Source organism: Gossypium hirsutum, chromosome A05, assembly GCF_007990345.1.
Source record: "Gossypium hirsutum isolate 1008001.06 chromosome A05, Gossypium_hirsutum_v2.1, whole genome shotgun sequence".
NCBI classification, from domain to species: Eukaryota; Viridiplantae; Streptophyta; class Magnoliopsida; order Malvales; family Malvaceae; genus Gossypium; species Gossypium hirsutum.
Window position 1 is genome coordinate 99,502,571 of NC_053428.1, and position 72,089 is coordinate 99,574,659.

The 72,089-nt window shown below is 33.3% G+C and overlaps 3 protein-coding genes and 1 long non-coding RNA gene across 5 annotated transcripts; 1 reads left to right on the forward strand and 3 right to left on the reverse strand.

The window, feature by feature from the left end:
* Positions 1–20,762: 20,762 nt before the first annotated feature.
* On the forward strand, positions 20,763–22,707 carry LOC107959849 (GDSL esterase/lipase At3g27950). The gene is made up of 5 exons (XM_016896008.2): positions 20,763–21,243; positions 21,368–21,568; positions 21,691–21,863; positions 21,951–22,221; positions 22,308–22,707. Exons 1-5 carry the CDS (start codon positions 20,985–20,987, stop codon positions 22,538–22,540), a joined length of 1,137 nt encoding a protein of 378 aa, XP_016751497.2. The 5' UTR covers positions 20,763–20,984; the 3' UTR covers positions 22,541–22,707.
* A 1,942-nt stretch (positions 22,708–24,649) lies between these two features.
* Positions 24,650–27,628, reverse strand: LOC107959847 (protein KINESIN LIGHT CHAIN-RELATED 2). Of its 2 annotated transcripts, none has more exons than XM_016896006.2 (3): positions 27,397–27,628; positions 25,193–27,151; positions 24,650–25,087 (listed from the first exon to the last, which is right to left on the reverse strand). In XM_016896006.2, exons 2-3 carry the CDS (start codon positions 27,142–27,144, stop codon positions 24,877–24,879), a joined length of 2,163 nt encoding a protein of 720 aa, XP_016751495.1. In that variant the 5' UTR covers positions 27,145–27,151; positions 27,397–27,628; the 3' UTR covers positions 24,650–24,876. The 2 variants fall into 2 exon arrangements, with proteins under 2 accessions (XP_016751495.1, XP_016751496.1); XM_016896007.2 differs by having other exon boundaries at positions 27,402–27,566.
* Positions 27,629–31,130: 3,502 nt separating this feature from the next.
* On the reverse strand, positions 31,131–35,285 carry LOC107916006 (uncharacterized). The gene is made up of 4 exons (XR_001689353.2): positions 35,138–35,285; positions 34,946–35,047; positions 33,851–33,895; positions 31,131–31,381 (listed from the first exon to the last, which is right to left on the reverse strand). It is a non-coding gene; the product is annotated as an uncharacterized lncRNA (long non-coding RNA).
* Positions 35,286–40,175: 4,890 nt separating this feature from the next.
* LOC107959846 (2-methylene-furan-3-one reductase-like) lies at positions 40,176–41,484 on the reverse strand. The gene is made up of 4 exons (NM_001327703.2): positions 41,238–41,484; positions 40,846–41,169; positions 40,611–40,770; positions 40,176–40,519 (listed from the first exon to the last, which is right to left on the reverse strand). The coding sequence occupies exons 1-4, from the start codon at positions 41,451–41,453 to the stop codon at positions 40,254–40,256; spliced, it is 966 nt and encodes a 321-aa protein (NP_001314632.1). The 5' UTR covers positions 41,454–41,484; the 3' UTR covers positions 40,176–40,253.
* Positions 41,485–72,089: the final 30,605 nt, after the last annotated feature.

The following is a 72,089-nucleotide window of genomic DNA, read 5'->3' on the forward strand; positions in this document are numbered from 1 at the left end:
AAAAGAATAAAAAAGAAAAATCAAAGAAAAAATGTGCTCATCTTCTCCATGCTTGGCCAAAATTCTCAAGACACCATAGCTAGGGTTTTTTTCAACTTTCAAGCTTGATTGTAAGTGCTCCCAAGCCTCATTTTTAATGTTCTTTACATTTTTTAAGTCCCTGTAGCTTGATTTACCTATTTTCACCCTTAATTTAAAGTAGGTTTTATGTATGAAATTTACCCATGTGTGACATGCATGTATTTTGATGATTTATGGAGGAATATGAGAGTTTGGTGTGTGATAAACATCTTTTACTAGGTGATTTTTCATGAAAACCACTAAAAAGGACTAGATTGAAAAAGGTGTAAAATAAGTGATAAAAATCTATAAATAAGTGATAAAAATTTGACTAGGCTTAGGTAACCAAGAAAATGCAATACATTTAATTTTACGAGCCTAGGGACTAAATTGTAAATAAGTAAAAAGTTAGGGGTAAAAAGGTAATTTCATCAAAGTATGAATTATGGATTGATTTCGACAATATGGTTATTAAACAAGTTAAATTTGGCATTATAGATCGAGAAAAATGAGATACGAGTTTTGATCGAGGAAAGAATAAAGTTTTCAAAGAATAGGCTCGATTATCATCATTTTGTATCGAGGTAAGTTCATATGCAAATAATGTAGTGTTGTAGCATGTTTTTAATGTTTTGATATTATGTGATAAACATTTTCTTATTGTTATAAGTTATATGCTTATTGGTTGTTATGGAAGCATAAATGATGTTATGGCCGTTACATACGACATCACGAGCAAGTACGACAAAGTATGCAATGCACAAGTGAGGAAAATCCTATTTGAACCTTAGGAATAGTCTAGGATACAAGTAACATGTCACTAGGAAATAAGAAATCTGAACTCATTGAGTTGGTCTGGGTTCGTGATATTTATGTGGCACTCGAGCTCGTTAAGTTGGTCCGAGTTCATAATGGATGCGATACATGTAATTGGGTTCTAGGCAATGGTCTTGTGTATCCTACCGGTGGCTAGGTAATCCTTGAGTGGGTCAGATACCTGGCAGCTTGTGTGAGCAGCCGGTATAGTTACACCTTGACCGATAGCTTTTATGAGCAGGCCCATGAGTAGCTCCATTGTGAGCGTTACATGTTACGAGGTAGCTTTGGCTACGTATGTATATGTGGCACTTATGTGTAAGTTATTCCGCGTATCCAATAGTATTCCAAGTGTTCAACGGGTAATGCAGTGGATAATGTGATGAAAGACCCGAGGAGGGCATGTTAAAGAAGGTATGGTTATGTGAAATACTACGAGTGAGTACAAGTATGTACGCTAAACTCATAAGCAATGCCTTGATGAAGAATAACTTGTGGTGAGAAAGTTTATGTATATATATATGAACATATGATAAGTTTGCAAAAAGGCTTGCATGATGAATAATCTTTATGGTTATTTATTATGTCTTTGTATGATAATTGCTTATTATCATTGCATATTATTTGTATGTGGACTTACTAAGCTTTAATTCTTACCCCTTTCCTTTTCCATCTTTTGTAGTTCCGCCAAGCTAGCTCGGGGATCAAAAATAGTCGGAGTATTCGATCACATTATCAAAAGAACATTGGGTATAGTGAATTTGATAACTTGAGTATGGCATGTATAGGGGACTTGGTTATTTTGTGATATGTGTCATGCTATTTTGGGCCAAATTGTGAAGGCCTATGATGTTGAAGATTCATTTTGTAATGGCCATGTGAGATGGCTTATATTTGATTTCTGGGCTATAGACCTAATTGTCCATACATGCATGTGTTAATGCCTTGATGATGTGCTATGTGGTTTGGTTGATGGATATATGATGGGGTATGAATGAAGTAAATTAAAATAAGGAATGACTTAATGACTTAAGATGACTATAGTAATGAAGGTATAATTTGAAGTTATAGTAACAAAGTTGGTTATGCATGAAGTTGATGTGGAATACTACCAAATGGTGTAAGTAATTGAATGTGTAACAAGATGGCATTATGAAGATGTGAAAGTGTCATGGTGTTGAATAATTGAGTGTCTAAATATGTCATATTGCATGCTATGAAATATACTTGAGTGTATGAATGATTGAGGGTGACAAATGGCTTGGAAATAGCCTCTAAATTTTCCATACAGTTAGACACACGAGCATGTGTCTTGACCGTGTGTGAGACACGGTCTGCTCCATGGGCGTGTTGTCCAGCCGTGTGTCCCCTGCACCTAAACTTTGCAAGTCAGTATGCCCAATAGTAGACATACAGGCTAAGACACGGACGTGTGTCTTGGCCATGTGAGAGACACGGCCTACTCACATGGGCGTGTCCTCTGGCCGTGTGAAGTCTGCACCATTTTATAAAAAATTCATTTATTTTTAATTGACCACACGGGTGTGTGATACGACCGTGTGACCTTAAATTGATGCTGACATCATAGTCAGAGAGTTACACGGCTGGAAGACACGAGTGTGTCGAGAGCCCATGGGCGTGTCCCCTGTCTCACACGGGTGTGTGGTTCTGTATTAAAGAAATTTTCTCAAACTTTTCTAAAGTTCTCGGTTTAGTCCCTGACCACCCTCAATGTATGTTTTGGGCCTCGTAGGCCCGTATAAGGAACGATATGCATGTGTTTGAATATTTTTGAATTGGTTGAAATTTTAGGGCCCGGTTTTACATGTATGTGTATGTTTAAGTCTGGTAATGTCTCGTATCCTGTCCCGATATCAGACACGGGTAAGGGGTGGTACATTTACCTTTGAAAGAGAAACAGAAATTTCGCACCCTTAAAGCCTTAATTGAAGACCTCGAAGCCCTTAATCTTCTCATAAACACCAAACGAAACTCATTAACTAACGATTCAATAACCCAAACAGAAACGCACCTACAAAACTTACCAAAAATGAAGAAAGCGCACTGAAACAAAGGAATACAGAATTCTGACAGCAACTAAGAAGCAAAAAAAAATGACAGCAAGAAGCAGAAGGGAAAGAAAAGTGGTAGAGAGCAAAAAGAAGAGAAATAAAGTCAGTTTCTTGTGAAAAATTCTGGAAAAGTGAGGAAATTTTGAAGATACAAGAGATAAAATAAAATAAAAGAAATCAGATAATCCTCTAGCAACTCCCCACTACCCCACTAACAACCACTTCCTCAGAATCTCAACTCCGCTGAAACTCTAATAGATAATAAAGCAAAAATATAACACCCTCGCTAACGTAGGGATTCGAACACAGGACCTCCAACACCTTAACTCCCTTACTGCTCAAACCAGCTGGCTCATTCTGATATAGAATTACAGGCAATTAGATATAAGCCCATAGAACAAGGATAGGGCTTAATTCCAAAAATAGCTAAAGGTAAGACTTAAACCCAAGACCTCACACACACACCCAAAACACTTAACCACTAAAGCAGATACACAGTTGTGTTAGATATTCACAAAAGTAGAATTAAATTATTTGGGGCGTTACACATGTCCTACTAGTGGCTTAACATACACACCAATCTGGTTAGCAACTACCATGCCCTACTAGTGGCCTATCATATTCTTCCATCTAGCTAGCAACTAGCATGCCCTACTAGTGGTCTAGCATATCTGCCATTTTGGTTTGCAACTAACATCCCCTATTAGTGTGCCTTCATATCTGGATATCGAGTTTATACCCCAAGGAAGTTTTATTCATTTCATGCCAACGAGATGCACACATATAAGATTACATGCAATAGATTCACAAAGTTCTATGTCGGTGGGTTCACTTGAACTCTTAGCTATGACAACCATAATTAGTGATATGCACAAGATAGAAGGAAACTCAGAGAAAAACAAAAAAAAAATTGGATACTCACAGATAATTCTAATGAGGTTTGTTACCCTATCTTTATTGTTACACGCACAACCCTTTCTTACTCACTGACCACTTGTTGAATTTTCTCCAATGAAGAACTCTTTCATAAGTAGGATACCAGGGTATAACGGCGCAAAATAAGAGAGAAGAAGAACCCCCCACTACAAAAGTTTCACTGATATATATAACTTACACAACTCTCATACAACTTACACACGGCTAACATGCAAAGCTAACTCATACTCTATTATGGCCAACATAATCATTCTTAGCATCTCACACAATAAAATAACCATAAACTTTAGTTAATATTTTATTAAGTTTTAATAAGAACTTAATTAAAACTGAACAATAAACACACGTTTTCAAACAAAAAGCAATCGAGTCCACAATCCCACCTCTTACCAAGAGAATACACTGATTGGCGAGTTCCTCCCAACAACGACGCTAAAACACAAGAAACCGAACACTTCGCCAAAAGACTAACCCTTCAACCAAAATCAAGACCGACCTACCAGATTAATCTAACGGTCTACCACTCATGGTGTATCACACAATAAAAAATACAACACTAATGGATAAAACACAACTCAGCCTTTCCTTAATTTAATTTAATTAACTATCTACCCAAACAATTCACCAATCTAGGACTACGTCGGGTGAGGTATTACACCGAATCTCATTTCTCAACAAGGAGTAACTATGACATGTTTCTTAACAATCCTAGTGAGTATTTTAACAAGGTAATACTTGTTAAAATAGTTTAGTTTTCTTCCTTATTTTGTCTAATTAAACGAAAATTATTAATTCCATTTTTTCTTAAATTTCTATTCTAGTTCACTATAGATGCTAAAGACAAGCCCATTTTAACAATTTTAAAGATTGATTTGCTATAATTTAATATGTCAAATTAGGCTTGTAACACCCCTAACTCATCTCCATCGCTAGAATAGGGTTTCGGAGCATTACCGATGTTTAACGATCAAATAGGCATAAATTTCAAACATTTCCTATCATATAATATTCAGATCTGAAACCAATTAAATTCATAAATACTGTCCCTTATTTGAGCCATTGAGGCCCAAAGTACGTGTTAGAAACAAATCGAGACTAATTCGGAAACTCAAAGAATTTTTTGAAAAAAATATTAAAAATTTCCAAAGCTCCAGGGTTCACACGGCCGCATGGCCAGACCATGGTCTCACATGGCCCAGTCACACGCCTGTTTGTCTGGCCGTGTGGACTTAAAATGTACCTTAAACAACAAGTTTACCATTCCCTGAAAGCTTGGACAATAAGCAACTCAAAAATCATTTGTTTAACCAATTCAAAACACAATTAAACATATCCAAATCATATCAAAACAAACATCCTAGGTGCCTAACCAATGTACCCTCATAGGTACCACAATTGTATCATCAATTCATATCAATAAAACATCATTCAAGACCAATGTGTAAACAGGTCAACTTCAATCTATTTTGCCTAATTCATGATCACTTAAACATTAAATTAATTTTACATAACCTCATTTACAATCAATTCACAAAATAATTAATAGTTAGACACCTAGGTACATGCTTACACAAAAGGATAGACATCACCACATTTGAGTTCAAGATCATTGTTGGATGATAAATCGGCGATCAAAATTAAGTATCTAACCTGCGCATGGAAAACAAAACCATACGCTGAGTGAAACTCAGTGGTATTTCTATAATCTGAATATTTATTGATAAGAAATTACAAATATATAATTGAAATAAAAAATATTAATATTTAAATATTACAACAACCATATCATATTTCATTTGTTTCACAAATATCTCAATTCTCATACTTGCTATATAAATAGTTTTTCACAATTTATTTAACATTTCATTATACAATTGCATTATCCATTCAATATTCATTTCATGAGTATATAACTCATATATTTCATATATTTGCAACATATTTCACATTCTATTTTCAATTCACTATTTCACTTCCATTTCTCATTCTATGCCATTTCAGTATCAATTGTAAAACTTTATTATTCATTTACCACTATTAACACGACTTGGACTCGGACGGATACACGGATCCAACCAAAACACACCAGTTTGGCATCCAGTTCCTCGTCGGATAAATCTGAAGTAACAACTTGAACCCAGTGTCTCATCGACTTGAAGTCGAAGAAATCCCTGAACTCTTCCAATCCTATGGCATGTCATCTATATCCGACTCAGTCAGATACAATTAATAGGGTTTAATTTCAATTAAAAAACAATCAAGATCCAATATCAATTTTTCATATAATTACAAATATATAAATTCAATTCAATATCAAAATGCCAAATACCCACCTCAATCACTTACCAGAAACATTTAATCAAAATACAACAATTAATAACTAAGTTTACATTATAGAAATACAAACCAGAAATTCCGAGCTATCCCTCGTCGACTTTATCTTTCCCTTTTTTAGTCGAAGGTTTCAGTACGACGTTAGCTATAGAATTAAAACAATTAAAAATCATCAATACAATATAATTCAATTTCATATTGAATATTTCAATTTTTATTCAAATATTGTCTAAATTTCAATTTAGTCCCTAAACCGAGACTAATTTTATTTCTTCACATTTAATCTTATATTTTCATACAAATTCTACTTTAAACTAAATTTAACTCCCTATTTTCACTCAAATCCTGAAATTTTAAATTTATATAATTTAGTCCATATTACTCAAAATTTTTAATTTATTCTATAATTTAATCCTTTTTCATTTCTAACTTAAAAAACTATCAATTTAATCCCTAATACTAAAATTATTCGACATAGACAACACTTAAAAACTCAATAATTTCTAAAAAATTTACGTGGGTCGGGCAACATTTAACATAGGAATTTCAAAAACGTAAAAATTACAAGAAAAATGGACTAAATTCACTAACCAATTAAACTTGAACCTTTGAAACCCCTAAGGCCCTTCGTCTTTCTCTTTTCTCCCTTTTTTTTTCTTTCTTTCTTTTCTGTTTCGTTTTACTTTGTTTCCTTTTTCTATTTCTTTTTGTTACTTATTTTATTATTATAATATAATATATATACTTAAACATTAAGATTTTATATTATAATATATATAATAAACTTACACTCATTGGACCTTTGTATTCAAAGATTATGCAAAAGTTGAACTTAATGATAAAGCATTCTAATAGGTGAGCCTCTACATATTGTTTTAACTTTTTTTTTACATGCATTAATTTTGACTACATGTTTTTTTTTTATTTCTTCGAGTGCTTGCCAAAACATGATGGCAACCCAATGTACGAGGTTGAAGCTAGGCCTAGGAACTAGCATGTTATAGACCTAGAGACTTATAGCTTTACATGCACGAAGTGAGATATCACTGGCATCCCATGTAACAATGCACGTTTAGTTATGGTGAAGAATTTTTATAAGCCAAAATCATATGTCAACCATTTTTACTTGAAGGCCACATAGTTGGAAATCTACTCTAACTTCCTTAAGCCACTTAGCTGACCAAACCAAAGGTCCCATTTGTAGTGTTAAAAGATTCTTCCACCAACCATCAAAAGGCCACTAGGGAGACCATAAAAAAAAAGAGATATGAGGTGGATGAGACAACTACAAGTTCTAGGCTGAGCAAGAAAAGGGTTCAACAAAGCTGCACCAAATATGGCAAACTAGACCACAATGTAAGGAAATGTAAGTGTCACAAGATGCAGATCAAAGTTGGTGACCATTGCGTATGGAACGTCTCATGGAGGTCAACTAATCAAATGGGGCTCATTTAATCCATTTGAATTGGCTTGATTCATGGAACATATTGAGAAGCCCATCTATTTGAAGCATCAGTGGTCTAGTGAAACACACTAGTTTTACTAGAGTTACCAAGTAATTACTATAAATCCTAAAGGATAAAGATGTAAAGAATTTAAATCTCTTAGGACTCTCATATTGTAGATAGACACTAATCTTAATCATTGATGTAATTTGATCTATACCATTTGATCTTTCCTCTCATTTGTAATCACTCAATTGTAATCCTTCATAATAATTTAATACTATTGAGAGAATTTACTAAAACATTTAGCATGCTTTTGCTTTCTTGTGGTATTTTCTGATCTGTTGTTGCTCTTTTGTTGCTCTTTCATTTTGAGTTGTTTTCGCTTTACTTTTGGTGCCTTCGAGAATTTCTATCTAGAATTCTCACTTTGTGCAAGAGTTAGGCTGACTTAGGTGGATTTGAACCTAAAAAATACCTAAGGCCGCACGGACTGCAAGACTAAATTTATAGCTTCGCGATAGTTGGTATCAAAGTCAGTGTTTGAACGCATCGATTGAGATGTCGAAAGGAGTAGAAGAACAAGCTAAGTCCATATGTTATCAGCTTTGGAAGGTAGAGTTGTCATACTTGAGGGCTTCACGGAGGATGTGAGGGGACCTTTGAGGTAGTCGAGGGACGCACCAATGAGTTGGACTTGATAAAAAGGCAACTCGAGGACTATTTGATGAAGGTTATTAGTGTCAATTAGAATGTGATGAAAGAGGTCCTCAATGTCATCAAGGGTGATCAGACAAAGAAGAATAATGAGGGAGAGCTCTCTATGTACAGAGTTGTTATAGAAAAAGGGATGTTGACTTTAGTTCCTAAGTAGTGAAAAATGGATGTCTCCAAGCTGAAATATTTTAAAGGGATAAGGTCTGCGATGGATATGGACAATTTTCTTTAGGTATGAAACAATACTTTCGTGCAATTGGCATCAAAGATAATGTCACTAAGGTAAACACTACTGCAATTTATTTTACCAATATTGCTCTCTTATGGTGGCATCGTAGGTCAACAAATAAGAAACGAGGTGGGACCATAATTGAACCTTGAGAGGAGTTCTAAAAAGAAATGAAGAAGTAGTTTTACCCACAATATGTCATGAAGGAGGCTCGAGTTAAGTTGTGTTGGTTTACGCAACAAGGCACTGTTCGGGAGTATGTTAAAGACTTCAATGAGTTGATACTTCAAATCTCTAACTTGAGTGAGACAAAAACATTCTATTGTATCCATGGGTTGAAGTCTTGGGTGAAGCAAGAGTTGCCCGAAAAGGTATCCCTCAGCTTACTGTAGCCATGGTTGAGGTAAAGTCCTTTGTCGAGCTTGGTTCAAGGAAAGGCGAGTTCGAGTCTTCCAAGCCCAAAGAGATTGGAAATGGTGGAGGAGACGATGAGGAAGAGGGACAAGTTAAAAAAGGAAATAGTGGCAACAGTAAGAATAATGACATTGTGAAACCACCTAATGGGAAGTGGAAGCCCAATAACAAACTGAAGGGGCAGTGAAATGTTTCCTTTGTGATGGTTCGCATATGGTGGGGACTATCCAAAAAAGTCTAAGTTTTATGTTATCGAAGGGGATGATGAGCCAAAAAAAAGCAACGATGAGACTTGGTTCAATTGTGCGTTCTATTGAAGCCAAAAGGGTTAGAGAGAATGAGAAGAAGCCAGTGAAGTACTTCTTATGTTGTGGTCCGATTAGGATACGAGACTGTATAGAGTGATCCAAAATATCTGTGACCAGTAAAGAGAATGAAGCGAAGCCTATTGAGAGTGAAGCTTTAAAGCTTAGGTCGATAATACTCAATTCTGGTATGACAAAGAGGAATCACAAGAAAAAAAGGTTGATGTATGTGGACATCAACATCGTAGGTAAAAGAAAGAGTGTTGTTGTTGATACGAGGGCGCCAAACTTATTTATATCGGAGAAAGTTGTAGGTAAACTTGGTCTCTCAATTAGTAAACTGACCAAGAAGATCAAGACTGTAAATTTCAAAGAGGTCACAACTGTGGGAGTAGTGTAACACCCCTTACCCATTCTGATTGTTAGACTTGAGTTTTAGGATGCTACAACAATTAATAGAATCAAACACATACATTTATTGCAATAACATTAAAAAAATCCATAAATATAAGTCATAATTCAAGTTTAATATGAATTACAATCATTTTTGAGTTTTGATTGAGAATACAAAAGCTTTTAAATTGACCCGAGTACAAACTAGAACTAAATTACAAACCTTCGAATAACTATAGAAAAATTATAAAATAGGGTCACACTGCCGTGTGACAGGTTGAGGCCATGTTGTGTTAAATTACATGGTCGTGTACCTGAATTATGTCATAGATTGAAACTATGAAAAATAGAGTCACATGGTCGTGTCGTCAGACTATATAACAAACTTAAACCATGTGGACGTAAATGTAAAATCTTACAAACATTTACAAGGCTAAGTAGCTAGGCCGCATGAGAGACCGTGATCGTGTTTTAGCCAAAACCACCTAAATCTTATAGAGCACACGACCGTGTCACTTGCCCGTGTGTGACACGCGGCCGTATGTTAACTCTTGTGTGCCAAAATATGCCTTTAAAATCAAGTCACACAATCAATTCATACTTCTATCGTAAACCGTGTGGCAAAAAATGTCATATTAAGACCTATTTCATGTCTATCCAAATTCATGTTAGACCTAGTTCCAAAACACAATATTACCAACATCAACTTGCATAATTCTCACAATGAAATCAAACTAAAAGACTCATTCACATCACATATGCTCAAACATTCATAAATCACAATTATCACCCTGACATATCCATGTAATATTACTAACCTTACCTAATCCAACCTTATTATTCAATACATGTGCAATCAAACAACAATGATTATCTAATTCTAACATAGCCAATATTTTCTTACCAAATTTCATCTTAACAATGGCACGAGATCTACTTAACCAATTCAACCTTATCTTAAGACTCAAAACCAACCTTTTCTCTAATAATCATTATTCAATATGACACATTTACTACTAACATGCATTCTACCTATTTCATCTTTTAACACATTCCACGCTATTAAAATCACATAATTCATACCACCAATAGTCAACCTTGACCCATGCACCAATCTGAGTCAAAATAACATCATTCATACAACTAGCCTTAACTCATATATATACCAAAACCATTCAACATGGGCATCATAAGCCAAGATCATTTCCAATTTATATATATACATTAAACTACCAAATACTTCAAACATGTCCAAATATGACATTGGAACCAAATAATTCATTAGCTACATGCCATTAACTAACAAAAGACATCATTGACATATTGAGTTTGGGATCGTAGTTGGATGCTAATTTCGACAAGCACACAGGATCAAAACCTAACCTGCGCACGAAAATAAAATTGCACATTAAGTATGAAGTTAGTGGTAATAAATCATAACATAAATGATAATAGGACAAAGATTAAGATCATAATATGCATATGTCAATTAATATTAACCTGCACTATCAAATAATTTTTCAACATTTGATACATTCATCTTGTAGATGCTACTTAAACAATATATTGTCACATTCTTATTTTATTCTGAACTTTTTATATCAGTCAACACAACCAATTCTCATACTGGATCTTTTCACCATTTCATTTACTCCACTTCAATATTTTTAATTCCCTATTAACCTGACTCCAACTCAGACGGATGCACGAATCTAACCATCACACCAAATTAGCACCTAGTGCCTATCAGATAAATCTGAAAATAATAAGTTTTGCTTAACGCTGGTTGATATAATCAAAAAATAGATGTGCCCTTCACTGGTCGGTATAACCGACAAATAGGGTGTCAAGCACTCCTCGACATGTAGTCATATAACCTTGAACTCTTCATATCCTATGGAATGCCAATTATGCCCAACCCAGCCCGAACAGTTAATAGGGTAACCATTTCTGCATTACATTTATAATTCAATATCAAAACATTAATTCATACATATAGCAACACCATTCATCACCATACAAGCCCAATTTCAAATTTATATCGAAATACGATATTCCTACATAATTGAATTTAGTCATTATTGATATTAATCAACTCAAACCAAATTAATGTAAATCATTCTTTTGCCAATACCAACTCACCTTATGATCTCTTACCATGAAAACAATTCATAATGTAGCAAAATCAAATTAGTTCAGATTATAGATTCACAAATCATAAACTTCGAACTATTTGTCGACGACTTTATTTATTCATTTCTTTTTCAAGGAATCTGGGTTGATGTTAGCTATGGATCAACACAAACATAGAAATTCATCAATACACAAGCAATTTCAGGTTCAATAGCAAATTTATACAACCTTTACATTGTATTCAATTTAGTCCCTAAAACCAAGACTAATATAACTTTCAATCTAAAACTCATATTTTCAACTCGTTTTCACTATAGTCCTTCTAGGACTTTCTGTCTCTCATTTCTAACATAAATTTTAAAATTTATGCATTTTAGTCCCTATTATATCAAGTTACAAATTAATTTCATAATTTAGTTCCTTTCACTTCAAAGCTTAAAATCTATCAATTTAGTACCTAAAAAATCCAAATACTCATTAATGGAATTGTTCTAAAACTTTAATAGTTTCAAAAATTAACACAAATTTCAGCTACATTAAACTCCTAAGATTCCAAAAACATAAAAATTACAAGAAAAGGACTAAATCGTACTAACCAAATTGAAGCTCCAAGTTTGAAGACCTAAGGTCGAACCTCTTATCCCAAAAATGAAGATTTTGAGCATGAAGATGAAGAAGAGAAAGAACTTTCTCTTTCTTTCCACTAAAATTAACATATATCTTAAGTTTTACCTATTAAAGTTTTAATTAATAAAATTTTGTAATTTAAAACATCATCTACTAGCCATCACTTTCTAATTCCATTAGTATTGTGTTATAATTGCAACTTTAGTCCCTATCCTAATATTAAATCATAAATCCTATAGTAATTGAACTTTTAACAATTTTATAATTTAGTCATTGAACTTAAATTAATCGCTAATTTGATAAAAAAATTTATCCAAAATTCAATTCACCTATAATATAACCCTCATTAATATTTAATATAAAATATTAACGAGGCTATTTTATAAAAATGAGGTCCACAAAACCACGTTTTCCAACACCACTAGCTTTCAAGCCAAGGAGTTGAGCTACAGATCGATCAATGGAAAGGCAAAGTAGACTTTGAGATAATTCACTTGGATAACTATGAATTTTTTCTTGGCTTGAATTTTCTTGGCAAGATTAATGTTTTGTTGGTTCCTTTTGATGATTGTTTATGCATCTTGGATACTCGACAACAATAATATGTTGTGCCGATGAGTCGAGACATGAAATATGGAACCAAGGTATTGTCAGTAATCTAGCTAGACAAGGATGTTCATGGTGGAAAGAACATAGACTCGATAGGTTGGATGAGTGTTACAAAAACCTCCTTGAAAATGCTAGAAGTGCAACAAACCAATATGAAGCCTGTTGAGTCATCAATGGGGCTACGACCTATGAGAGAGGTGGGTGGTGCATCAAACTTTGGAAAAAAAGTAGTGATGCTAACTGGGCAGTTGGACAAAGTAAATGCTATAAGCGAGGTACACCTCAAACACTTATCTAATGTTTTACATTATGACTTATCGTTGGCTTTGCAAATACATAGGGGTTATTTTAGGGTTCTAAAGTGGGTAAGCCAATGGGCTTACAAACCAAAGTTAGTGACAAGACTCAAGGTTAACCTAATGTTCAATGTGTGTATGCCGAAGCCTATTTGTGAGGATCAAGAGGATCCTGATTTAGGTAAGTCACAATGGGGCGTCTTACGATTAAGATGTACAAGAGAGAAATACAGTCTAAGTTAGGCAGCAGTGAAGACATAAGCCAAGGGAAATGTTTCAAGGAGCGGAACTACCCGATAAAGAGACTAGTTAGGAATCAACCGAGGCATCGAGACTGTAACACCCCATACCTGATGCACTCGCCGGATTCGGGCACTGGAATGTTACATTTGATGCCGAAGCAACTTCAAATAAATTCAATTCAATTACTCTTCCTAATCAAGTTAGCAAAATAATTTATAGCTAATATAAAATTTCTATTTTCATTCCAAGTTTTTAATAGAGCTTTCATTATCTCTTTCAAACAATTTATAGGTCATTTAGGACCTATTTGTAATTTAATTACTATGTCATATTATTCACTATTATTTGCATGTATCTATTTCCAATTTCGACATCATATGATTTCTCAAACAAATTATAAAATCACGCAACTATTAAAGTATTACAAATAAGTCCATTAATACACCACATAACAATTATTCATTTAATGTTTCAACAAATCATTTATACCACTTTTATGTATTAGCAAATCGATCACTTATAACAATTTATTAGCACCACACTCTTCTACTATTTTTCCTCTTCCTCCTCTTCTCCATTCCCCATCCTTTATGTACATGTAATTATACGAGAATTTATGGCTTTTAGTATTGTATGCCTACATGCAACATTAATTTAAATTTTACTATTTACATAATTTTAGCAAAACTGTCCACTTGAGCAACAGTCAATAAATTATTTATATCTTGGTCTAAAGTGTTCCAATTAATATTCACTTGTTGTTTTTGAATCTAGACTCAATGACCTTTTTACTATAAAAATTCCAGAATTTCCTCTTATGCCAATTAATATAGTAAAGTGTTTTAGTTTTCCATTGTTTTACTACTAAGCAACTTTGACCCTTCTTTACTAAAATTAATTATCTTTCAGTATGAGACTTGTGTGATGCTTTTGTTTGTTTCCCTTAAAATTAGAGTCCTCAACACTTAAGCATACAATTTTTAAAAGTCAAAATAGGGGAACGCAAAATCATTTTGACCTTGTCTCACAAAAATGCATATATCTCATAATCTACTAATCCTTTACTTACACCATTTCTTTTATGCTAAACTATACTCAATAAAATTTAATTTCATATTTAATTCAACCTCTAGATCAATCTCTATAATTTTTGGTGAATTTTTAAAGTTGAACTACTGTTGTTGCCTAAAACTGTTTTGATGAATATATTTTCCTGAAGTATCAATACCTTAATTAAAGTATCTATACTTTTGTACCTTTATCAAAATATCAATACCTTTATCCAGGTATCAGTACCATTTTACTGTTTGATGTTTAGAAAATTAAAGAAAAATTCAATCTGGGTTATTTCATTGTATACCTATTTCGTTTTAGTAAGTTTTATAGGATTAACAAAAGTATTCGGATTCTACAATTAAGTCCACTTATGTTCACAATTAAACTTTTGTACTTACTTCTATTTAGTCCCTAATGTTAAATTTTTTTTTCAATACATAAGCACTTTAATCAAATAATCCATTATGATATCTTGTTTCACATAACAAATTCTCATACACTTCACTTTTCTTGATTCAATGTAAATTTCACAAGTTTATAGTTTAGCCCCTAACATCGTGAAAATTCTTTATTTACTATAAATTCACTTTTAACATCATGTTGAAATCAACTCACTAACACTTAACATTTTATTTAAACTCTTTATCATAACACTTTATTTAATTCAAATACTTTGTACACTTTATAATTTAAACCTTATTATCATATATTCCATGTAGCTTGGAAATTTTACCACACTTTCACTTTTTATATCATCACTATTTAATCTCACTTTATTTATATTCTCTTTTCAACATTCAATTCCACATTACTTATTTTGTTTACTTTACCATTTAGTCCTTTTTTTACTACTTCAATGTGCTAATCTAATTTCACACATAATATTTGCACTTTTATAATTAATTCAACTAGATTAAAATTAGATAAAGTAAAGTTCTTGAATTACTTACCTTGTCTCTCAAATCTCTTCACTTTTTCCATAATTTTCTCCACTTCCACTTCCAATTTCTGTCTTCCAAGATGATATTCTAACTCTTTAGTATCTATACTTCATTTCTCCTTTTGGATGGCTATGGCAATTATCAAGGAATTCAGGAGAAAAAGTGAGATTTCGTGATAAGGTATCAAATTGTAAAGAAATGAAAATTTCCTTTGCATGTATATATAGCCAACGTGAGAAGCATGGAGAAAATGGAAGAAATTTCTACATATTTCTTTAAAAATATCTCATTATTTTTAATTAATTAAAATATCAATTAAATAATTAACCAATTATTTTCCAACATTTTTCATCCATAATCATTATACCAAACAATTTTCTATTTTGGAAAATGATAATTCTACCCTCAAACCTTTTTAATTTTTACTTTCAGGTCATGCCTCACTTTTTAAAAGAATTTCAATTTAGTCCCTCATATATCTTCACTTGTTCAATTTGATCTCTACACACCAATTTCATGTCATAAGAAATTAGCCAGCAACTAAAAATTGACATGAAAAAAATTGGAATCACTTTAACACGAAGAACAATAGGAGGATCATACCAAGAAAAAAATTGACATGAAATATAAATAGCATTCCCATAAGATTGGAAACTAAAAAACCTCCTATCTAAATTTTTTTTTGACCAAGATGTTTTCAAATTAGCAAGCAATCCACAATGACAAATTGGAATCACACTAGGAACCTCTCTTTTTTCCTCCTCTTTCGTACCATGAAGGTTCCACTGGTTTAAATTTGAAAAGATAAAGAAAAAGACAAACCTTATTTTCAAATGCTTTTATGGATCACGTGAGATTTTATGGGATTTATAAATAATTGGGTTTATGATTTTTTATAAAATTAAATTATGTGGCTATGTGGAAATTAGGTGGCAAATTAAAATGGCCATTTAGGATCAACGGTCAGTGACAAAAAAATAAATTCGAAAAATTGAGTGACTATTTCATAACATTTTATAGTTGAGTTATAAAAAAAGAAAACATAGTTGAGTGACCTTGTAACAGCCCAATTTCGGTGAAATTGGAATAGTGGTTTCGGGACCACAAATCTGAGTCAAAAAATAAAATTTATTTCTATTTTAATATATGGTCCTTATTATGACAGACATATCATGTGAAAATTTTGATAAGAAGTTTATCGATTAAGTGTTTACTTACAAGAAGGACCAAATCGCATAAAATGCAAAAGTTGGATTCTAGTAGCTAGAAAGATCAAATAGCTATGGAATTCAAAACTTAAGGTCCTTATATGGTAATTAGACCATTAATAAAAATTATGTAGATATTTTGGTGACTTATCCATGTAAATTTAGAAAAAGGACAAGGTCTAAATTGGAAAGTAAAAATATTTAATTAATTAAAAGATGATGAAAAAAAGAAATATCATTTTATTTTATCATCTTCTTCCCAAAAAATACATGGAAACCCTAGGAGAGAGAGAAAAAACTTTCATGGCCAAATTGGGTAGGTTTCCTTGGCCCGTTTTTAGTAATTTTGATATTTTTGAAACCGGGATAGCTTAATCTATCTATTTGCGGGATCAATTTGAAAAGTTATCAAAGTATGGAAAATGGGTCATGGATGTATATGCTGAAAATTAGAAATTTATAATAGAAAATGAAAGGTTGTTGATAGATAAACAACTTTTACAAAGTGATTCTTGATGAAAACATGATTTAGGGACTAAAATGTAAAGTTATGAAATTGAAGAAAAATGCTAATTTTTTATGAATGCATGTGCTGTAAATTTTGTAATGAAATTTTGGTTAGGCTTGGAATAAGGAGTAAATTGCATAAATTTTATTTTCCGAGCCTAGGGACGAAATGGAAATTTATGGAAAGGTTAATGGCAAAATAGTAATTTTTCCTAGGATAAAAATTGAGTCCACTTGAATATAAAATATGATAAATTGATGTTAAATTTACTCGTATAGATTTGGATAGACCAAATTTGAAGCTAGAATGCAGAAAGGAGGAAAATGTCGGATTAGTAGATTTATGTACACGAACATTTGTCGAGGTAAGTTCGTATAACTAAATTGTATACGATTTTTCGCCTGAGCTAAATGTTGTGTTTGTGAATTGTATAAATGTTATAAATATGTGAAATGATCACATACTAGTTAAAACCCGATAAGTGAAAGTGCCCGATCAATTATAATGCCCGACAAATGATAAATGATAAAAATGTTAATTTTATGCTTGAGTTGAATGTGAACATTTGAATTGCATAAATGCTTAAATATATAAGATTGGCCACATGCTTGATAATGCTTGAAAGATACTAAATTCCGTTTGAATAAATGGAAAATTCGATGGATATGTAATTTCCCGAAATGAATGAGGTCCTGCATTTGTTGCGGACAGAATTTAGCTCGGACAAGTAATTCTATTGATCTCATGATAGAAAGGATTTAGCCCGGACAGGTAATCCTGATATAAGTCCTCTCAAGCATATGTCATAAAAAGGATTTAGCCTGGACTGGTATTCCTGTTGTATACATGTATGGCTTGAGAGTGTACTCTCTAATATGGTACCTTATGGGTACCATTGGACATGATTTGACGAATTCTGATTCGTACACGTCGAGTGCATTACCTTCATATCCATTGATATTCCGAATAAATTCAATAAGTGACAATTCCAGACATGAGAATATATGAATGTTAAAATGAGTTATTACACGTATCCGTCTGAATTACAAGAAAATGATGATAGATGACAAATAATATATGAAAACTTGATATGATTATATTTGTACATGGACATCATTTGATGAATATATGTTCATTCTTGATTATGGACTTGTAGACCTTGAGTGTATTAATCGTGACCTTGATATTCTGAGTAATATGAGTAAAGTTCTGATATGAAATGATCTGAACTCGAAATGAACTAGTATGAAATTATACTTGTAATAATGAGATGAATTATGCATGTTGAATGAATACATGTTGTGGAAAGCATATGTGCTTGGAAACTTGATTGTTGTTGAGCCCATATATGTTTTGATGTTATTATGGAATATATGACTAACAAGGGCAATGAGGATATGTGTAGGGCTTGAGGTCAAATTGATTGAATATGCCTTACATAGTTACCTCGAAATAGAATGAATGGTAAGTTAAGTACCATGTTATATTAGCTTACTAAGCATTTTATGCTTACTTAGTTTCATTTCCCTGTTTTAGAGTAAATCAGAAGCTCGTTGGATTGGAAGCTTGGAAAAGATCACTCACACTATCCATCGGTCCATGTCGGCACAATATGGTAAAGTAATTATGGTTATAATGGCATGTAACTGATAATGATGTTTGTAACCTAGCTATTAGAATGACTAGTAATGGCATGTTTTGATGTACTTGTAATGTCATGCTATGGTAGTTTCAAAATGTTAAGAAGTTGATCAAATTATGTCTAACATGTGGACTAAACTAAGGTAATATTTTGAACATGTATGCATGTAAAGATGTGCCATATGAATGATGGAATTTGCTAAATTTGAATGCTTGAATTGGTTGGTTTATGGATGTGAGTTTAAGTGCAGGTTATTGGTGTGAATTTGGGTGAGAAATGAAGCTAGAAATGGCTTTATTTTGTCCACAAGGGTAGACACACGGGCGTGTGTCTAGACCTTGTATGACACACGGCCGGGTACATAGGCGTGTAACTAGGCCGTGTGTCCCATGCACCCTAAATTTTGAGAAATAGAATGCTCAAAATTGAGCACACGGGCGTGTGTCCCAGCCGTGGTGCTACACGGCCTAGAACACGGGCATGTGTCTTGGCCGTGTGCACAAGTCAGAGAGTTACACAGGGTAGAACACGGCCTGCATCAGGGCATGCCCTAGGGTCACACGGGTGTGTAAGCCCTGTAACTTGGAAAAATTTAAAAAAAAATTCACGAAAATTCTAAGGGTTCCCGATTAAGTCCCGATTCGAATTTAATGTTTATATTGGGCCTCGAGGGTCCATTTAAGGGACGTTACAAATGAATTCGAAATTTGAATAGTAACTTGCATGATTTATTTATAAAATATTCTGAAAGTTTCGATAATGCTCCGAAACCTTAATCTGACAACGAATACGGGTTAGGGTTGTTACAGACCTATATTGTATTTTACCCTTTAATAAAAATGTCATTTTTTACTCGAAAAGGCTATCAAAATTTTAAGCATTTCAATTTAACTATAACACTTAAATCTAGATCAATTTTTTTATACATCGTTTATCAACTCTTTAAATAAAAGGGTAAACGTGCTTTAACAAATTTTAATCTAAAATTCTTTTACATTGACGATAATACTAATCAAACTAAAATTCAATAATCAGGAAGAACAAAAATATAAAAAAAACATTGAATATGTGAATCTAAATAAACTTAAATTACTCAAATCTAAATTATTTGATTCTTTAAAGAAAAAAAAAACCTAATGGGATCATGTTAAAGGAAGGTATCCACAATGATGGTATATATGAAAGGGTGATGGTAAAGGAAGTCTTCCACCATGATTTCACTAACTTCAATTGTATATAACATAATCATGACTATGGAACACAACACTGCACAACACAGATTACCTTCAGCTACAAGTTTTTAAATGTTCCAAACATTTCAAAATATATTACTTCATTGAATATTTTCAATTTTTTTCAAGGTTTTTCATATTTTATGAGTTACAAAAATTGTCTTTACAGGCTTATAGAGACATTAATCTAAAATATATATATAATAAATTATTTGCCCTTTGAATTTTATAAAATTATCACTTCAGCTCTATATTTAATTTTTTAATTTTTTTAATTTATAATTTGTATTTTTTAATCAAATCATTCTAAAATAAATAAAAACCTTTTAACTTCATTTTTTAATTCATGAGTATCTCACATCAATAAAGCTAATAAAAGTTAAATTTTCTATTTATTTTAAAGTTATTTAATAAAATAAATAAATTTAAAAGTTAAAAATGTGAAAAATTAAATGGATGCTAAAAAAAATAACAACTAAAATAAATTGTTTTTAAAAGTTGGAGGCGAAAAGCCATGTAAAAAAAGCTTGATTATTTTTTGACCATCTCTAATCATTCCCATCAAGATCAAAAGTAAAGTGCACACCGATGCTTCCCATGCAATGAAAATGATGATTTATAACCTTCTCTAATCATGCCAGAGCCCAAAAACTTGATCTTCAGAAAGACCTCACTTCACTCTTCAAACTTATATATATTATTATTGTAGGCAATGAAAGAAATTATCTTAAAACTCTTGAAAGGGCCTTTAGCTTCTAGCCAAGGTAGATGATGGGGTTCTCCTGGAAACTGTTTTATTTATTTGGGATCTTGTTTTGGGGGTTTTCACAACGATGGAGAACTGTGGAAAGCAATGGTGGTTCATTTTCATGTGGGTATCCAGCAATATACAACTTTGGGGACTCAAATTCCGACACTGGTGGAATATCTGCAGTAATGTTCGAGATCCTATCACCAAATGGAGAAACCTTTTTTGAACATCCTGCTGGTAGGGCCTGTGATGGTCGCCTCATCATAGACTTCATAGGCAAGTTCACTTCATGTCCTCTTCGCCTATTAATCTTCTTATTTGTTTATATGAACTCGGCTGTGAGTGTCTAGTGATTATTTATGTTTCTATTTCCCATTTTTTGTTTGTTTGTTTTTTACAGCTGAGAATCTGAAGTTACCATATCTTAGTGCATACTTGGACTCAGTTGGAACAAATTTCAGGCATGGTGCTAATTTTGCAACAGGTGGTTCATCTATCAGACCACCTGGTTATAGTCCATTCAATCTTTGGGTTCAGATTTCACAGTTCATTCAATTTAAAGCTCGCACCACTTCTCTCTACAATCAACTTACCCTCAATAGTAAGTCATTATGTTACTCGAATCGGAATTCGATAGTGAGTAGTCCGAACAATATAGATGTCCTGTAATTTCTTAGGTCATATTTTCTGATTCTATCAACAATTATACTTTGTTTTTCTTAGGAAGAAATCCTTTAACCATTAGCAATCTACCAAGGCCTGCAGAGTTCTCACAGGCTTTATACACAATTGATATTGGACAAAATGATCTTGCTCATGGTTTCCAATACACGACAGTAAAACAGGTTCTAGCATCAATCCCCGACATCATAGGCCAATTGCCCCAAGTTATTCATGTAAGAAACACTAATTCTTGAACACAAAGTGTGTGTAAAATAGTAGTGGAACTAATAAATACTGTCATTATTTTCCCTGGTTTTCAGACACTGTACAATGAAGGGGCAAGGTTCTTTTGGGTCCATAATACTGGTCCCATTGGTTGCTTGCCGGTTTCGGTTTTATATGAAATGTCAAAGCCTTGGAATTTAGATAAGAATGGATGTGTGAGGCTTCAAAATGAAGTGGCTATGGAGTTTAACAGGCAGCTTAAGGACATGATTTCCCAGTTAAGGGCTCAACTCCCTTTTGCTAGATTCACATATGTTGATGTCTATTCAGCCAAATACACGCTCGTTAGCGACGCGAAGAATCTAGGTAAACATGTTTGATAAAAATGATGGATTGCAGGCATGACATGGGCAATGGAGATTTTTAACACAGAAATTGGTGTTATGGAGCAGGTTTTGTTGAAGCAGTGAACTTTTGTTGTGGGAATTGTACGAAAAAGGGGATGGCTAATGGAACAGTTTATGGGAATCCATGCAATCATCCATCAAAGCACATTAGCTGGGATGGCATACATTACAGTCAGGCAGCCAATATGTGGGTTGCAGAGCGAATCCTCAATGGCTCCTTCTCTGATCCACCTCTTTCCATTCAAAGTGCTTGCCATAATCAAACAACCATTTTATGATGAAACAGTAGCAATCATGGCATGTACTTTATTGTCCTAGACGCAACATATATTGAATAATGTTTGTTTAACGCTTAAGCATTTGGAGAGTTAAGTAATTATGGTATTATATGTTATTTAAAACTTGCTTAAATGCTGATAAATAATACTAGTTGAAGTTTTTCATTCAACTCTGGCCTCTTCTGGACCACTTCAATTCAACCCTTTTGAGCCTTTTTCTGTCAACTCAGGGTTACCCTTACACCATCATTGGTGATGTGTCTTTGCATTTACAACTCAAATGGGGCTTAATAAGCAATTTTGAGACCCATTTCCACTGTTCTTTTTCTTTTCTTTTTTTTAACCAAAAAAAGGGCTTGTCAAAGAGCTTTAGTCGGCTAGGGCTTTTGGGTGTTCCTGGTTCTTTTGGTTTTGGGTTTCTAAGTGGCTAACTCCGGTTTACCGCCAATAAGCTACTGATTCGAGTCTGTTGGCAATTGGCATCAGGTCAGAGGTTGAATTTGAGCACGAGTATTATGTATTTAATATGGATATTTTTCTCATATATTTAAAAGAATTATATTTTATATTCATACCAAAATATACAGAGATGAATATTTAATAATTTTCTTTTTTAGAGTGATTAACATAAGTTAAGAAATTCAACTACATTCGGTAAAAGTATCATACAAGTTTTGTACTATGAGTCAAATTATATTTTATCCCTTCTACTTTAAAAATGGGTGAATTAGTCCTTGTATATTAGATCAAATAGTAAATTAATTATTTCTGTTAAAAATTTTATTTATTCGTATTGTTAAAAACTAGTGCAATTGATAGAATAATTAAGTAGTACCACATATACGTCAACATAACATACATAGACTAATTTTTAACAGTAAAAATGAATGAAATTTTGAACAGAATGATCAGTTTACTCTTTGATCTAACATATAGAATTATTTTTTATTTTTTGAGTAAAAAGAACAACATATAATCTAACTCATATTACAAATGCACGGAGAATACTATTGCCACAAGATTCATATGTGGAAACATTGGTAAATTACAGATATAAGCTAGCAGGCTAACGTTGCTTTCTTTACACACTGTATGGTCATTTTCCACATCCAGGACAACAGCCTGTCACTTAAATCCTATCTCACATGACTTTTCAGAGGCCTTCCTCGTAATGAATCAATGTTTGGCCTGCAGTCTCCTTTCAACAAACCATGAAAATTCATGACTGGTTTGAATTCAAATTCAACCTACATGGTTGTTGCCCCGATTCCTTGTTTTCGTTGAAATATTTGTATGCGACACGTACATGAACGTAGAAATAAGAACCCTAAAAGTCTTCCAAATATACGGAAAAAATTAAAATAAATCTTACCATGCTCTTTTGAGCATACACCAATATCCCTGCTCAGAATCAAATTCTAACAGTTTCAGGATTAAGCATGTGGCATTCAATGCAGGCAGGCAGGAAGGCATTATTAGCTGTGGGATGGCATACATAGGACTCATTTGGTCTGCAAATTTCAATTGGGTCCTTTCTTTGACCCACCAGCTTTCATTTAGGAGAGGTGGCCATTTTCATTTCCTTAAATAGATTGTGATGCTTTTGTGATGTTAGTTTAGAGATTAGGTGAAATTGATTGTTAGATTTATGGTTTTGGTTCCTTGTAAGCAAGTTCAACTGGAGAATTCTTCTTAAGTTAAATCAGCCAATTACTTAAATCATAAATCAAGTAAAATTAACCTGTGGACAGCCCCTATTGGAAACAAAACGGGACGCTAGTCCAATTCTGGTTATTCTAGATACAGCTAATGTCATGGTTTATTTGGTGGTGCAACAGTCTAACCTTCGATTACTTATAACGAAGGGAAGGTGAAGGATGGTTCAAAAATGCCATTCAACTTTGGCTGATTAGTCAAGTCTTTCACTTTCACCATATAGCCTTGATTTACTAAAGCCACCTACTGCCATTTTTGAAGGCTTGAAAGGCAACTTATCTTTGGTCAATTTGGTCTTTCAAATCAACCAACTTCCACCATGTGACTTTCGAGTTCGAATATAGATATAGACTTAGAAATAAATTGAAATACCCGAATCAAATACATACAGTATATCAACTTATACTTTATTCATTGAAAGGATTGAAACATACAAATAAGAGATGTTACAAAGGAATATCAACAACTCCATAATCAATGGAACCATACAAATTCTCTTCATCTGACCCTACTGAAACCTGGTTTCTTTTATATCTGTGTCAGGGAATCAGATAAACCAACCCATTTAATCCTCTTTTACAATGTAAATCTTTACAGTATTTTACCGATAAACAGGATTATTATACCTTAATCCCATCATCATTTATTATTTGAGTGGTGGTGTCAAGGAGGGTGACTAATGCTCTTGATTTTCTGCTCCGGACCTTGCCTGCTTCCTTCAATAATTCACTCAACCTTCTTTTCTCATCGATGACATCCGGATTTGCTGTTCCAAGCTTCTCTTCTCTCATGTCAACAACATAATCCAAAATTTCAATCGCATCACCTAACCTGCCAAACATAGAATTTTCAAAAAAAAGGAAACATGAGACTCCAAATCGGGTATGAGTGTTGGATAGAGTATGTAATCAATCCAGGTGTTTTTCTAGGTTTTACCTTCCCATGGCATCATAGGTGCCAGCCAGATTGCTATACACCCCTAATGTATCAGGGTGATAAGGACCATATTCCTTCTCTAAGATGCTTCGTGCTTCTTCAAACAGATCGGCTGCCTCGTTTATTGAATATCGTTGTACGCAGGCTAGCCCCATTTGATTGAGAGCGATTCCGAACAAGGCAGACTTCTTATCTCCACTAGCTCGAAACTTTGAGATAGCACTTTTGAAGGTGCTGTAGGAGTCAGCATAGCTCCCCATCATGTAATACATGACTCCCATCTGTGCCTCAATGCCTGCAATTGTGCTTTGCTTCCCTGGGGCTTCACTGAAAATACTTAAAGCTTTTTTAAGTAATTTGAGTGCTTGATCCAATTCATTCATAGATTGGCATATGGCAGCAACGTCAATGAGGCCACTGGCAATCTCTTCTGATGGGATTCCAGGATTTGGCTTTCCGTAAATCCGGAGTGCGTTTTCGCAATAAGTTCTGGAATCCCTTAACTTTCCTACCTTATTGTACAAATCAGCCAAACGAACAAAAACTGAAGCAACTGTTGGATGATTCTCTCCTTTAGCAGATTTAAACACTGTGAGCGCTTTCTGGTAGGCAAAAACTGCCTCATCAAACCGAGCTAAAGATAAATATGCATCTCCAATGCTACAATCAATCGAAGCAACATCGAGCTCACGGCCATTGGCTGCCATTGCCATGCTAGCTAAAACATAATGCTCAAGTGCCGATTCATAATCTCCTTTTGAGTCACAGATGAGTCCCATGAGTCTCCTATCAGCAGCTTCTTCAATAGAAGCGGGAGCAGCATTCTCCCTATGGATGTCAAGAGCTATTTGACAAAGCCTCTCAGCTTCATCAAATTGCAACGCTTGGACATGCGCTTCAGCAACGTATCGACAGGTCTCACCAACTCGAGGATCAGTTTCTCCCAAAACTTGTCTTTGAATCTCCAAACCTGCTGTATAACACAAAATCGAATTCTCAATTTGACCCAACATTACATAAGTATCACCCAGTTGCATGCATCCAGCAAATTTAGCAAGTGCATGAGTTTGGCCATCCTGGATCACTGGGATTTCGATTGAGCGTTCAAGAACTGGAATGGCCTTATCGTATTGGCCTAAGCTACAATGCAATGCTGCCAGAACATGCAAAGACATTACAAGCTCTAGACTCGGTTTTCCATCTGCACATTTCTCGAATGATTTTGTTGCTCGAAGTGCCAATTCAAGTGCTTTCCGAGGATTTTCACCTGAAGAAATCATATTCCTTGTCTGTTTGAGCAAAAACGGACCAAGTTCAGGATTCTCTAGCCCTGCCTCTAGAGAATCTCCTGTTCCATTGTTAAACTTTGCACCAAAATTCCTTTGTTTCCTTGCATTCTTCTCATGCCTCTTTTCAACAGGAGTTTTCTCTTGAGATGATTTGCTCTTCGGACTCGATTTCACCGATGCTTCGGAATCCAATTGCAAGCGACGACGATGCTTAACACCTTGAATTTGGTTCTTGTCGTTGTTTTTCTTCTTAGGCATTTCATCAGTAACCTCATTTTCTTTCTTAAGGTTCAAGTCACCAATACTGTCTTCTTCTTTCTTCTCTGCTACCACCACCTCTTTTGTTATTTCAACAACACCGAGATCCCCGACAAGATGGCGTAATTCGGAATCGATCCTCGATTCTTCACCGTAAGATCCGTAACTAGACATTGATGGAGATTGATCAGAGCTTTGCATCTCATAAACATTGTGATAAAGCTGCTCAATGGAGGTTGCCACCACACCATCAATGGCTAAATCAAGGGAATCACTTCGTGGACTCAGTGCACTTCTTGGAGACCTCTCTTGAGCAAAACTGTACTTATAAGGTGTGTGAAATCCATTGTCATGTTCTTCAACTCCAGTTTCTCCATTCATTGCATCCATAGCTAATCCAGGCATTGGAAAACTGATTTTAAAGAAAAAAATCAGTACAAACTTATATCAAATTCTTCCATAATCTCCAAAAGGAAAATGCTAGCCAAGCCAAAGACAACTCCATTATTCTCTACTATTTACTAATTTAGCAAAAATGACGAAAAATTGAAAATGCTCAACTTGAAAAAATGACTACTTTAAACCAAAAACAGTTATAGAAAGATTAAAAGAAAAACATTGAATGCTTAATAACCATAATCGATAAATGAGTAATACCTTACTTGGTTCTGTTTAATGAAGAAAACCCAAAATTCTTTTTTCTTTTTTAAAAACCCAAAGTTTATAATGCTTATTTTTTTTCTCTGGGTGTTATATACAGAAGAAGAAGACGTTGATAACGATGAAGGAATGGGGCGGTGTCATGTATTTCTGTATCTTTGTTGCCTTATATAAATAAATTATATATATATATATCTAGAAAAGAGAGGGAGAAATGAGGTGTTTTATGAAAAGGAAAAGGAGTAAAATAGGGGAAACATATATTTAAATATGAGATTATTGAAAATAATTTATTTATTTATTGGTGCAGGGTTATAAGGTGGTGGAATTTTGAAGCAATTTAGACTGTGACTTTTCTCCCACCAATTTTTTTTACATTTTTATTTATCTTATTTATGTTTGAGTTTATCATTAACTCATATTATTTTTTAAAATTAATATTTAAGATATTGTTTTCATATTAATATTTATAAAAAATATAAATAAGAATATATTTTATTAATAAACAATGTTATGCATTGTTTTTATTAATTATTTCTTAATTTGATTGGGAGTATTTTAATTTTATAAATAAAAATTAAGAAATTGGTAGGTTTTATTTTATTTTTTTAAATACTATTTCTTAATTATAGAATAAATTATTAATTTTTATTAATAAATTTATTTATTTATTATTGGGAATAATATTTGGGGATGTGAGACGGTTGAAAAACTGGTGCGCTTAACGGCTTTTTAACTGGAAGGTTTAAGAGGGAACAGTGGAAGGTTGTTTTCTCTGGGACACGTGGAAGAAGATGATTGCAAGTTTAAAGTGGTGTAGGATTCCACGTGGACCACATCCAGCTTCATTCTTGCTGGTTTAATCTCTTAGGTGGTCCTAGTTTAGCCCAATTATTGGTGGGCCCATAAAATTTTCCATGGCCCACATCAATTCCAAATAGATTATCTTTTTTTATTCTTTTTATTTTTTTCGATTAAAAGAAGACAGGCATATAAAATAACATGCAATTAATTAAACTACTACATAGTATAGTGATGGTTTTGTTTTGTCCAACACTGTAATTTAATTTTTTGGATAAATATTAAAATTATATATAAACTGTATAATATTATACATAAATTTTGATTTACGTAATGAGATTTTAATTTTATTCAATTTTCACAAATCACTAATAATATTATCGAATTAGCATTATTTTATATTTATATATTGTATACACAAACAATTATATTAATCTGATATGAAAATAAATATATACTATTTTTTTTTAAATTTAACAATGTTAACAACTAGACTTGAATTTAGAAATTTAAAATGTAGAAGAACTAAAAAAATAAAAATATAAAAAAATTATATTTTAAATTTGTGAAAAATACATAAACTTATATTTAATAGCAAAACGGTTAATATTTTTTAAATAATTAATATAGAATTCAAACTGGCCTCTCATCATACTAATATATTTGTGGAAAATAAAAAATTTAACTCATAAATAAGATAATTTGGAGTGCATAAATTATAAGATCATTTTAATTTTGAATTGAAAACTAATAACAAATTTGTATTAATAAATGATTGAATTTTTTTATTAAGTAAAATTTCGAAAGCAAAATGTTGCTACAAGTAACACTAAACAGTAAATATAGAAAACAATCAAATCACCCAACCCCACTCTTTATATTCATCCAAATGATCATTTTCATTTTATTTTTAAAAAAAAAAATCAACATTTAAAATTTAAAATGTGGTTGAAAATTGTGTTTAAGTTAATTTATTTTTTAAAAAATAAATATTTAAATAAATATTTTTTTTTCATAAAATTGAGATATTCATATTCTCATATTTAATTTTTATCTAAAACTATTCAAAAAATAAGACATAAATAATATTCAAAAATCAAGATCTGCTTTTATCAAACAACAAAATTATATTTGTTAGAAGTTGTGTAACCTAAATTATTGTTAAAATAAATTCAAATGGCAAGATTAGGGCATTTATAGTACAGGCTACATAAGTAAAATCCGTATAGAAGTTTACTTAGTCTATTTGACATTGATTAGAATAAGGTATTTTAATGTTCTTGTATTACTTCTACTTGATTTTAATTAGAATAAGATTTTTAAACCTATAAATAGACATAATCGTCTCTCTAATTTTCTTCTCCTTCATCTGTGTGATTTTTTCTCGAAATGGTTTTTACGTAAAATTTTGTGTGTTCTATTTTTCTCTCTTTCTTTGCAATGTATTGTCATTATCGACGTTCGATTTTCACAATATTTAATGCTTCAAATAAAAAAATTATTATATATATAAGTATGATTAATATGATATTTGATGATATATGTATCGTATTTAAGATTATAACATATTTAATCATCTTTCAAAAAAAATGTTTAATAATTTAGTTGTATTTATATTTACAAATTAGATACACATACATAAAGTCTAACATGCAAAAGAAGTCATCTTAAAAAAATGACGTGTTTTAGTTTTTTATTAATAGTAAAGCTATATATATAGTATTATAGCGTAGAAAGATATTAGGTAGGGTCAAAAGAGAAGCAATAGACCAAAGTCTCAAAACATACAAATGATTAGTGAGTTATAAGGCAGACATGAAGACATCCTAAATGTCATGTTGAATGCTGAAACCAAAGTTTTGTTGTTGCCCAATCATTTAGTTAGTTTATATAATTAATTTAAATAAACGCAACCTTGGGTTTGGGTGTATCTATTTTGTACTGAATGGGGTTTAGGATATATCTTAAAGGACTTATTAGCAAATCATGGTATTATTGGCTAATAATGATATACCAACCAAAATAATAATTATTCTACACTTAAACTCCACCTTAATTTCTAGTAAAATCGTCTCATCTTCAACACCAAACAACAATGGCAACAGCAACTAATATTTTATTTGTAAAAAAAGAAGAAGAAGCAATCAATCTGGAAAATGGGGTGGCAAACCCTAATCACATGATATTTAAATCCCAACTACCAAAGAATATTTAACACTTACCTTTTCACATGTATATTCTTTTAACTATCAGGTTTTTATATTTAAAAAGGAAAAAATATTCGAATTAAGTCAAAATTCATGATCAGTTTATATATATACATATAACTTTAGAGGCAAGTAAAGAATATTGGAAAATAAAGGCTTCTACTTTAGGGTAGAATATTAGTAGTATTTATTAAAAGGTAGACACAGATTTGTTTGGAGAAGTTAAAGTTTGAAGCAGTTCCTGAAATAAGAAAACCAGTTATAATTGTTACACTGTCACTTTCATATCTCATCGTCTCCTTTTCCTTCCACTACATCAAAACAGGCTTTTAGCGGCGTTTTTTAGGCCTTTAGCAGCGCTTCTTAGTGCCGCTAAAAGTATTTGCGGCGCTTTCACTAGCGCCGCAAAAAATGCCACTATTGACAACGTCGCTAACTTTTGCGGCGTTTATGAGGCAAAACGCCGCTAAAGATCATGTTCTTTAGCGGCGCTTTACCCACAAACGCCGCTAAAGAACATGATCTTTAGCGGCGCCTTACCCACAAACGCTGCTAAAGAACATGATCTTTAGCGGCGCTTTAAACACAAATGCCGCTAAAGAACATGATCTTTAGCGACGCTTTAACCACAAACGCCGCTAAAAACATGATCTTTAGCGACGCTTTTGATAAAAGCACCACTAAAGGTCATAAAAAAATATTATAAAAACACCACAAATCCAATTTAGAAATGTATAATTTAATTTGAAGACGTATTAAAATAGAAATTCATGAACAAGACGTATAAGGAATTGTGATCGAGGTACATTGATACGAATAGCATGATCAAAGAACTTAATCACGTAAGGAAAATACATGGTTAGACAGATCTTTTTACATTTTAATACATCATAACCATAATTGGTACAATTTTATACCCTAATTGCTGCACCAGCTGCAGTTTCCAGTTGAAGAACCCTGATTCCATTGACCTCCTGCATTATCCATTAAAGAGAAACAAATGTAAAACAAGTGGTCTCCAATCAGTGTATATATATATTTTTAAAAACACACAAAAATTAAGTAGTAATTATAAAGACAATAAATAAAAATCAATACCCACAATTAAAACATAAAATGCCAAACATCAAAGAGACTAAGGACAGTATACATATACCTATAAAGTATATAATAACTCTCCAAACACATGAAAAACTTAAAAAGAAAAAGAAAAAAAAAGAAATATATATACCTACATCGGACAGTATGCGTATCCACACAGATACATGAGTACAAGTTTGCTGCAATATTTTCATTTAATTCATATATCCCTAATAGCTAATTCAACATCCAAGGCAAAGTAAACATTTACCTTTCCCTGTTTCCGAAACTACAAAGTAAAAAGCCAACCTTTTGATGAGTTTACTTATGCAAACTACCATTTTGTGCCTTATATTTTCTAGTATTCTCTTATTACAAAGGTGCTTCACCTGCAGCAACAGCTAGAAAATATAATAGGGTACCACTTTACTTCTCATCAAAGATGAAACTTATAGCATTTTTTTTTCCAATGATTCTCAAAAATAAGTTCATAGCAAAATATTTCTGTATGATGTTTTAGAACATTTATGCATTTCTGCATTTTCATAGAAAACAAAAAAAGTCTAGTGATAGACGGACAATACATAATGATATCAAAAGGTAGCTAATTCAACAAGTTGTCTATAGAAAAGGAAATGGCAACTTAAGTTGTGCTCAAGATTATCTGAAACCAATCTTCTCTATGTTGTTTATGTAGCTCAAATATGCCTATAAGAATGTTATGTGTTCCCTTAACAGTTAGGTCTTGCTCCCTAATCATAAAATAGACACATTATACTGATGTTATCATTTAGGAGGAGGATTATTCATGAAGCTCTCGATTGAAAAAATTATGCATAATTATTTTAACAGAAACTTTGAACTATAAAGTGTCAGGATATAATGTCATAATATTTAAGGAATTCAAAGTGTCATACATTGATAAGCCTTACTGCAGTGTCAGCACCAATTACAAAAGCACTACCGGGAAAAAGTTCAGCTTTCTTATAGAAATAAGGCTGATTAGAAATTATTACTGTCTTTCCTGCCATTAGAGAAACACAACCACTTATTCATTATTATAAAAGCTGTAAAATCAAAATAATAGCAATTAGGGAACCCTGCAAAAATTGTATGTGATTGAGAATGCAAGCAAAAACTGATACAACATACTGTCATCATTTTAAGAAATACAAATTTCTATATGAAGTTCAAAATCAATAGTGAATATACATTTATAACAGGGGCTTGTTAAAGCCTCAAATATTACTGATAAAATTTAAACCAAAAACCCGAATGAGAAAAGAAGCACATAAACACTTAAAACAGACTTTAGATAATGACACTATTAATATAAAATATGCTCCATTGTAATATTGAATGTTACACTATCTGGGCCTTCTAATGTTTTGAATGTTTTTTTATATTAGTAGTATACAAGCTATACATCAACATGTTTATATACATCAATCTTTTTTACAGTAATATTAATATTACAGTATGTTTTGTATATAGTATGTGCTAAATTTTCTTTGCATGTACATCTTTATGGATTTATCTATTCAATTTTCCATTGCAACTCAAATGGAAAAATTCTAAAAGGTAAAACAAGGAAATCCTAAACAACATTCAATCTGTCTTATCTAAACTAATTACACAAAATTTATTCATAGGGACTAAAAGGCACCAAAACCCGTACCAGTAGTTACAAAGTGAGCAAGCAAAAAGAACAAAAAAGCAAAAATACAAGTAAGCAAGTAGTAACAAAAACCCATACCAGTAACAGAGTAAGCAAGCAAAATGAGAAAAAAAAACAAACAAACAAAAATAAAAGCAAGCAAAATGGGGAAAAAGAACAAAATAAGCAAAACATTGCCGGAACTTGAACCCGGGTCTCTCGGGTGAGAGCCGAGTATCCTAACCAACTAGACTACAACGGATTGATGATGTAAGACTATTTTTATTTTTGTTTTTATCAATTTATTAATTATTTGTCATTTTTAGAGGGTGGTAAGCAGGGTTTGCAAAAGATAGCATTATGCTTTAACATTGGCTTTAAGGCCTCTTGTGAATCAAATATGTTTGAGTAAATGCTATCTCAGTAAGACAAAAGTAACTATACTAGATATTCAATAACTTGAATTCATTCGAGGTATGCTAAACACTATCAGCTTGCTAGTAATTCTCCTTATTGGGAGTCACATCCCAGAAAATAAGTTATTCCAAGAAGTTAGTTATGTGTAGGGAAAACTACATCATCAAAATATAATGATACCGGTATAACAAATCAAGAAAAAGAAAGATAGTTAAATAATTAATATGACAATAAGAATGGATAATAGTTAAATAAATAGAATAACACAACTTAAACTCTCATGTCAGACCTGTCCCACGATGACTTTCTCAACCCAAGGGTATGCAAATTCACCCTGTAGACAAAAGTGAATATCTGTTATTAATATTTTCAGATTCAAATGAAAAAGAAGGCATGAAATTAGCCATATTCAGTTGTATATATACACCTCTTTGCAGTTAAAGATTTCAATGACTGATTCTTTTAGTGCCTGTACATAGGAAGCTATATAAATAATTTCTGATAGTCAAAAGGTAAAGTCAGTTCTTGTAGAATATTACCACTTGTTTACTCGGAAGCTTGGAACCATTTAATAGAACTAATTTAACATGAAATGAGAAAAATATAGCATGATGGATATGAGTTCAGGAAGTCAGCAACAATCATAAGAATCTAAGACTAAATAATATTTATATATATGCATAAAATAATAAGTTTTGAGTGCAAGCAACTACATTATAATCATCATAAAATGAGTTACAAACATAAAGATTAAATTTGAAATCTAAATTAAGCTAATAAATTTAAATCCACGCCTTATCACTAAACTAGTGTAATGAGCGACATACCAATGTCGTGTGGTTGAATTGCTTATTGGTAGTGTATAAAGGGCAATGATTTGCTTCAATTTAACATATCAATATTTTATATAAATATAAATTAATTTAAACACACAAGATATATGAATATGAAATAAATACTCAAATCTACTCTCTCTTTTTGTGTGTGTTTTTGCTAAATTTAAAAAACATTAATTCACAAGACAACTTTTTTTTTTAGGTGCAATAGCACAGGATAATTTTAGATGATTCTTTAAAGCGCATTCATTTATATAAAAGACCATAAATATATTAATAAAAAGGCTGTAGAACAACGCATGAGCCAAAAACCGATAGCCAGGTTAGACAAACCCATTAAGAAAAGTAACATTAAATCAAAGCAAAGTATACAGAGCCTAAGGAAAAGATAAGATGAAGCATTCACTACTTACTTCACCTCTGTTTACCAAAATTTTATTTTTATAAAAAGATAAAAATCATGGATTCATTCGGTTTAAAATATACATTCCATCATTAGTAAACATCAAATGAATCCCTTTCGAGCGAGTTTGGTCAGATCTATTTACCAAATCCACAGTTTCCTTCAATACAGCCTCCAAGACTTCATTTTATCCCCCATTTTCTCTTGCTCTTAACTCAAGACTCCCAAAAAGATGAACTTTACCTTGCTGCAAAAAATAAGGAAAAGAAAAGAAGACATTACACAACTACCAAGAAAAGAAAAAAGAAAAAGAAAAGTTGAAAGAAAAAAATGATACCCAGTTTTCAAAAGGCTTGATCTTGAATTTAGATTACTGTTGAGGAACCAAAATGAGAACAGCCCAACAACTCCAAAACAACAACAAACCAGGAAAAAAGAAAAAGACCAAACAGAGAAGAAGAAGAAGACGAACCGCTTAAAGAAGTAGAGACGAGCGACGGCAGAAGGGACGGTCTACGACAATGCAGCAGATTTGGGAAAGGTTTGGGTCGTGGAGCGCAGCAGACTAGGGTTCTTGATTTGGGGGAATTTTTGGGAAAATTGGGAGGGGAATAAAATGAGGTTTTTCGGGTATGGGAAAAATTGAAGGGGAATAAATTTGGAGGGGAATAAATATTTCAACCAGAATGAAAACTTGCGGCGTTTTTGACCCTAGCGCCACTAATGTCGTTATTGTGCAAGACAAAACGACAACATTTTGTTTAAACTACAACGAAACTTTGCGGCGTTTTTATTATAGCGCCGCTAATTCTCATCTTTAGTGGCGTTTTTTTCTTAGCGCCGCTAAAGAAATTAAATTCGCAGCCAAAAACTACACCGTTTTGTCTATATTATTAGGAATTTTTTGCGGCGTTTTTCGTGGAAACGCCACTAATAAATTAAATTCTTCTATTGAAACAACGCCATTTTGGGAAATTTTAATGCATAGTTTTGTTTAAGTAATATTTATAAAAATTAGATAAAATTATAAATTTTAGTTTTTTAAGTAATATTTATAAAAATTAGATAAAATTAAAAATTTTAGTGTTTTTATTTCATTTTTATTTTTGTATTTTAATTTTATTTCTTATAATTTGGTCCTCTCCAAAATTAATAATTATACCTAAATTATCCATAGCAATCTATTACTTTTTTTTAAACTTATTTATTAATTATACCTAAATATATCAAATGGTTTAGATTCAATTTTTTTAAAATATAAAAGCATTAATTAATTGTATAAAATTACAAATCTCAAGTAAACCTTAACCTTATTAAACCCTAAATTAACCATTGAAATGATATAAATTTTAAGTTTATCTCTCTCAAGGCATAATTTAAACCCTAAATTATACATCTTTTACAATTACATAATTTAAACCCTAACCCGACCCTTGAATCCTTAAGTCCTAACCCCTAAATCCCTAACTCTTAACCCCTAACCCCTAACCACTAACCCCTAAACCTTAAATCCTAACCTTTAAACCCATAATCCATAAACCAAATCTTCACACGATTTTGAAGAACCAAATTAATATTATCTCTTTTACAATTATATAAGAAATTAATTAATATATAAATTAGAAAACACTAGTTAATCTAAACCCTAAACCATAACCCGATCCTAAATCCCTAACCCTTAACCCCTAACCCCTAAACCTTATTTAATATATAATTAAAATACACTAATTATTCTAAACCCTAAACTCTAACTTAACACCAAATTTCTAAGCCCTAAATCCCTAACTCTTAACATCTAACCCCTAACCTGACCCTTAACCCCTAACCCTTAACCCATAAACCTTAAATCACATTAACCCTTAAATTAGAATCCCTAATCCATAATCCCTAATTCCATAATCTATAAAACTTAAAATTGTAACTCCTAAACCAATCTTAAATCCTAAATTAACCATATCTATACCCTAAACCATATTTATTAAACCCTAAACTATAATGATAATTAAATTAAATATTTTAAAATTAATACTATCTTATCTCTTACAATTATATTTGAAATTATTTAGTATATAAATTAAAAATCAATCAGTCATGTACCCAAAAAATTTTAAAATTATGGCTTAATAATAGTATTTTAATTTTTCTATTTTTAACAAATATTTTTCCATGTTTTTTATTTCAATTTATTTCTACGTGTCATTATTTCAAATTAATCCATTTATAACAAATATTTATTTAAAATTAACTTGAATTTTAATTAATATAAATAAACAAATTAAATAGTAATTAATTCAATATTTTAAAATTAATACTATCTCTTTTACGATTAAATGGTAATTAATTCATGATGAAGACGGTGGTGGAAGAGAGAAACACTCAGGTGTTTTGAGGATACCAATTTTAGGGGAGAAAATTTAGGGGTTTTAGGGGGAATTTTGGGATAAAAACGCATAAAAATTTGGGAAATTTTTTATAAATTGATTTATTTTTTGCGGCGTTTTTATAGAAAACGCCGCTATTGCTTACCTTTAGCGGCGCTTCTTATAAAGCGCCGCAAATTTTTTTCATTTTGAACAAAACAACGCCGTTTTGCTATTCTAATTTTTTTTTATTTTTTTATAAATTGATTTATTTTTTGCGGCGTTTATATAGGAAACGCCGCTATTGCTTACCTTTAGCGGCGCTTCTTATAAAGCGCCGCAAAATTTTTTCATTTTGAAAAAAACGACGCCGTTTTGCTATTCTAACAATTTTTTATTTTTTATAAGTTGATTTATTTTTTGCGGCGTTTTTATAGAAAACGCCGCTATTGCTTACCTTTAGCGGCGCTTCTTATAAAGCGCCGCAAAATTTTTTCATTTTGAACAAAACGACGCCGTTTTGCTATTCTAAAATTTTTTATTTTTTTATAAATTGATTTATTTTTTGCGGCGTTTTATAGGAAACGCCGCTATTGCTTACCTTTAGCGGCGCTTCTTATAAAGAGCCACAAAATTTTTTATTTTGAACAAAACGACGCCTTTTTGCTATTCTAAATTTTTTTATTTTTTTATAAATTGATTTATTTTTTGCGGCGTTTTTATAGGAAACGCCGCTATTGCTTACCTTTAGCGGCGCTTCATATAAAGCGCCGCAAAATTTTTTCATTTTGAACAAAACGACGCCGCTTTGCTATTCTAATTTTTTTTTATTTTTTATAAATTGATTTATTTTTTGCGGCGTTTTTATAGGAAACGCCGCTATTGCTTACCTTTAGCGACGCTTTACGAAAAACGCCGCTAAATCTCTGAAAGTTCAGAAAACGGCATCGTTGGGCTTGGGTTTTTTTGCGGCGCTTTACCAAAAACGTCGCTAAATCCCCGAAAGCTCAGAAAACGGCGTCGTTGGGCTTAGGTTATTTGCGGTGCTTTGCTCAAAAACGCCGCTAATGCTTTTTTTAGTGGCGTTTTTCGTAATGCGCCGCTAATGATCGATCATTAGCGGCGTTTTTTATCCAAACGCCGCTAAAAACGCCGCTAAAAGCCTGTTTTGGTGTAGTGTTCATTACATCGTCAACATGCTTTTAAATTTCAATCAAACCTTTTCTTTTTCTTTTTATTTTAATTTCAGGGAGAAAAATGTACTTCCTTATAATTGAATTTAAACTTTCATGCCCGCAACATAATATTTTTACTATTGGATTAAAAAATTGTTAAAATCTAAGTTCATTTGCTACTAACCTGGCGAGAGTGTCTACCACTTGCATGATCTCATTGTGCTCGCCTATAATCCTTTGAATAGTATCTAAGACATATGTAACCCTTAGAAGGGATAACTTGTTACCACGCATTATGCCTAGTTACCCCTAACACGTTACATGAACGGACCATGTCATATATAGGTGTGCATGAACCATTCAGAATGGCACAATAGAACAAACACTCAACAATATAAATATTGCCCAATTTACTCTCAAGTTGAGCTTTCTTTTTCCCTAAAACAAAATTCTATCATTTTCTTTTAACCAAGACATCAATGGAAACTTTTGAATTTCTGGGTTAACACAAAATTCATCTTTTCTCTCATGGACTTTATTTACAGAAAAGTTAATTAAGAAAGCTTATATCAAAAAATGAATTTAGAGGATCCTTATTAACACCTTTTATCAGCATGGTTTAGGCTTGAGAGTATTTAACATTTCAAAAAAGGGCCAATTTGAAAACACCCAAACTAACATTTGAAAGGCCTGATATTGCAGTTAAAAAAGCCCAAGTTCTTATCAAGGCCTGCAGGGGTCGATTTTTTATTTCCTAGAACCAACAAAATTTTGGGATTTCATATAATTAAACGAATTCAACTGGATTAATATATATTTAGTTTTTTTATAGTTACCAACAAGTTCATCTATAAATCATGTAAAGCTAGTTAAAATTAGTTTATTGTTTGATTTTTTTTTGTGTTTTTGTTATAACCATAGCTGTTTTACTGTGTAATATCATCAAAATTCGGGTGTTGATAATGGTAAATTTTTCAAGTGAATAGTAAACTCTAGAATCATTTTGCTTAAATTATCTTGAAATATTGGTGTAATTTATGGTGGAACTAGTTGAGGGACTAAAGTGGTAATTAATTGGCAAGTAATTGTATAACGTGAATAGATTTGAATGGAAATTGTAGCATGGGATTTTGGAGAGTGATGACTTTGATATGGGGATATATAAGGAGGGACTCAAAGTGCTACATTTTCATTAATTAAAGGGGACTTAATCTAGTTGAGATGTAGCAATCAACCTAACTAAAAATCAGCTTGTAAGTGGCAGTAAGAATTATGGCTTCTTGAAACGAGTAAAAAGGAGAAATGAAACCATAATGAGACCTTTCTAAAATAATATTTCAATTTCAACTTCTTTTTTTTTACTTTTACTCTCCAAATTTGATAATTTTACTTTTATACTATACACAAATTGTTGATTGAATGCATGTAATTTAATTTGATATTTTTAATTTTATATTTTTTTAATTTTTAAATTTTATACTAGACTAAAAGGTAATTTTTAAATTTATTAAGTTCTACTATTTCTAAAATATTATGTAGCAAATATATTGTCATATTTGTAACGCCAAATTAGCTTGATATTTCCAAATATATTCACACAAAAAAGTCAATTAACGAATTTAACGAGTGTTTTCCGCATAAAAACTAAAATTTCAAAAAATAAAAAAAGTACATATTAAAAATATCAAATTGAAGAATATAGACTAAATCTATAACTTTACACATAATAAATCACTAATAACAGAAGTTAATCAAACAAATTTAACCAATAGAAATCAACCACAAACAAAAATGTGTTTATTCAAACTCGTTTTTAATTTATTTATAAAGAGCAAGCATCTCACATAAAAACTAGAATCTTTATTCAGTATCCGATAACACAACCTTGACTCATACAATATTGATATAATAATAATGTTCATGGGATTATAGAAATGACCACTTTCCCGGTAACTCGGCCGGTTTCAAGGTAAGCAAAGGCTTGTGGAGTTTCAGAAAAGGGAAATATGCCATTGGGATCGATCATTGGCTTAACTTTCCCACTCTCCAAGAAAGGCTCCAATTTCTCTAAAATTGCTCCATTTGATGTGAGCATGAATGTTGTTGCTGGTGGAACTACCGCTCCATATATTGTCACTACATCCCCACCTTCTTTCACTGCCTTCACTGCCCTCTCACATTGCCCTGTTTACCATCCCATAATCAAACCAAAAATTCATGTCACTGTACAGATTTTAACACGTTCATGTAATCGTATCGTGTATTCGAATATTACCGACTGCATCGTATACTACATCGAATTTCTCAGGCAGATCTTCAAAGTTTTGATTAGTGTAGTCAATAGGCAAATCAGCCCCCAAGCTCTTCAGCAAATCCAGTTTCCCGGTACTTGCTGTGGCTGCTATTTTGGATGCTCCATAGACTTGCTTAGCTAGCTAATTCAGGATAAAAAGAAAGAACATTAATTCAAGTTGACTTCGGATAAGAATATAGTAAGACGGATTGAGAACCTGAATAATCATGGTGCCAACGCCGCCAGCACCGCCCAAGACAAGGATAGATTTACCAGCAGAAAAATGGCATCGTTCAAGGCCTTCATAGGCAGTCTCAATGACTAAAGGCAGGCTTGCAGCTTCAACAAAGCTGAGATTTTTGGGTTTTAAAGCCAACAGCTTCTCTGCAACAACAGTGAATTCAGCTATAGTGCCAAATTGTGTTGGGTGATCCACGGCCTTTTCATTTATATCTCCATACACCTGATCCCCTTCCTTGAATTTCTTAACTTGGCTCCCCACTTTCACCACCACGCCTGCTACATCATACCCTGGAATGATCTTCACATCAACAAAACAAAAAAGTCAGAAACATTTCTATTTAAGTGTCGAACATGATGAAGACTCACGGGTAAAGGGGAATCAATGTTTTTGAACATTCCAAGCATTCTTTTGAAATCAATGGGGTTAATCCCAGCAGCTACGACTTGGAGAAGAACTTGATCATCCCTGGGTTGGGGAACAACAACATCGGATTGTAGTTTCAGAACATCAGATGATTTTCCGTACTCAGGGTAAGTCCATGCTTTCATTTTAGATGGAAGGGTTGCAGCACTTGAAGCCATGAGAGTTCAAGACACAAGCTTTGTTATTATTATTATTATTAAAAAACTCCAATAAAATCTTCTTTATGGTGGATGCATTCTACATATGAGCAATAATTCATGAAAGCCCCTTTTTTTTTTTGGCATGATTAATGAGAAATAATTGCTTTTTTATTTTAACCACATACATGTGAGCACTAGCTTCAGTCAATATCCCATCATTATCTGATTTAGAATCTGACGTATTTGTTTGGTTTTGAGCAATTTTGGTACAAAGATGAAAGAACTATAATTTAACGTGGGTATATGAAGCAAGGCATGGCATACTAAGCCTATCTTCTTGAGCCCACCCCATTCTCTTAACACTTAATATTTTCATTAATTATTAAAACAATTCGTACTCAAAAACAATAATAACTTAAGTGAATGTTCATTATAATCAATTTTTTACCTTTCATTTTTTTATAATTCATTTTCTATTTATGTATTAGAAATGAAGAATCTAATCTTCTATATATATATATATAGGAGTATATTACTTATAGTGATGATAGAAAAGAAGAGAAATGTAATAGAAATCTCCCTATATTCTTGTAACAGGCCAATTTAGGTTAGACCCAAACAAACCAAACCAAAAAATAATAACAAAAGTCCAAAGTCCATCAAGCCTAAATTTACAATTACAAACAGCCCAAGTACAAAAAAATTCTAATGCCCAATAGCCCTAATACCCAAACAAATTTCAACAAAAAAAAAGGGAACAAAAATCCTAATCTAGCCCTAACACTACACCCTACCGCTGCCGCTCCTAACCTCTGCCATTGTCACCAACCACCCCCGTAAGAAAAAAGAAGGAATAACACATAACAACAAGTACAAGAATAGTAGAAAAATAGAAAAATAATAGTGTAATGCTCGACTATAAAAAGCTTGAAAAAATATATTGTACAAGTTTTTTTTTTTGAAAAAAAATCAAACACTGAAAAATATAGACAAAAAAGAAAAACAATCGAAAAAAAAATAAAAAAAACTCAAAAGGTGATCTTTTTATTTTTCTTTTTTCGAATCTGTTATTACATATATAATAATAATAATAATAATAATAATAATAATAATAATAATAAAGGAACGCACCTGCTGTTCTACCTTCTGTCGCTGTAGTTGGTGACCCTCGCTGGCACATAAGGCAGTCAAATCCTTAGGGATTCGCCTGAAACCTCTTTAAAATGAGCAAGAAACCCAACGATCCCTCTAGGGTTTTGGGCGACGGTGACTCTTTTGCGTGTTATAACCCTGGATCCGCATTCTATTCGAAGAGAAGGGTTAAAAAGGAGGTTTTAGGGTTTTTCAGCCACCGAGGACGGCGGAGCTGTTGTCGACGATTGGTGGCCGTCGCGGTGGTGACTTGCCGGTGCCAAGGTCGACCAAATGGTGGCTTGGAGAAAGGGAGAGGTTTTCAAAAAAAATTAGAAATGGGGATGAAATGATTTTTTTAGGGGAAATTTTTAACTTAAATATGGCTTAGAATTGGTGTCGTTTTGGCTTGTTTCCTTTAACCGCATCATTTTGGGCCGAAACTGATCCGACCCAACCTAGCAGAATCCGCGTGTTTTTTTATGGGGGTTTAATTGTTGCCCCAATCCTTCCGCTTTTTCAGTGTTTTTCAATTCAGTCCAAATATCTTTTTTTTCCTTTTTTAGTTAAACCTTTTAATTTTAAATTATTTTTAATCTAGTCCTCCGATTTGCCCAAAAACGGAGTGTTTAATAGGATAGGAAATATTTTCCCATTTGGCCTCTCCCTTTTTTTTATGCTTGTTACAATTTAGTCCCTTATTTTATTTTTTATCCCGATTTTTCCTAGAAGATTTTACTTAAATTTTAATTTAGTCCTTCTTATATTTATGCACTTATTTTATTATAATTTAGACTCTTAATTTCATTTTAATGTCGATTTAATCCTTATTTATTTAATTTCGACCCTGTCTAGATTTTTTTTATGTATTATTTTATTTTATTTATTTCCTTTTTATTTAAAATTTGTTTTTTTATTTATTGTGCATTTTTTATCTCTTTTTCTTTTGCCTTTATTTATTTATTTTTATTTTTTATATATTTTCAAAAATTAGATTATTAAAGTTTTCACTTGCACATTTATTGTTCGTGTTATTGTTGTTGTTGTTGTTGTTGTTGTTGTTGTTGTTGTTATTATTATTATTATTATACATTCATATTTTATTATGCGTATTATTATCATGCCATTATTACTACAAATTGATATCACACTGTCATTTACTAGCATGACATTGTTATTTTCCATATACCATTTTTTTATATATACTTCCATTTAATTTTATTATGGCTACAATCATGTCATGAACCTTGCTCAAATACATTTACCCGTTTCTATACTATGCCCGAATAAGCTAAACACACATTACTTTTAATATTGCATTCGTCTTTGCACGAGGCATAAAAAAGAAAAAATTTTTAAATCAAAGTAATGTTCATTGTCTTGGAATTAGAAAAGTTGTGTTCTTAACTTACGGTATATGACTTCTTTCTAAAACCGAGATAGTCGAATATTTACTTTAAAACAAATAAAAAACGAGATTTAAGTGATGATCAAAATGGCGTTCATTCTTGTTCTCGAGGATCTAAGGCATTGTGTCCTAACTTACAGGACGTGATCCTTTCTTCTCGATTAACTTGAAATAAGCTTTTTTTCATGAAAATTAACTTATTTGAGTAATGTATCAAAAAGGGATCGTGTTTTAAATTCTCTTCAAATTTTTAATTTTGGACATTAAGACATCAAGTAATCAATTAGGTACCAATTTTGGGCGTAACAAGAGTGCTAATCCTTCAGCATGCGTAACCGACACCCGAACCCATCTCCTGAATTTCGTAGACCAAAAATCATCGTTTTAGTAAATCTAAACTTTTATTAAAATGATCATATTTCGAGGTGATCCAATCACACCTAATAAAAAAGATCGGTGGCGACTCCATTTTCATTTTTCAAATAAAAAGTCGATTTCAGAAAAGGTGTCGACAGCTTGGCGATTCCACTGGGGAGAAAATAAGAGAGTCAAGCCGCGAGTTGATTACTTTTGGTCTTTTTTTCGAAAATTGATAATTTGGTTTAAATTTACGATCCCTTTATTGCATTTCATCTTTCATGTTTTGATATCTCGGGTTTTATAGCGATCTGTTGTACTTGTTTTTTGATTCGAAAGTTTCTTTTTGTGTGTTTTTCGCATATTGCATTTGCATAACTGTTCGATTTTGCCCTTCTTAAGTGGGAGTGAGAAACTATTCCTTCGTGAGGTCTTCACCTCTGTATAAGATAGTGGATCGCTTTTGGGATACATCCATACCTATGTCTTCGTGAGATCTTCATCTCCGTATAACCATAAGGAAATGTATTCCCATGAACTGAACTCGATTCGTATGAGCTAATAATGGGTGAGAATTGAGGAATCTACTGGTTCAGGTACCCTTACTTTAGAACTAAACCACATATAATGAGCCCTAAGAACATACCCTAGGTAGAGCCATACCAAACCCCTAGTGGTTACTCGAATAGGTTCTCTATTTATTATCTCTTACTTTCTTTGAATTCTAGATTTGTATGAAACGTATTGACTTGTTTCGTTTTGTTTTGGTTGTGATTGCATTGCAGTTGCATAATAAAAAAAGGTGTTGATTCACACTCATTTGCTAAATAGAGAGCTTGTCATAGAAAAAGAATTTCTTGATAAAATGGAAGACAATTCGGCTATCCGAATATGGTTCGAGAAGATAGAACAAGAGAAGGATGATAGTCTGACAGAGGGGTACGTGTTAGAATTATGGGATTTGACTCGCATCAGTGTGACTCAAAATAATCTCCAAGAGTTGAAAGAGGTATGGGACCAATGGGATGACGAAACCAATCAATTATTCTATTGTAACTATGGTGATTTACCTTATTTACTCAATGTCAAAGTGGATAAGCACTTATTCCGAGCTTTGGTCTAGTATTGGAATCTTGCTTATAGTTGCTTTATTTTTAGGAAACTAAACTTGGTGTCCACCATAGAAGAGTACACAACTTTACTCCATTGTTCGAGGATCCAAGCCGAAAAAGCTTATTCTAGAGCTACCAACATCTTGACTTTCTTGAAGAAGCTAATGAGCATAACAGGAATGACTGAGCAATGGGTCACGGTCGGATTAAACAAAAGGGAGATAGTAAATGCATCTATTGGAAAAGTTTGCGAGATTTGATCTTGGCCCATCTGGATACGAAGACAAAGGTCGATGTCTTCGCTTTAAGTATTTATGGGTTGGTTATTTTCCCCAAAGCGCTAGGGTACATAGATGATGTAGTTTCAAATCTATTCGACCAGCTTGACAAAAGGATCACACCCGTCCCAACAATTTTGGTTGAAACTTTCAAATCTTTAAATGCATGTCAGAGAGCAGGTGAAGGAAGATTCATCGGGTGTATGCAACTCTTGTTAGCATAGCTCCATTGCCACTTTTGAAGGGTAAAAAATGTCTCTTATCGAGTATTCTCCGAGAACTACTCTCGTTGAAAGAATTCATGGCTACGCGAAGGCAAGACGACATTTCGGAGAAAAAATAGATAACAATTCTCTAGAGTCTCCAAGACAAAGACATCGAATGGAGGGCTTCTTGGATGATCCCTAATGAGACTTTATACCGATGTGGAGACTTCAACCGGGTCCTTCTACTCGGGATATGGGGAGCTATTAGATATGCCCCTCTACTTGTATTGAGACATTATAGATCTAGGCAGTTCATACTTGCAACGCAAGGGTTGGCTCAGTGCGAGTTTGCGTGCAGGGGTGATAATTATAAGAAAAAGGTTCGTGAAATATCGAATGCTAAGAACCAAACTCATAGAATGAAAAATTTTGTTGTAAATCCCATGGCAACCCCGACTATAATTGGTGGTGAGGTAAAAGAGTCAATGATAATGTCCCTATGTCAAGTTAAGAAAACACTCGGCTAATAGAAGAACACTTATAAGTAATCCCATCTAAGTTGGAAATCATAAAGTAAGACTTTGAAAAGAGGAGTTCGAAGCTGGAGAAAAAGATAGAACAGTTGGAAAAGAAAAAGATGCAGCTAGGATTAGACGTCGACGTCAAGAAGTTAGAAGCCGAGAAAATAAGAAAAGGAAACAACAAGGCTGAGGAAGGCTTAAACAGTCTAAAAACATATTATAAGAAGTTGTGCTTGTCGATAAAGACTGCCGGGTTAGGTAAAACATCAGAGTAATGGCGGTAAGAGATCAAAGAAGAAAATATTAGAGCTAATCAGTGGGAAAAGAAATTCCAAGATACTCGAGTTCGAGAAGATGCTCTAAAAAATGATTTGTTAGAAAGCCAAAATTAAAAAGGTTGGATTAAGAGCCTAGGTAGTAGAATTAGAAAGGTCATTGCGTAAATCTCGTAGTCACAACTCCGCAATTAAATTGAAAGCAAGCCTAAATAAGATTGAAGAGTTGAAGAGAAAGACAGAAGACCTTGAGACCGCACTGCAAAATTGTGAACTTCAAGTAATGAACACTGGAAAGGGCAATTCCAACGCTCTCAAGGTGAGATTAATAGAGATCACATCATGGGCAAAGTTGTGAGTCAAGTACGAGAAGTAGTCGACCATTTGCAAACCCTAGCGGTTCAAGCCGATATGCTAAGCTTAAAATACGAATCAGAATTAGATCGAGGCCGAGAATTAGCTTGGCTTCCTAGGAAAGTAAAGGCTTTGAGTATTAGGGCAATGACATATATGTAAAATGTATCTATTTTATGTAAAGAGATTCGTTTTCTAGTAAAGTTATTCTAATAGAATTGAATCAGAATCAACGCCTCCTTTTGCATTCATTTTTCATTCATCAGCATTGCATTTCATCATATGCATTAAGTTTCATAAAAAGACCCTAATTAATCAAAATTATGGTAGCTACCCTAGAAACCAACAAGAATTTGCCAACCGAACATCATTATGGTACTCGTGGTAAAACCAGAGCCATGGACCAAAGGTTAGAGAGATTGAAACAAATTCAGAAGGACATGTAAGATCAGTTGCAAGCCCAGCTGCAAGAACAATTAGCTAAGGTACAACAAGACATGAGGGATCAAATACAAGAGTCCTAACGAAGCATGATAAGCTAGTTAACCTAATTGCTAGCCGGAGGGACTGAAAAAGGGAAAAGTATTGTAAATAACTCTGGGGATGATAATGAATACCCTATATACCGCCCAGGCTTCACCCCAGTCAATGTCCAAGCCCAACTAGATACATATCCATGAAGGGTGCCCGTTACCATAAGACCACAACAATACCAAGCCGGTATTTCGGCGCCGTTGAATTTTCCTACGGGTTCAGGTTCCTATCCTAGAGATAATCTGACCAACCCTATTGTTCCAAATTTAGAGGACATGGCAAAAATGGATAGAGCAAGAGCAGAATTATCGAAACAACTAGAAAATCGGTGTAAGTGGTTGGAAGAGAAATTCAAAGCTATGTAGAATGCCGATTACCTTTGTGGGGTTGATGCTAAGAAGTTGAGCTTAGTCCCTGATCTAGTGCTCCTACCAAAATTTGAAACTCTAGTATTAAAAAAATATAACGGGACTAGTTGTCTTGAAGCCCATATCACAATGTTTTGTCGAAGAATAACGAGATAAGTCAATAATAACCAATTGTTAATTCACTGCTTCCAAGATAGTTTGATCAGAACGGTCGCCAAGTGGTACAACCAGTTAAGTTATGCTAAAATCAACTTATGAAAAGACCTGGCACAAGCTTTCATGAAACAATACAGCCATGGGACCGACATGACGCCCAACAGAATTACACTGCAAAACATGGAGAAGAAGCAAAGTGAAAACTTTAGTTAATACACTTAGAGATTTAGAGATGTGGCAACGCAAGTCCAACCACCTCTTCTGGAGAATGAGACAACGTAAAAGCTTTAGTTCATTGACCATATATTGGGAAGTGCTACCAAGAGCTTCTCAGATATAGTAATGTCTGGAGAGATTATTGAAAATACAGTAAGGAGTGGGAAAATAAATGCGGGGGAAAACGCTAAAAAATCAGCCCCAAGAAAGAAGGAAAATGAAGTGAATACCGCGAGTGTGTATAAAGGTCATTCAAAACCAATCACTGTAGGCCAACTAAGGACCGTAAAAACCAGCCATCAAGGCCCCTCAAGGAAAGAATCTAACTCAAGACCAAACACAGAAAAACTCCAATTCATACCCATCCTAATGACATATAGAGAGTTATACCAGAATTTGTTCGATGCGTATATGGTATCCCCGTTTTACTTGAAACCCATGCAACCTCCATTCCCAAAATGTTGTAATGCGAATGCTCAATGCGAGTACCATACAACAATAACGAGACACTCAATCGAGAACTACACTACATTTAAAAAGTTGATTGAAAGGTTCATCAAGATCAGAATCATGAGGTTCGATGATCCCTCAAGACCTAACATGGCAGGAAATCCATTACCCAGTCATTCAGACCTAGGAGTAATGGAAACACGAAAATATACACACTTTTTCATGCCCTTTTTAACTCAAATCCATGCAGTTTCAGTCAAATTCTTATCGAAAGGTATATAATTATTATAAAATAATTATTTTTCATTAAAATTATTAACTTGTTGAATTTTAATTAATTTTATATCAAATTTTGATTATTTTTTATTATTTTTGGCATATTTGTATAAAAGGCAAAAAACGGCTCGGCAAATACTACTAGAAGCGCAAAATCGAGAAGCAATTTTGAAGCATCAAGGAAAATTAATTTTTCAGCCTAAGACGGTCTAAATTATGTGTATTAATTCATAGTACAATTAATTTTAATTTTAATCCAATTTAATTTGGGTTAAATAAATTATTATTAATTAATTATGAAAAGTGACCTAGTTGAGTTGAACTGAGTGAACCGGTCCAACCGAGCACTGGGCAACCCAAAACCGTCCCACATGCTGACCCAATCAGCTTGTTTGACTAATTATTTGACTTTTAAAATAGCCTTTGAAGACTCCTTCAAATTGCATTCAAACCCCTCCACTATTTATGTTTTTTCTAGTTTTGCCCCTACTTTAAAATAGCAAGTTTGAAACCTTCAAACTTGCCACATGTGTGGCCGGCCATGGGGAGACTCTATGGCTACTTATTTTTTCTAATTTTAGCATTCATATCAACCTATAAATACTCCCATTTTCTGCTCACTTTAAACAAATCTCAACCCTTATCATCTTTTCACTTCTCTCTCACTTTTCTCTCTTCATTCCCTTCCATTATTCTTCATATTCTTCCCCTATTCCTTTGCCAATTTCACCTCTTAAAAAAGAGTCATTCATCCACCATTTGGAGAAGCATTCAAGTTTTCATGGAAGCCTCGGTTCAATAAGAACAAGCGGAGAAGGAGGAGTAGAACAACCTAGTCAAGCCACAGAGAAAACACCGGATTTGATTCTAGTTCCCTATCCTTTTCATTTTGTTGTTGTTATGATGAACGTGTCTATGAATATTTGTGATGTTGATATTTTAAATTTAATTGATGTGGCTTAAATTTAATTCGTGTTAGGTTGATTGCATTTCGTCTACTTAATTTATTAAAATTGTGTTTGTGTTGTTATAGGCATCGGTAAGATGTTTGATTAAGTAAAACAATGACTAAGTTATTCTTGCATTACAATTGTAAGGTAACTAATGAATTAATTATTTAAACGGATTGAAATTGTAAGTAATTGATACAATACTTAATCTGTGCATGTTTAATCATCTAAAGTAGCTGAGGGTTAAATTAGCAATGGTATCTAACGATACATTAGCCTTGGATAACTTGCAAGATTATTGTGATTAAATTGTTTCAAGGCAGAAATACATTGTTACCTCACGTAATCTTTTATGTGCTTATGAGATTAAATTAAATGTTTGAATTGGCATAGAGATATGTACAATAGATTATTTTAATTTCATAAGTATGTATGTGCATTAACACATTTGCTTATTAAAATTTGTTTAATCGGTTGAATTGACATAGAGATATAGTCAAGAGATAAATGAATTTTGGTAGGTAAGTATGTTCATAAGTTAGTAATTACCGAGTTGCCATGAATTTATTCGTAACAACATAAACATGAGTTTAATAATTCTAAGTTAAGAAATGTAATTAACCTAGCACAATTATGTCATCTTGATTAAAATCTTCTTTTGAAATCGTGCATTGGAACTTTTATTTTATTTTTATTTATTTTACTTAGTTAAAATCCTAGTTTTTAATCACCTTCTCAAATCAAATTTTTTTTTCACCAAAGTGTTTTTAAAATTGCATTCATAAATAATTCTTTTCATAGTCTTTGTGGGTACGATAACTCGACATTTACTTGTCGCTTTATTACTTGTTACGATTGTGTACATTTACACATTTCCGTTGTTCCAAGTAAATGCGATAATTGAGAATGGATGAAAAAGGACTAAAACTGATATGGCAGAAGTAAAAACCCCACTAAAATGGGTTTGGAAAAAGATAATAGACATAAGATTAATTGTTTAAGATTCAGAGAAGGTACCTAAAGGGACGAGGAGCTATTGTGAGTTCCACGCTGAAGAAGGTCATGAGATCTAAGAGTGCATTGAATTCAAAGTTTTGTTGCAAAGTTTGATGGATAACAATGAGTTAGAATTCTTTGAAGATGTTAAAGACTCAGAAGGAGGAGATATTTGCGCTTCAGAGGAAGGATCAACGGAGAAGGTCCACAAGGTCAATCACCGAGTGGTAATTATTTCACGATCAAGAAACAATGAACTGGGAGTACAAGTTACGCTGAGAGTCATAATTCAGAAACCCATGGCTTTTCCTATAAAGATAACAAAAGGGTTTCATAGAATTACAACTGCAATGTGATTATCCCAGAAGAGGAGAACTCGGTTACTATTTCAAAAGAGGGCCAAGATACCGGTTTCTAAACATGTAGTGGAAGGTGTTATAACCCTACAGGAGCAACAATCGAGCCCACTAAAGGAAAAGGCCTAGCATTTGAGCAAAAGAAAGAAAAGACAGTTAGGTTTGAATCACCTATTAACAAGCCAATAAATGAGAAGAGGCTAAGGAATTTCTAAAATTCTTGAAGCATAGCGAGTATAGTGTTGTAGAAAAGATACACAAACAACCTACTCACATATCAGTAGTAGCCTTGCTCTTGAGCTCAGAGACACATCGTAGCGCGTTGATGAAAGTGCTAAATGAAACTTATGTTCCTAATGATATCTCTATGAACAAGCTAGACCATCTGGTTAACAATAAAAGTGCTGATAATTTCATCTTTTTCAATGATGATGAAATACCTCTAGGGGGCATGGGATCTACAAAGGTCCTACATATCACTACTTGCTGGAAATGATATACATTACCAGGGGTGTTAATCGGCAATAGATTGCCAGTGGATAGCTCTTAATGGTACGAAAAGAAGGGTGATGGGAAGGATTAAAATACCTCTCTTAATTGGTCAGAACACGTATGAGGTAGATTTTTTGGTGATGGATATCAAGCCCTCTTATAATTTCTTGTTAGGTAGACCTTGGATTCACTAGGCTAGAGCAGTGCCGTCGTCACTACACCAAAAACTGAAGTTGGTAACGGAAGGTCGACTAGTGACAATAAACGCTGAAGAAGATATCATTGCATCTATAACTAGTAACGCACCATACATAGGAACGGATGATGAGGCAATAGAATGTTCCTTTCGATCTTTAGAATTTGTTAATGCAACTTTCATTACCGAAGGAAATAAGATCCCAATACCAAAAATACCTAAAACCATGAATATAGGCCTGGAGTTGACGATTGGAAAAAATGAGCCTTACTTGGAAAAGGACTCAGAAAATACTTTCAAGGGAGAGTCGAGGCACCATTGCTAATGGAAAAATGAGATTGCTTTGGCTTAGGATACAAGCTAGATGCGAGGCAAAAGAAGAATGAGATGGAAATGAGACAAGAAAGAATAAAAGCGTGACTGAGTGGGGGAGAGGTCAAATGGGAACCGATGTCCTTTCCCCATATATACAAAACGTTCATGTCAGAAGAAACCATTTATCCTGAACGAAGAATGGCAAAAAAAGAAAGCCCAAAAGGAATGTTGGGAAACTTAAGTGTCAATGCCATATCCGAAGGAGGAATTGGGAAAACCTGTTAGGCATTCGTCCTTATATCCCAAGAAGTGTTCTGAACAATTAGACTATGGAAGAGGTCCCTGAAATTTTTAAAACTAATTCAGAGTAATGTTCAAAACACACTCATTTCTCTAAGCCTAGGAGCAATAAGAATCATTTTGTGAAAAAGGCATATGTCTATTATTTTTATTTCAATAAAATCCATCTTTGTGTCTAATATTGGTAAAAAAATTTATTCTTTCCATTTCATTCACACTCATACCACACAGATAGTTATTCTTAAATTCATTTGTTCTTTGGGTCTTCCTTTGTTCCTATAACAGGTCTCCAGATATCAATTATATGAATGATGCTGCTACTGACTCAGAATCTCCTTTTGAGCAAGATATGTGTCTAGAGGAACTTTAGGACTTTGAATATGATTGAGATTGCAACCTCTCTTCCGATTTGTTAAGGATGACAGAACAAGAGGAGAAACAGATTCTACCTCACAAAGAATCAATAGAAATTGTAAGCTTAAGAGACGAACAAGAAAATAAAGAAGTGAAGATTAGAGCTTGCATCACCGTAGAGAGAAAGCGGGACCTTATTGTGTTACTCCAAGAATTCAAAGATGTCTTTACTTGGTTATATCAAGACATGCCTGGTCTAAGTACTGATGTCGTGGTACACCGGCTCTCCAAAAAGGAAGAATGTAATCCAATTTAATAAAAACTCTATAACGCCCTAGTTAATTTATTTATGTTTCTGTAAATTTTGACAAAAATATGTCTCTACTTCAATGGTTAAGTATTCTAGTGTGTGTTTGAGGTCTAAGGTTCAATTCCCACTTTTGGCAAAACTTTGTTTTTTAGATCCAAGCCTTACTATTATTGAGTGGGCTTATATTAAATTGTTTGTTAATTCATATCAGAATGAGCCTGCTGGTTCGAGTGGTAAGGAATTAGTGTGTTGGAGTTCCTGTGTTCGAGTCCTTGTGTGAGTATGGATGCTAATTTTTGCTCGGTTTTCTGGTAGAGTTTTGATAGAGCTAAAATTCTGAGATAGTTACGAGTTAGTGGGTTAGTGGGAAAAAAATAGGGGATATGTTGGCATATCTTTTATTTTTCTTATTTTTTTGAAAATTTTATTTTCTTCCCTAATTTTTGACGTGAAATTTTTCCTCTTTTCCCTTTTTTGACATTTTTCTTGTAACAGCCAAATTTTCAGTGGTGTCGAAAACAATGATTCGAGATCACTAAATCTGACGAGTAAGTTTAGAAATTTTAATAAATAATAATTATGGGCCAAGCGCGAACTTAAAAGAATTTTTTTAATTAGTGAATTTTGCGATTTTAAAAGAATTAATCAGGTAAATTGGGTTGAAAACGAGGTATCGAGACCTCAGATTCATAAACCGAGCCATAAATATTTTTATAAATATTTGTGGAGTGTTATTAAGTTAGTATTAAAGTTTTGTTAGAAACTTTTAACGTTTGGTTAGTCAATTAATTAAAAAGGACTAAATTGAAAATAGTGCAAAATTTGTTAAATTGTGATTAAATAGTTTAAGTGATTAAAAAGGAGGGATTTAAAAGGCAATTGGACCCAAATTGTATGGGCTGGACGGTTAGGCAAGAAAATCAGCAAAAAGACAAGGAGAAACAAGGGCAAAATGGGAAATTTTGCAAATTAAACATATAAAACAAGACAAATTTGAAAATTCTAGAGATATCATCATTTTTCTTCAGAAAAAATGCCATGTGAAGTCTGAAAGTTTCTGGTTTTTCATACTTTGACATATGTGAGTTCAATTCTTGCCCTTTTCTTTGAGATTTTTATGTTTTCGTGACTTTTATATTTGGTCCAAGTGTTTAATTCATTAGTTTTTGATTTTATGGACAAAATTGAAAGCTACCATTGATAAGTGTTGGCTTTTTATGATGAAATAAAATAAATTTGAAGCTTTTATTTTGTTGTTTGATGATTTTATCAAGTAATTTTAATAGAAATTGATTTTAGGACCTACTTGTGAAAAAGTTGTGAATTAAGGTTTAGTGTTAAAATTCTGATTTTCAAAGGTTGTGTAATAGTTTAGAATGATGGAATAAAATGTTAATTGAGAAAAATTAGCTTAATATATGGGCTAATTGAGCAATGACTGAATTGTATGACCTATGAAATTTAGAGGAAAAATGGTAATAAACATCTTGAACTAAAACAGTTTTGGACAGCAGAAGTAGGTTAACTTTGAAAAATCACCATAAATTGTAAAAATTGAATTAGAGGATAAAAAAATATTTAATTAAATCTTATTGAGTGTAGTTTCTCATAGAAGAAACGTTGTAAGCAATTGAATTGTAAATTATAAGATATAATGAATTTTGTGAGACAAAGTCAGAATGAATTCGGGTTCCCTATTTTGACTTTGGAAAATCACCAAAAATTGGAGAAAATTTATTTGAGGCTCAAATTTATATGCTTAGAATCCTTAATGAGGTTATTTTCAATAGAAATCAACGGGAACATTATACGAGTTTTGTACTGTGATCTAATTAAGTTTTAGTGAAGAGAGGTCAGAACTATTGGATAGTGAAACAAGGGAAACTTAATTGAATAAACTGTACTAATTGGCTAAACTAAAAATTCTGAAAATTTTATGGTGGAATGATATGTGAGTCTAGTTTCAGGAAAAATTTATAGATCTTAATTTGAAGATCTGTAGCTCGAATTATAAATAATTGCGTGACTATGACTCGTGTGAACAGCTTGATGTGAGCATTAATAAGTAAATTGTGAAATAGTACTTATAAGAATGTTATATACATTAAGGATGTGGAATGGAGAGGAGGAGGAGGAAAAATAAATGATATATGTTTATAAGAAAACAGTATGAGAATGATACATATCATGACATGTATATATATAACTAGTTTCAATATGATGCTTGTTGGGTATGAAGTTGGATTGAAATGTCTCAGGCAAGTATTTTATTCTGCGCATCTGAAATGTGGTATTTTATGAAGATATGATCTAGCTTTAAATATGAATGCTTGATGATTAAGCTGAAAATATTTGGTAAGATGATAATCATGGTATAAAAGTATAAGTGATACCATAATAGACAAGGTAAAATGAGTATGAGAGATACATGTATGATGACATACAAATACTATGTTTGTAGTTTAATTGAGAATGTTTAATCATTAAATAAATACCATGTTATATGCTTTTGATTTTGTATGAGTGTGTAAAAGATTAAGGTTGACCAAGGCTTGGAAAATAGCTTAGGTATTGACCACACAGGCAGAGACACGGCCGTGTGTCTCAGCCGTGTATGGAACACGACTTTAGGACACAAGAGTGCGATGTGGTCGTGTGCCCCTAAATTGATGATGATGTCATAAACAGAAAGCTCCACGGACAAGGGACACGGGCGTGTCCCAAGCCACATGCGCTTGTGGAATCCACACGGCCTAATCACATGGGCATGTGGGTACTGTTCACAAGTAAAATTTTAAAAAAAATTAAGCGAAAAATTTTATGAGAAATCGGTTAAGTTCCGACTTGATTTTAATGTTCATGTTCAGCTTCGAGGGCCCAAATAAAGGTCGTTATATATATGATCTCTGAAAGTGAATAGTAATGTTTCGATTAATCTGTAAATGTTCTGTATGTACTGGTAACACTCTGTAACCCTATTTCGGCGATGGATATGGGTTAGGGGTGTTACATTTCTCTTTCCGGTAAACTTTTTTTCGTTTCCTTTTATTCGAATCGTGCATCCTTCGTTCAATCGTTGTTGTTGCGATTTCTTGGCTCTTTATTTAACTGGTAGGTATATTTTGCATCCTTTTAACTTCTGGTTCGGGTTTAGCAATGTTAGAATGTAGTGATGATTGGTAGATTCTATGATTAGGTGAAGGTTGTGAGGTGGAGAATTGTATCCCAGCAAGTGGTGCTCATTAGAGGTGGTTTGTCGTCGGCGGTAAGTCGATTTTGTGGTTGGTTCTTATTGGCGAATACGTTAATTAAATTCCTAAATAAGTGTTGGGTATTCTGTTTTTTTAGGTTTCTAAAGGCTCAGGATTATTTTCGCATCGAAACCAACCAAGTGTGTTATCAGAATGTAGAAAAATGAGTTTCGACGAAAGTCGAAAAAGTATTCTATCGACGCCACACGGGCGTGTACCAAGCCGTGTGGTTGGTTGTGTGTGAGAAATGGTTGTATGTCTGACGAAGGTGCGACCATGTGCAAGACACGTCTGTGTGATGGTGTGAGTGTGGCCGTGTGGGTCACACGGGCTAGGCCATAATGGGTGTGTGTAACATCCCGAATTAGGGCCTAGTCGGAACAGTGGTTTCGGGACCATAAATCTGACACAATAAAATTTATTTTTATTATATTTTTATGGTATAAAATTTCACGGGATGATCTCGTGAAAATTTTGTTCGAAAATTTGGACGTTTGGGCACTCAATTTGGTCAAAAGGACTAAATTATAAAAAGTGCAAAAGTTGAGTTCTACATGTTGAGGTGTCTAATTGTTATGAAATTTTAAATTGGAGGCCCTTAAATGGTAATTAGACCATTGGATAATTTTTTGGACAAAAATGGACATGAAATGGGTGAAATAGAATATTTTTTAGTTAGGGGCATTTTGGTAATCTAGTAATTAAAATGAATTAAAAACAAAATTAAAAGCCAATTTTTGTCCATCTTCTATCCCATGGCCGAACTTGCATGGAGAACACATATCTAGGGTTTTTCAAGCTTTCAAGCTCGATTGTAAGTTCGTTCTAGCCCCGTTTTTAATGATTTTTACGTTTTTGAAATCATCATAACAAGATCTACTTATTTCTACCAATATTTTGACCTAGGGTTTGTGTTTAAAAATTTACCCATGGATGACATGCATGTATTTTGATGTCTAATGGTAGAATATGAATGCTCGGTGTGTAATAAACGACTTTTACTAAGTGAATTTCGGTGAAATTGTCAAAAAGGATCGTTTTGTAAAAGTTACAAAATTTGTCATAAAAGTGTGATTTAGTGGAAATTAGGGGCTGCTACAGCTATGAAAATGATTCGGCTAGGCTTAAAATGCAAGGAAATTGGATAAAAATATTTTACGAGCCTAAGGGCCAAAGTGCAAATATGTGAAAGTTTAAGGGTCAAAATAAAAATTTATAAAAGTATGATTTTTGGACCCATATGAATAATGTGACTAATTAGTAAGCTAAATGTGATATTATAGATCAAGGAAAATGAGATTCGGGCATAGATTAGAAATGAATGAGATTACGAACTAAATCAGAATATATAGTTGTACTCGAACCCGAGGTAAGTTCATGTGATTTTAATAATGCAATACTGTATTTGAATGCTAATGCTTCGATATTACACGAGTTGTAAGTATATACATGAGAATAATTTAATATTATGATATTATTTTGATGATATAACATGTTCTTGATGTTTTGCTATTATGATGAAAATGTTCCAATGCCATGTGATTATGAGATACTGCTATATGAATGAAGCCACAATTCGAGTATGTCCGGTAAAGGTCTGGAAGTTTGATGGAATATGATGTTTCTTGAAACGAGTAAGTTTGTATGTAAATAATATTTCGATTCTTTTTATGTTATTATCTTTTGTTATTATATAATATTTGTCTGCCTATAGAATGATCAATTGATGTAAACTATGAATCGGAATTGACTAAGAACGAATTAGTAAAATGTTGAAAAGTGAAGAATTTCCAGATTGAACCTTCAAAATAGAAGAGATACGAATAATCCATTGTGAGAACACATGTGTAGTACTATGTGCAGGCTACTATGTGTTTAAGATGGTTAGGTCATGTGTGTAGTACGAAGTGCAAGCTACTACGTGTATCAAATTGATAGGTCGCACGTGTAGTACTAAGTGCAGGCTACTATGCATACCCGATAACTTCGATCACGTGTGTAGTACTAAGTGCAGACTACTACGTATATCAGATGGATAGGTCATGGGTGTAGTACTAAGTGTAGGATACTACGTGTACCAGATTGATAGGTCGCATGTGTAGTACTACGTGCAGGCTATTATGCGTACCCGATAACTTCGATCACCTGTGTAGTACTAAGTGCAGGCTACTACATGTATCAGATTGATAGGTCACGTGTGTAGTACTAAGTGCAGGCTACTACGTGTACCAAATTGATAGGTCGCATGTGTAGTACTAAGTGCAGGCTACTATGCGTACCAGAAAGCTTTGGTTACAAGGGTGGTATATGCACAGGCCAGTGGGTATCTGTTATTATTCCGATGAGTTCAACGGGAAATTTACTAAGCGAAAATACATATTTACATGACTATGTGATGAATAAGTGCAAGTATGTCTATGTGAAAAGTTGTGAGCAATGTGCTCGATAGTTGAGCGAATCTTTTGGTAAGATAGAATGGAGTAAGTGAAATTATGTAAAAGTGAAATTTTGTAATAAAACAATTTTAGACAGCAGCAGTTGTGTTATTTTGAAAAATCACCAAAAATGGTATAAATTGAATTATAGGTTGAATAAGATATGAAATTAAAGCTTAATGAGTCTACTTTCTCATAAAAGAAACGATAAGGAAAAAAAAATTCATACTCTGTGATAATTGGATTTTTGTGAGACAGGGTCAGAATGATTTTGGAATCCCCTATTCTGATTTGGGAAAATCATTAAAAATTGTACAAAAATAATTATGGGTCATAATTTGCATGCTTAAAATCCATAATAAGTATATTTTTAAGAGGAATTGATGGGGACAATATCTGAGAGCTGTATAATGAGATAAATAATTTTTAGTGAAGAAAGGTCGGAACTATCAAACAGTGAAATAGGGGTATATTTAATGAATAAACTGTACTAATTTGCTAAACCAAAAATTTTGAAAACTTTATGGTAAGAATATATGTGACTCTAGTTTCTGGGAAAATTATCAGTTCTCAATTTGGAGTCCCGTACCATGATATAAATAATTTTTGGTGAAGAGAGGTCAGAACTGTTAGACAGTGAAATAGGGGTATTTTTAATGAATAAACTGTACTTATTGGCTAAACCAAAAATTCTAAAGATTTTATGGTAAGAATATATATGAGTCTAGTTTCAGAGGAAATTAACGGATCTTAATTTGGAGTTTTTTAGCTCTGGATATAAATAAATTAGTAACTATGGCTTGAGAAAACAGCATGACCAAAAAATCAGCAAAAGTGTAATTATGATTACATTTTCATAGAATCATGTTGATACTTTGCTTATTATTTTCATATGGACTTACTAAGCTTTAAGCTTACTCCCTCCTCTCCATTTCCTTAGTTTTCTCAGGTCAGCTCAGGTAGGAGACCGTCGGAGGCAGCATCACACTATCAAGCCAACAACTCCGGAGTATCGTCATATGTGTATTAAATACTTTCAAGTGAGTGGCATGTATAAGGACTAGTTTTTATGTTAGATGTTATTATGATTAGCCAAATGTATCAGCTTATATTGATTTATTGTATATGGCCATGAAATGTGGCTTAAATGGTTATGGCTTGTAAGCCTAATTATTCTTGCTATGTGTTAATGTTTGTGATGTGTTTATAATTGGTTGTTATGAATGATTAGCATAACACATGTACATGATGAATGCTCTAAGACCATTCAAGGTGGTCGTGGCCATGGAATGAATGTGTGGCATGGTAGTAAGTTGATAATGATTGAATATAAACAATTGTAGAATGTGAATTGGAATGTCTAACTTGGTGTAACATGAGTATAGGTAATAAACACATGTATGACAACATGTAAATGCTTTAACGAAATTTTACTAAAGGATGATTAGCCATTAAATTGATGTTATAATGTGTGTCTATAATGTGTATAAGTATGTGAGAGAATTAAGGACAACATAAGGCTTGGAAAATAGCCTAATTGTTGGCTACACGGACAGAGACACGGCCATGTGTCTCAGCCATGTGGAGGACACGGCCTAGCACACGGGCGTGTAGCTTGGCCGTGTGGATCAACTTGTTTTGCTGACGTCATAAACAGAGAGTTACACGGCCTGAGGACACGGGCGTGTTGAAGACACATGAGCGTGTCCCTATGTCCACACGGACGTGTGACCTTGTTTCATGAAAATTTCTCTAAGTTTTCCCAAAGCTTTCTAAAGTCCTCGGTTTAGTCTCGAACCACCCCAATGTATGTTTTAGGCCTCAAAGTTCGGTATAAGGGTTGATTTACATGTGTTTGAAAAGCTTTAATTTGGATGAAATTTTATGGCCTGATTTTGCATGTTTGTGAATGTTTAAGTTTGGTAACTCCTCGAACCCTGTCCCGATTTTGGGCCAGGCCGTGTGGGCTACATGGGAAAGGCCAATCTAGGTGTGTGGGCCCACATGTGGGCCCATAACTCTAAAATTTTCCTTAGGGTCACACGGGTCATTCCGATCAACTGTGGGCCTATCGTAGGTCGGTAAGGGCTAGTCAAACCCTATTTTGTATGCTAAGATATTCTAATAAACTGATCATAGTAGGATACTATATGTATGTTTGATTGTACTATTTAAGAATGCATGTTGTTTGTATACAAGCATGTTGAGCATGTTAAATCTGTCAATTCTGTGTCTATATTCTGTATTTGTGTTTGGGGTGGGTTTTGTATATGTGGAGGAAGTGATTTGTACGGTGACCTTTCCCTTATATATCTGGCACATTGACTATATATGATCTGTTACGTGCCGTATCGACACTATATGGTGTGTAGGAATTTGTAGGTATTTTTAACCACTCATGGAGTGATGGGATAGTCGGAGTTGGTGTGTAGAGGATAGGGTAGGATTCTGTATATCTATTCTACATATCTAATTCTGCTATCTATATCTATAAAGGACTTCAGTCCGAATCTAAATATGACTCTATATGTGATTTCTGTATGTATGGCATGTCTATTTTTGTTGGGTTACACAATAAGTTTACGAAAATTCACTTTTGTTTTTCTATTTTGTACAAGTAATCCACAGACTTAGGCAGATTAGTGCTGCGGAGTCTCACGGTGACCATAAGTTTTTGAACTATTTTTAATTAAAGGTTTTCGTTTAATTAAGGCGTATTTTTGGGAGTTTTGTAAATAAGGGACTCTCTAGGCTGTTTGTAATTATTTTGGATTTAGATTTTTTTATTTAACTTTTTAATTGTGACGGTTGGCTAAAAATATGGTTTTTAATAAAAACAAAGGTTTTCTAAAAATCTGAACGAGATTTTCAAATATTACTATTTCTAATACTTCCGTTATAAGATATACTTTGGCAACTGAACTAATTAAGTAACGTTTTCAGTAATAGTTATAAATGAATATGGGCTCTGAAACTAGGATGATTTATTAAAATGACTCAGCTTTCAAAACTCTTCTTTGTAATATCTTCGGATTCGGTCATAACATTTAAGCTGGGTTAGGGGTGTTACAAACTTCGAAGGATGAGGCACGATGTCCTGCTGAAAATAAAAGAAGAGGTTAAGAAGCAATTTGATGTTGATTTTCTACAAGTGGTTAAATACTCGGAGTGGGTAGCCAATATAGTCCCTATCCCTATGAAAGATGGGAAAGTACAAATGTGTGTAGACTACATGGATTTAAACAAAGCCAGCCCAAAGGGAAATTTCCCGTTGCCTCACATCGACAGCTTAATGGACAACACGACAGGTTATTCACTGTTCTCCTTCATGGATGACTTTTCCAGATACAACCAAATTAAGATGCATCTTGAATATATGGAAAAGACCACATTCATAACCGTGTGGGGAACATTTTTCAATAAATTGATGCCAATTAGATTGAAAAATACGAGAGCGACATATCAAAGAGCCATGGTAACTTTGTTTCATGATATGAGACACAAAGAAATAGAAGTTTATGTCGATAATATGATTGCAAAATCCCAAACAAAAAGGAAGCATGTACAAGTCCTAAGGAAATTGTTCTTGAGGTTGAGAAAATTTCAGCTAAAGCTCACTCCAGCAAAATGCACCTTCGGGGCTAGGTCGGGAAAATTGCTAGGTTTTGTAGTCAGCGAAAAGGGAATCGAAATCGACCCAGAAAAATTTAAGGCTATACAAGAGTTGCCTCCACTGGGCACTTAAAAGGAGGTCTATTCTATCCCCGTTGTCCATTGAACCCACTCTGAATAATCCTCATCTCCCAGTTTATTTCATAATTAACCGAGAAATGTGACTCCATATTCTGTCTCTTTAAGAAACATAATCCAGGTGTATAGGATTATGAATGCCAAAAGACTTTCGAAAAGGTCAAACATTACTTGTCTAATTCCCCAATACTAATGCCACTTAGTTCAGATAAGACACTGATACTGTATTTGGTAGAATTTGGGAATTCTCTGGGATGGGTGCTTGGCCAACACGATAAGTCAAGAAGAAAAAAAAGGCGATATACTACCTCAGTAAGAAGTTTACTGAATGTGAGACAAGATACTCGCCAATTGAAAAGTTGTGTGGCGCCTTAATCTGGACAACCCGAAAACTGAGACAATACATGTGTACACACAACTTGGTTCATCTAAAAAATGAACCCTCTAAAGTATATGATGGAGTCGACTACTTTAAATAGAAGAATAACCCAATAACAAATTCTGCTTTCTGAATTTGATATAATTTATGTGAACCAGAAGGCAATAACAGGGAGTGTAATAACAGATTTTCTAGCCAGTAAAACTCTAGAAGATTATGAGCCTCTAAACTTTGATTTCCCAAATGAAGATCTGATTTATGTTGTAATTACTGGAGAAGGTGCTCAAGAAGAACATCCTTGGAAACTAAATTTTGATGGGGCTTCAAATGCTATGGGTAACAAAATCAGAGCAGTCTTGCTGTCCCCGAATAGAGATCATTATCCATTTACTAGTAAATTGGATTTTGATTGCACAAACAATATGGCAGAATTCGAAGCATGTATGTAACACCTCTATACCATGTTCGACTCAAGGAACCTGATATAGGAATATTACATTTGGTGCCAAAGTAATACATGGAAAATCACTAATATGTTAGAATATAAAAACAGACAAATAATAAATACGCATAATTTATAATTTAATCCTTACTACGACTTAGAACATACTTGATTTTTTTTTCCTAAGTACATGTCATTCTATCCAAAATTTTAAAAAGTACCCAGTGTCTCATCGACTCGAGGTCAAAGAATCCCTGAACTCTTCCAATCCTATGGCATGCCAACTATATCCGACTCAGCCCGACTAGTTAATAGGGTATTCGATTCACTTTCTCAATTCAATATCACTTTCAATTCATTTACGAATCAATTCAATTATCTCCCACCTTTCAACCAATATTCAATTCACGATTCAATTCAAATTCACTTTTTCACTTTCTAATCAATATACAATTCAATACCAATACATATTTCAGATAAGCACATATAATCATACTTTGATTCAATTCAATCCACTTTTCAATCAATACACAATTCACATATTCACCATATTCATAATTTAATTTACTTTCACTCAATTCATATTTTCGATTCATCTTCTAATCAAGTTCAAATCACTAATCACATTTCAATTTCTATACATTTCAAATAATCACATATTTTCTTCATTCAATTCATTTTGATTCAATTCAAATCACTTTTAATTTCCAATTTGTTCACATTTAATTTCAATAGCCATAAACACTTTTAAATCAATTTTATTCAAATCAATACATTATTTCAATTACTTTCCTAAATTTATCTACCATTCATTTTAATTAAAATATAACAATTGATAATAAATAGATTTGAATTATAGTAATATAAACTGTAATTTCTCGTTTTTACTCCTCGTCTACTTTTTCACTTCCTTTCTTCGCGAATGCCTCAGTTGCGATATTGGCTATTTAAGTTCCAAGCTTTAAAATCCTTATTTCTCCCTTTTCTTTTTCTTTCTTTCTTTTTCCTTCTTTCCTTCCCCTATTTCGTCCCTCTTGTTATGTTTCTATTCTTCTTTTGTTTCTTTTATTTCAGTTACTTTATATATATATATATTTAATTCATAAATATGTTTTACTTAAATTTAAATTATAAGAAAATATTTTATTTTATTACAAGTGTATTTATATATTTTACACATGTACCATTAATCATTATACGATTGTCTTCATTTTAGTTTATTTTAATAATAATAATAATCATAATTTAATAATTTAATATAAAACTATAATAATAATTATAAGAAATATCTATTTAAAAACAAATACATATATCACAATTGTACATATAAATATTTTTACATTTGTATATTATAGTGACCATCCATTTGTCTTTCTTTTATTTATTTATCATACAAAAATCTTATAATATAATTATTTAATTAATAAATATCTTTTAACTTGAATTTTAAGTAAATAAATGATTATAATACAAGTGTATATATATACATTATTACACTTGTATCATCTTATCACCATACGCTTGTCTTAATTTATTTTATTTTATAATATAATAATATTAATAATAATACTTAAAAAACCATATTAATAATTATAATTAATAACAAAATCTTAAGATTTTTATACTCATTAACCGCCTCTTTATAAGCAATTAGTCTAATTGCTTATTTAGCCCCTTAAGTTTTTCTTTAATCTATAATTAAACTTTTACCCTTTTTCAAATTAATCTTTTTTTACAATTACTCTTAATTAAGCTAAATTCACCTAACTAAAACTTAATTAAGCTCATTGCTAGACTCATAAATATTTCTAATAATTATTTACGAACTTGGTTTACTAAGACGGAGGCACGATATTGCACTTTTTCGATGCCCGTGAATTTTGGGTCATTACAATGTATCATTGGTATCCGTGCAGCCATAGAACGCAAGATCAAAGTACTAGAGTTATATGAGGATTCTGCATTAGTGATCTATCAACTCAAAGGTGAATAGGAGATAAGAGATCCCAAGTTGATCGAGTATAGAAGGCTGGTCCTTGAGTTAATTAAAGAGTTTGATGACATCACCTTCTCCTACTTTTCGTGAGATGAAAATCAGATGGCTGATGCCCTAGCTACCTTAGCTTCCATGGTCAAAATGAACAAACAAGAGGATGTAAAACCTATCCAGATAAGTATTTTTGAGGCTCCGGCTCATTATTCCAACATCGAAGAAGAAGAAAAGGATGATCACCCTTGGTAACATGATATACTGCAATATGTAAATAATCATGATTATCCTGATTAGGCGACCGAGAATAATAAAAGGACGTTGAAGAGACTGACCAATGACTTTGTCTTAGATGGGGAGATCCTGTATAAAAGAAGAAAGGATCAGGTGCTACTAAGATGTGTGGACGCCATTGAGGCCAAAAATATTTTGGAAGAAGTCTGCGAGAGTGTTTGCGGAAAACATACTAATGGTTTTACAATGGCTAAGCAAATCATGAGATTCGGGTATTATTGGTCCACTATGGAAGGGGATTGTATTAGTTGTGCCAAGAGATGCCGCAAGTGCCAAATTTACGGAGACAAAATTCATGTACCTCTTTCACCTCTTAATGTCATGACTTTTCCATGGCCTTTCTCTATGTGAGGCATAGATGTCATTGGGCCGATCTCGCCAAAAGGTTTCAATGGGCATCAATTCATCTTTGTGGTCATTGATTATTTCACCAAATGGGTGGTGGCCACTTCTTACGCCAATGCCACGAAGTCGGAAGTCAACAAATTCTTGAAGAAAGAGATCATATGTCAGTATGGGATGCCAGAAAGGATTATATCTGACAATGCATTGAATTTGAACAACAGTATGATAGCAAAGGTCTACAGTCAATTCAAGATCAAACATCACAACTCGTTACCGTATTGCCCAAAAATGAACGGGGCAGTGGAGGCAGCTAATAAGAACATTAAGAAGATCGTAGGGAAAATGATAGATACTTATAAAGATTGGCATAAGAAGTTACCATTTGCCCTTTATGATTATCGAACGTCTGTCAGGACCTCCACCGCGGCAACGCCTTTCTCATTGGTTCATAGAATGTAGGCGGCTTTACCCATTAAAGTCGAGATTCCTTCTCTCTGAGTTTTCTCAGAGTTGAAGTTAAATAAAGCAGAATGGACCCAATCCCGATATGATCAATTGAGCTTGATTGAAGGGAAGAGGTTGAAAGCTATCCGAAATGGTTAGATATACTAAAAATGAATGATGCAAGCTTATAACAAAAAGGTTTTCCTTAGAGAATTTCACGAGGGGGACCTGGTATTGAAAAAAATCCTTCCTATACAAAACGACTTCAGAGGGAAGTAGATGCCAAATTGGAAAGGACCTTATGTGATAAAGAAGGTCTTTTCTGATAGAGAGCTGATTTTGTCTGAGATGGATGGCAAGAACTTGCCTAATCCTGTGAATTCAGATTCAGTCAAGATATATTTCATCTAAAAATAAAAAGGGGAGAGACCAAGGCGAAAACCCGCAAAGGGCTCCTTAAGACCAAAGAGGTTTTGAGTTGAAAACCCAAGAAAGGGCAGCTCAAATTTGGATTAAAAATTGAACATGTAAAGGTCGAGTCTTCTAGAAAGGAGAAACATTACATCTTGGGCATCAACAAAATACTTTAGATCTCCAAAACACATATCAAGCTCAAAATGGTCCTCGAGAAGTTTAAGCAGTGAAGCTCATGCTGTGATATTTGTGGCACCTATTTTTATCTTACTCATTTTGTATTTTAGCAACGTTTGCTATCTTTGATTAATCTATTCATTTCGAGCTTTGGTCTCAATAAATTTCAATCTCATCCATTGTTACGATATGTTTCAAGCATTTTTCATTGAATAATGATTAATGGACAAATAATATTCAAGTAAAAGGATTTTTGCATATTGCTCTGAAAGGTTTCTAAATAGTACAAGGATCTGAAACAAGACCACTAGTTAGAACAGACCAAATCTAAGTGTTGAAAATGTTTGGGAATGAATAGTGATTATTTCTTCGAGTTTTCTATCAAAGGTACCAACTAAACAAGAAAGCAGGGTAATACGTCAGTGATAGAACCTTGATACACAACAAGCAATGTCAACCTAAGCATTAAAAGATGATCATTCTCGAAAAATGACATTCTGCTTTCATGCAAATATCATTCATGAACATCTAGTTAGGAGCATTTGATTCATTCTGATCATAACATCCTAATCGCTTGACTTAAATATAGGCCCACGAAATAGATTCTACAGGTCATGTTCCACATAGAACATTGTAACAGATCAGTAAAACCACAAATCTTCTACCTCTAAAGTTACAGTGGGACGGATTGAAGTTATTATGGTGAATTTTATCTCCCTCAAGTTCTAGTGGAGTAGATTAAAACCACAAATCTTATCACCTTGAAGTTATAGTGGAGTAGATTGAAAATAGCAAATTTTATCTCCCTGAAGTTACAGTAGAGCAGATTAAAGTTACAAATCTTCTCTCCCTGAAGTTGCAGTGGGGCACATTGAAGATAGAAAATCTTATCTCTCTAAAGTTGTAGTAGAGCAGATTGAAGTTACAAATCTTATCTCCCTAAAGTTACAGTGGAGCAGATTGAAAGCCAAAAATCTTATCTTCTTGAAGTTGCAGTGGAGCAGATTGAAAATAGCAAATATTATCTTCCTGAAGTTGCAGTAGAGCAGATTAAAACCATAAATCTTATCTCCCTGAAGTTGCAGTGGAGTAGATTGATGATAACAAATCTTATCTTTTTGATGTTGCAGCAGAGTAGATTGAAATTACAGTTTCTATATTCCTGAAGTTGTAGTCGATTAGAATTAGGCTACTTGAAAAAAATAAGAACCAAAAAAGTCGAGATTCAGCAAAACAAGGCACAATTGGCCTTTTTTAGTCTTTGCTCCATTCCTGTTACACGACAATGAGCAAAGAGGGACAGCTGTAACAGGCTAATTTAGCTCGAGCCCAAACAAACCAAACCAAAAAATAATAACAAAATTCCAAAGTCCATCAGGCCCAAATACAAAAAATTCTAATGGCCCAACAGGCCTAAAACCCAAACAGTTTTTAGCAAAAAAAAAAGGGAACAGAAACTGTAATCTAGCCCTAGCGTTGCACCTTACCGCCTTCGCTTCTCGCCTTTGCCACGGTCTCTAACCACTTTTGCAAGAAAAAAAAGAAGGAAGAACATGCAACAATAAGTACAAGAATAGGAGAAAAATAGAAAAATAATAGTGTAATGCTCGGCTATAAAAATCCTAAAAAAAGATTGTAGGAGTTTTTTTTTTGAAAAAATCAAACACTGAAAAATATAAATAAAAAGGAACAACAATCGAAAAACAAAATAAAAAAAACCTCAAAAGGTGATCTTTTTATTTTTAATTTTTTCAAATCTGTTATTACATATATATAAAATAATAAAAAAAGGAATGCACTTGCCATTCTACCTTCTGCCGCTGTAGTCGATGACCCTCGCTGGCACATAAGGTGATCGAATCCTTAGGGATTCGCTTGAAACCACAATAAAATAAGCGAGAAACCCAACAGTCCCTCTGGGGTTTTGGTCGAACGATGACTCTTTTACTTGTTATAACCCCGGATCTACGTTCTATTTGAATAAATAGGCTGAAAAAGGGTTTTTAAGGTTTTCGGCCACCGGGGATGGTAGAGCCATCACCAACGACCGGTGGCCGTCACGGCGATGACTTGCCGATGCCAAGACCGACCGAATGGTGGCTTAGAGAGAAGGGAGATGGTTTTAGAATTTTTTTTAGAAATGGGGATGAAAGGATATTTTTTGGGGAAATTTTTTTACTTAAATAGGGCTTACAAACGGTGCTATTGTGGCTTGTTTCCTTTAACCCTAAAATGGCATCGTTTTAGACCGAAACTGATCCGACTCGACCCAGTAGGATCCGCGTGTTTTTTTATGGGGGTTTAATTGCCGCCCCAACCCTTCGACTTTTTCATTGTTTTTCAATTCGCTCTTAATTTTGTTTTTTTCCTTTTTTAGATTATACCTTTTAATTTTAAATTATTTTTAATTTAGTCCTCCGTTTTTCCAAAAACTGAGTGTTTAATAGGATAAGGAATATTTTCCCATTTGGTCCCTCCCTTTTTTATACGTGTTACAATTTAGTCCCTTATTTTATTTTTATCCCGATTTCTCCCCTAAGATTTTACTTAAGTTTCAATTGAGTCCTTATATTTATGCACTTATTTAATTATAATTTAGACTCTTAATTTCATTTCAATGTCGATTTAATCCTTATTTATTTAATCTGCACGAACAATATGGCCGAGTATGAAGCATGCATCACGAGGATTCGAGTAGCCAAAGAGCGAAAAATTTAGAACCCTGGAAGTATATGGAGACTCTGCATTGGTAATTTACCAGCTTAGGGATAAATAGGAGACAATGGACCCCAAATTGATTAATTATCGAAAGGTAGTTTCAGAGTTACTTGAGGAGTTTGATAACACCACCTTCAATTATCTCCCACGGGGCGAAAATCAGATGGCAGATGCTTTAGCAACACTGGCTTTCATGATTAAAGCAAATAAAAAAGAGGATGTGAGACCAATTTAGATGAGTATTTCTGAGGTTCCAGCTCATTGTTGTAACATCGAAGAAGAGGAAAAGGATGACCATCCTTGGTATCAGGATATATTACAGTATGTGAGAAATCGTGAATATCTTGAGAGGCAACTGAGAATGACAAAAGAACCTTGAGGAGGCTAGCCTGCGAATATGTACTAGATGAGGACATCCTTTATAAAAGAATGAAAGATCAGGTGCTTTTGAGATGTGTCGATGCTGTTGAAGCTAGACAAATCTTGGAAAAAGTACATGAAGGTGTTTGTAGGACACATGCTAATGGCTTTACAATGGCAAGGCAAATCATGAGGTTTGGATACTATTGGTCTACTATGGAAGGAGATTGTATCAGCTATGCCAAGAAGTGTCATAAATGCCAAATATATGGGAATAAGATTCATGTATCACCTTCACCTTTGCATGTTATGACTTCTCCATGGCCCTTTTCCATGTGGGGCATGGATGTCATTGGGCCAATATCACCAAAAGCTTCGAATGGCATCGTTTCATTTTCGTGGTCATTGACTACTTCACAAAATGGGTAGAGGCAACTTCATATGCTAGTGTTACCGAGTCGGCAGTAAGTCGATTCTTGAAAAAAGAGATCATTTGTCGGTATAGAATGCCTGAAAGGATCATATCGGACAATGCATTGAACTTGAATAACAGCACGATTGTGGAAGTCTGCAGCCAATTCAAGATCAAACATCATAATTCATCTCCATATCGCCCAAAAATGAATGGGGCAATGGAAGCTGCCAACAAAAATATCAAGAAGATAATGGGGAAAATGACTGAGACCTACAGAGATTGACATGAGAAATTACCATTTGCACTCTTTGCCTATCGAACGTCCGTCAGAACCTCTACTGGGGCAACTCCTTTCTTGTTGGTTTATGGGATGGAGGCAGTGTTACCCATTAAAGTGAAAATACCTTCTCTTCGAATTTTGTCAGAGATAAAGCTGGATGAAGCAGAATGGATTCAATCCCGGTATGATCAATTGAATTTGATTGAAGAAAATAGGCTAAGGGCTATTCGTCATGGTCAGATGTATCAGAAGTGAATGATGCGAGCTTATGACAAGAAAGTTCATCCAAGAGAATTTCACGAATGGGACCTTGTACTGAAAAAGATTCTTCCCACATAGAAGGACTTTAGAGGAAAATGGATGCCAAATTGGGAAGGGTTGTATGTTGTGGAGGAAGCTTTCTCTGGTGGTGCACTGATTTTGATAGAAATGGATGGGAAGAGTTTACCCAATCTAGTGAATTCAGACTCAGTCAAGAAGTACTTTTTCTAAAGCGAAGGGAAGCCAAGGTGAAAACCCGCAAAGGGCACTTTGAGATTAAAAAAAATGGAGATGCCAAGGTGAAAACCCACAAAGGGCGCCTTGAGACCAAAGGGGATTTTGAGTTGAAAACCCGAAAGGGCAGCTCAAATTTTGAAAAGCATGCAGTGACCTTGCTATACTGAATTCAACAAGAAGTGGAGTGTGTTGCATACCGGGGCATCAACAAAGTACTTTGGATCTTTTAAACACATGTTAAACTCAAAGCAGTCTTCATGGAGTTTGTATACAGAAGCCTAAGCTGTGATATGTAGGGCATCAGATTTTGTCCTGTTTACTATCTTTAGATTCTTTTCTTCTCAAAGATATGTTTTCAGATTAATTTCCTTTTGTATTTTTGATGATTTATCTAACTATTCTCAATATCAAATTATTCGTCTTCCATTATTCATAAAGTGTGTTGAATTGAAATAATGATTGATGAACTAAATATTTTTACAAACGAAGTTTTGTATATTACTCTAGAAATCTCTAGATAATACGAGAAATTAAAATAGAACAATTTTTTG

Bases quoted from the DNA above. Each gene is read 5' to 3' on its own strand.
- LOC107959849 (XM_016896008.2), top strand. From the start codon at position 20,985: ATGATGGGGTTCTCCTGGAAACTGTTTTATTTATTTGGGATCTTGTTT. The intron at 21,569-21,690 runs GTAAGTCATTAT...TGTTTTTCTTAG, and splicing joins CAATCAACTTACCCTCAATA to GAAGAAATCCTTTAACCATT. The intron at 21,864-21,950 runs GTAAGAAACACT...CCTGGTTTTCAG, and splicing joins AATTGCCCCAAGTTATTCAT to ACACTGTACAATGAAGGGGC.
- LOC107959847 (XM_016896006.2), bottom strand. From the start codon at position 27,144: ATGCCTGGATTAGCTATGGATGCAATGAATGGAGAAACTGGAGTTGAA. The intron at 25,088-25,192 runs GTAAAACCTAGA...TATGTTTGGCAG, and splicing joins ACCTATGATGCCATGGGAAG to GTTAGGTGATGCGATTGAAA.
- LOC107959846 (NM_001327703.2), bottom strand. From the start codon at position 41,453: ATGGCTTCAAGTGCTGCAACCCTTCCATCTAAAATGAAAGCATGGACT. The intron at 40,771-40,845 runs GTTCTCAATCCG...ATCCTGAATTAG, and splicing joins TTGGCACCATGATTATTCAG to CTAGCTAAGCAAGTCTATGG. The intron at 40,520-40,610 runs GTAATATTCGAA...GATGGTAAACAG, and splicing joins TGTAGTATACGATGCAGTCG to GGCAATGTGAGAGGGCAGTG.